General features: G+C 44.0%; 2 protein-coding genes across 4 annotated transcripts; one reads left to right on the top strand and one right to left on the bottom strand.

Annotated features, from left to right (window-relative positions):
- The first annotated feature begins 20,250 nt into the window (after positions 1-20,250).
- Positions 20,251-28,810, top strand: LOC112256150 (ubiquitin-conjugating enzyme E2 D2). Of its 2 annotated transcripts, XM_024429170.2 has the most exons (8): positions 20,251-20,575; positions 26,392-26,455; positions 26,625-26,656; positions 26,754-26,831; positions 26,960-27,065; positions 27,184-27,277; positions 27,425-27,474; positions 27,837-28,810. In XM_024429170.2, the coding sequence occupies exons 1-7, from the start codon at positions 20,552-20,554 to the stop codon at positions 27,471-27,473; spliced, it is 447 nt and encodes a 148-aa protein (XP_024284938.1). In that variant the 5' UTR covers positions 20,251-20,551; the 3' UTR covers position 27,474; positions 27,837-28,810. The 2 variants fall into 2 exon arrangements, with proteins under 2 accessions (XP_024284938.1, XP_024284939.1); XM_024429171.2 differs by lacking the exon at positions 27,425-27,474 and having other exon boundaries at positions 20,253-20,575.
- Positions 28,811-29,227: 417 nt separating this feature from the next.
- Positions 29,228-53,256, bottom strand: LOC112256149 (nuclear factor NF-kappa-B p105 subunit-like). 2 transcript variants are annotated; one of them, XM_042325738.1, is made up of 24 exons: positions 52,943-53,256; positions 52,308-52,368; positions 51,946-52,021; positions 50,574-50,620; positions 50,324-50,422; positions 43,668-43,816; positions 40,915-41,078; positions 39,216-39,374; positions 38,268-38,372; positions 37,055-37,146; positions 36,816-36,954; positions 36,526-36,654; positions 36,228-36,326; positions 35,965-36,132; positions 35,674-35,815; positions 35,357-35,471; positions 34,998-35,199; positions 34,757-34,926; positions 34,436-34,538; positions 34,162-34,289; positions 33,858-33,927; positions 33,561-33,727; positions 30,758-30,896; positions 29,228-30,647 (listed from the first exon to the last, which is right to left on the bottom strand). In XM_042325738.1, exons 2-24 carry the CDS (start codon positions 52,341-52,343, stop codon positions 30,568-30,570), a joined length of 2,778 nt encoding a protein of 925 aa, XP_042181672.1. In that variant the 5' UTR covers positions 52,344-52,368; positions 52,943-53,256; the 3' UTR covers positions 29,228-30,567. The 2 variants fall into 2 exon arrangements, with proteins under 2 accessions (XP_042181672.1, XP_042181671.1); XM_042325737.1 differs by having other exon boundaries at positions 52,308-52,348; positions 52,943-53,255.
- Between the last annotated feature and the right edge of the window lie 934 nt (positions 53,257-54,190).

Below are 54,190 nucleotides of genomic sequence, written 5' to 3'. Positions count from 1 at the left end.
TGTCTTTATTCTTTTGGAACTTTTGTGAGTGTAATGTTTACTGTTTTGTTTAATTCACGTTTGTTTATTATCTATTTCACTTGCTTTGGCAATGTAAACATATGTTTCCCATGCCAATAAAGCCATTTAAATAGAAATTGAAATTGAGTGTCAATTTGTAGGTAAGTGAATGGAAGAGTGTCCTCCTCCTCTCCTCCATAGCCACCTTTCAACGAGGATAGCCATGTGGATCCTATACCTGAGTCCTTTGTGGAAGAGTTTGGAAATATCAGCTTTTGTTTTGTCGGAAGACAAACGTATACACTTTTCAAAACAATATGCTATTTATCTTTTTATCTATACAATGTCTTGCACAACTAATTTAATGATATATTATGCAGAAATCGCTCTGCCATTTCCTGGTTGCTAAAATTTGAATAGTTTATTTGACAAAACAAGCAAGTATAGTTTGTTATAAAGCAGGTGCGTCAAACTCATTCCATTGAGGGCCTCGTGTCCGCGGGTTTTTTAGTTTTTCCTTTCAATTATGACCTAGACACACAGGTGAGGGGAGTTAGAAACTAATTAGTGACCTTAATTAATCAAGTACAAGAGAGGGGCGAAAACCTGCAAACAATCGGCTCTTCGTGGAATAAGTTTGACAGTTGGTGATGCAGTCCGATGATGCTGTGACTCACCGCCCCAGACCATGACGGACCCTCCACCTCCAAATCGATCCCACTCCAGCGTACAGGCCTCGGTGTAACTCGCATTCCTTGGATGATAAACGCGAATCCGACCATCCCCCTGGTGAGACAAAACCGCGACTCGTCAGTGAAGAGCACTTTTTGCCAGTCCTGTCTGGTCCCGCAATGGTGGTTTGTGCCCATAGGCGGCGTTGTTGCCGGTAATGTCCGGTGACGACCTGCCTTACAACAGGCCTACAAGCCCTCAGTCAAGCCTCTCTCAGCCTATTGCGGGCAGTCTGAGCACTGATGGAGGGATTGTGCATTCATGGTGTAACTCTGGCAGTTGTTGTTGTCATCCTGTACCTGTCCCGCAGGTGTGATGTTCGGATGTACCGATCCTTTGCAGGTGTTGTTACACAAGGTCTGCCACTGCGAGGACGATCAGCTGTCCATCCCGTCTCCCTGTAGCGCTGTCTTAGGCATCTCACAGTACGGACATTGCAATTTATTGCCCTGGACACATCTGCAGTCCTCATGCCTCCTTGCAGCATGCCTAAGGCACGTTCACGCAGATGAGCAGAGACCTTGGGCATCTTTTGGTGTTTTTCAGAGTCAGTAGAAGGGCCTCTTTAGAGTCCTAAGTTTTCATAACCTTGACCTTAATTGCCAACCGTCTGTAAGCTGTTAGTGTCTTAACGACCGCTTCACAGGTGCATGTTCATTAATTGTTTATGGTTCATTGAACAAGCATGGCAAACAGTGTTAAAGCCTTTACAATGAAGATCTGTGAAGTTATTTGGATTTTTACGAATTATCTTTGAAAGACAGGGTCCTGAAAAAGGGACGTTTCTTTTTTTGCTGAGTTTATTACTGAGTGCCTTATTTATTTATGGATGAGTATAGTTCCGTCTGTACATAATCTCTCTCTCTCTCTTTCAAATACACACGCACACCTCCCATCTCTGTTACTCATCATCTGTCTTTGAAACCCTCAGGGTCAGTTGTTGAATAGGTTGAGGTGTAATATGGCAGAGAATACATGATGCCACAAAGACATTTCAATTTTGTTGACCAAACTTCATCCAACCAACTTCCCCTGGGGTCCCAAGAAGCTTGGGTTGGACGGACCTGAGATGAGCCGTTTTGGAATAAGGTCAGAAGGGGAACTAATATGGGGATCCATAATAAATACAAATATGTAGTTGTTTTATTTTTCACTATCTGTCGTCCTCCTCTACCATGCTTGATAGACATCCTCAGAGTTGAAGGTGAGGGATTTCAACAGTAGGTCACAATCTGATGACACCTACACAACATATCTAATACAGATACACTGCTCTCTTAACTACTGTCACCCCCCCCGCCACCCTCTCTCCTGTCTCTGCTCTCATAACTACTGTCACCCCCCCCACCACCACCCTCTCTCCTGTCTCTGCTCTCATAACTACTGCCCCCCCCACCACCCTGTCTCTGTTCTCTGATTGCGCTGATAGGGTATGCCATGATTATGGGGAGAAGTACACCCTGCTGGACTTTACTGCCCGGGGCTCTACCTCTCAGCCGGTGGTCCAGTGGAACCACACAAACCCAGGGACCTTCAATGGGGAGGGGGGAGTGTGGAGGGTAGAATGTGGGTGTTACAGGATCTCACTCAGGCCACTATGCCCTCCAAGGCAGTGACAGGAGGTTGATATCGAGAACGATGCTTAACGTCACAGCTGAGGGAAGATTCTGCCTACAACTTTCACTTTTAACTTGCTTGTCATTTCCCCTCACCCCATATAATTATTTTTATGATATCCCTCGCTAATGCAATGCGTCTGAATGTCTCTCGCTCAGCACGTAGTACTCTAGGTCTTTTGGTTACTGTGTTCATTGTCATCATTGCTGAGGTGGCTGCATGCTGCTATGTGAAGAAGTGTTGCTGCAAGACGGAGACCCCCAAACTAGTTCCAAACCCCCAAACTGTTCCTATGCCAGGACAGCCTATGGTTTACCATGATGTAAGCACTACTACAACAAACCAACATGTATATCAAGGTCTAACAGGAGGATGTTAACTCCCACAATATATTTTGGGGAATATTTAACATTGTGTATGGTTTTCAGGATAACAGTGAACCGTCTGCACCAATTTACCATAGCCACCCCAGGAAACCAGCTTCACCAGTATGTGTATTCTCTCCTCTTTTATTTTGCCCTCTGCCTATTGAGCGGAGGGTGCATGCCCTGCGTCAGGAGGTTGATTGCTTCGATGGAGATGACAGCTGTTCCCTATTGGCCAGTGATGGGCTGTTCCTGGGGGGACGATGCTGGCACTGTTCACCACCGTGAGCGGGGCTACCAGGCTGACAGGCCAGCAGTGGGGCTTCATCGCCCCCAGCGGCTCGAGAGGCTATGAGGGGCCTCCTCACCCGGGTAGCCGCTGCACTGGACATCAAACTGCTGGACAGTGGTGACTCCATCTGTCCCCATCTCTACTGGTGGACAGTGGTGACTCCATCTGTCCCCATCTCTACTGGTGGACAGTGGTGACTCCATCTGTCCCCATCTCTACTGGTGGACAGTGGTGACTCCATCTGTCCCCATCTCTGCTGAGTTCTGCAAGGCTTTGCAGGAGAGCTGGGCCTCTGCTGAGGGGTGCTTCCGACTCACAGTAGAGGTGGGCAGAACCCTGACACACCCTTCCCCGGCCTCAGCCACTTCTCCTGGTCTCAAAGGGCCAAGTGGGAGGAATGTGTGGAGTCCCCATAGATGTTGTCCACAATGCTCGAGGGGTACCGATCCCACTGAAGAAAACCCTGTGGCTGGAGATCTCCTCACTCCTGGACAAGGGTTCCAGGATCGAGACATCAGAGCGGCTAGGTGGGTTCTACTCCACTTTTACATTTATTTAACCAGGAAAAGCCCATTGTGACCCAGAGTCTCTTTTTCAAGGGAGACTTGGCCAAGACGACAGCAACAATCAATACTTTACATAATTAAAACATACAACAATACAACAATGTGATCCAGCCTAAAAAAAGCATTTCCACTCCTCTGTAACAGTCTCCCATCAACATTTTAAATTCATTCAGTGGCACTAACATGGATTGTAGACTATTCCATGCCTCTGGTGCACAAGAGGAGAAGGCAGTCTGGCCTAATACTGTGAATGTCCTGGGGACTTTAAGTAGAAACCACAGCAGACCGGGTATGGTAACTGCTGGTGGTGAAGGAGACCAGACTACAGAGGTAAAGAGGGCGTTTACCCAAAAGGGCTTTGTAGATACAAATGTGTGTATTTATCTTTATGCTCATATAAAGTGAGGTCCAACCTACCATTTGGTACAATGTGCGATGGGGGATGAGTGACTTGGCATTTGTAATAAAGCGCAAGGATGCATGATTGGGTTGGCGCCCCCCTTGGGTTGTGCCGTGGCGGAGATCTTTGTGGGCTATAGTCGGCCTTGTCTCAGAATGGTAAGTTGGTGGTTGAAGATATCCCTCTAGTGGTGTGGGGGCTGTGCTTTGGCAAAGTGGGTGGGGTTATATTCTTCCTGTTTGGCCCTGTCCAGGGGGGTGTCCTCGGATGGGGCCACAGTGTCTCCTGACCCCTCCTGTCTCAGCCTCCAGTATTTATGCTGCAGTAGTTTGTGTCGGGGGGCTAGGGTCAGTTTGTTATATCTAGAGTACTTCTCCTGTCCTATCCGGTGTCCTGTGTGAATTTAAGTATGCTCTCTCTTTCTTTCTTTCTCTCTCTCGGAGGACCTGAGCCCTAGGACCATGCCTCAGGACTACCTGACATGATGACTCCTTGCTGTCCCCAGTCCACCTGGCCGTGCTGCTGCTCCAGTTTCAAATGTTCTGCCTTATTATTATTGGACCATGCTGGTCATTTATGAAGATTTGAGCATCTTGGCCATGTTCTGTTATAATCTCCACCCAGCACAGCCAGAAGACGACTGGCCACCCCACATAGCCTGGTTCCTCTCTAGGTTTCTTCCTAGGTTTTGGCCTTTCTAGGGAGTTTTTCCTAGCCACCGTGCTTCTACACCTGCAGTGCTTGCTGTTTGGGGTTTTAGGCTGGGTTTCTGTACAGCACTTTGAGATATCAGCTGATGTACGAAGGGCTATATAAATACATTTGATTTGATAAACAGAGTCCAGTCTCTGTAAGACGGAGGAGATGCATGCATATACAACAAGTCACCATAATCAATTACAGAGAGAAAAGTGGCCTGAACAAGCTTCTTTCTAGCGATAAGCCAGAAGCAAGCCTTATTACAAAAACAAAAACACAATTTCAGTTTAAGCTTCGTCACAAGGTTATCCACATGAACTTTAAAGGACAACTTGTTATCCAACCAAATACCTAGGTATTTATTTTGCGGTTCCAAAAAGAGACGCAGGGTTTAGTCCGATTCTGGACCTCCGCAACCTCAATGGGTACTTGAAGGTACTGAGGTTCCACATGCTGTCCCCAGCCCGCGTGTTGCAGGCCGTGTCCAGGGACCAGTGGTTTGTGACGCTGTACCTGAAGGATGCGTACTTCCACGTTCCTGTTCACCCAGCTCATTGGCAGTACCTCCGATTCGCTTTTGAAGGGAGGGCTTACGAATTCATGGTTCTTCCCTTCGGCCGCTCCTTGGCACCCCGCATTTTCACAAAGTGCATGGACACTTTGTCTTAGCACCTCCCACGTCCCGAGGGTTGTTGATCCTCAATTACCTGGATGATTAGCTGATATGTGCCCCTCTCAGGACCCAGGCCCTCTCAGACAGAGACATTCTCCTGACCCACATTGGCGGGCTGGGCATTACAGTAAACGACAAGAGTCGTCTGACGCCCACCCAGAGGGTGGCCTTCATTGGCATGGAATTGGACTCGGTCCTCATGAGAGCACGCCTGGCCACCAGAAGCGTTCAGGCATTTTTATCTTGCTTCGACCACTTTTGTCAGGGGTACGTGGTATCCGCCCTAACCTGCCAACGCCTGTTGGGCTTGCTGACGGCAGCCTCATTGTTGATTCCCCTGGGCCTGCTCCCTCTCCGGCCTCTTCAATGGTGGTTCAACTCCCACCGGCTGCACCCAAAGCGCCACCGTCACAGCCAGCTGCGGGTGACCACATAGTGCCTCAGGGCATTGTTGAGGTGGCGCTGTCACTCCTTTCCCTCATGTGGGGTGGAGATGCTGAGGATGTGCCTCCGGGAGCTGGTCAGCACAGACGCCTCCCAAATCGGCTGGGGGGGTGTGACCAAGGGCAGGTCGGCCAGCGGCTGTTGGCTTCCATCTTGGAGCGGCATGCACATCAATACACTAGAGTTCTGAGCTGTACTGCTGGTCCTGCAGTCTTTCCTTCCACATCTGAAGGGAAGACATGTCCTGGTGAGAATGGACATCACCACAGTGGTGGCTTACATCAACCATCAGGGTGGACTGAGGTCCCACCGCCTCCATCTTATGGCACGGGAGCTACTCCTCTAGGCTCAGGGACGTCTAGCATCTCTACGTGCAGCGCACGTACCTGGCATCCTGAATGTGGTAGTGGATATGCTCTTGAGGGAGGGCCCACAACTTTGGGACTGGAGCCTCCATCCTCAGGTGGTGCAGCACCTGTGGGACAAGTTCAGGAGGTTGCAGCTGGACCCGTTTACCTCCTTGGACAATGCGCACTACCCCCTGTGGTACTCCATGTCAGATCCCTCAGGGCCTCTGGGCTTGGATGCTCTGACTCAGGTTTGGCCAGGGCTGGTGCTTTACACATTCCCCCCTTTTCCCCTGATCCAGGCTGTTCTGGACAGGACCAGGATGGCAGAGCATCGTTTGCTTCTGGTGGCCCCATACTGGCCCAGACGATCCTGGTTCAGCCTTCTCCTTGTGCCTGTTGTCTGGGACACCGTGGCAACTTCCCCTGAGACCGGACCTGCTGTCTCAGGCCGGGGGAACTCTGTGGCATCCGAGGCCGCACTGCCTCAGTCTGTGGGCTTGGCCACTGAACGGCACCAATGGTCCACTCTAGGACTACAGGAGGGTGTAATGAACACCATGCAGAGCACAAGGGCACTGGCTACAACCACGGCATACCAGTTGCGCTGGCGGTTGTTCTGCTCTTGGTGCACTGGAATTGAGGTGGTGCCCAAGTCATGCGGGGTGCACTATGTCCTCCAATACTTGCGGTCTCGCTTGGATGAGGGCTTAACAGCCTCTACACTGAGAGGGTATTTGGCCGCTATATCTGCCTGCCATGTGGGGTGGATGGACAGGCCAGTGCTCTCCAGGTTTATGAAGGGGTTTCGTCGCCTGCGTCCAGCTAGGATCCGCACATGGGCGAGCTGGGATCTGGATGTGGTCTTGCCAGCTTTGGGAAAGTCGCCTTTCGAACTGTTGGAGTCTGCCTCCCTGAAACACCTCTGGCTTTCTTGGTAGCGATTACTTCCGTGAAGAGGGTGGGTGAGCTCCATGCTTTTTCGGTAAGTTCTGAGTGCTCCCGGATGGACCCCGGGGGGAGGAGTATATCTCTCCGCCCCAACCCTTAATTTCTCCCGACGGTTCTGTCAGACAGCCATGTGAACATCTCTTTTATCCTGTCTGCTTAAGACCCCCCCAGCAGTGGTGGGGGATTCTGGGCCTCCCTCCGGCATTCTGTGCTCTGTGAGGGTACTGACTGCCTATGTGGAGCAGACACGGGCAGTGAGAAAAACAGACCAGCTCTTTGTCTGCTATGGTGAGAGAGTCCTGGGGGCTGGGATATCAAAGCAGAGGCTCTCTCACTGGATCGTGGACACGATTACGACAGCATACTTCATGGCTGGCAGGCCAGTGCTGGGATCTGTGGTGGCACATTCAACACAAGGTGTGCCCGCGTCCTGGGCTCTACTGAGAGGAGTGCCTCGCTGATATCTGTGCTGCGGCCAGCTGGGCTTCCTCTTGCACCTTTGCTAGGTACTATCGGATAAATGTGGTAACTCCATCTGCGGTTGGTTCAGAGGTCCTGGGCATGGCATCCCCTTCCAGGGACTGGGCCGGGACCCACCTTCCACATTGATGGCCCCTGCGTCTCAGTCCCACGCTGGGACTTTGCCGCTGGCTGGCCAGGTCCCTTTAGCACCGACTAAATCAGTTATGGTTATATCCAATATATTCGAGTGAGCCAATCTAGTGAAACAAAACAATGGTTACGTATGTAACCATGGTTATGTGAGCTATATGGATCAATCCAAACCTCTATGGTGCTAGAGGCGCCTCAAAAATGATGTAGAGAACGTGCATCGCAGCCATGGGGTCTATATATAGGGGCGGACCCCAGCCGTGACAAAGGTGTACACGGGAGTAAATCCTGACCCGCTTCGTTAGTTCTCCTGACCCGCTCCGTTAGTTCTCCTGACCCGCTCCGTTAGTTATTTTAACATGCTACGTAAACAAATAATCAGTGCCGACAAATCATCAGTATGACCACACCTAGCCTAGAGGTGTATTCACTGGAAACCAAACTGAACATAACTGGGAGGAACCTATGTTAGTTTATTCAATAGAAACTCTCGTTTTGGTTTGGGGTGCTATGGTGTGCACTAGTCTAATGAATACACACTAGGTCTTGACATCCGAAATTAAATAGCCTTGAAGTCTAGGCTACAACCCCTATATAAAACATGCCTATATATGAATTCTGAAAATGACTTATTTGTCATGTTTGCATGCCACTGTGAAAGATAAATGTCACTTGTAGCGTAGGCATAACTTCAAATGAAATATATTTGACAAGGGAAAGTTTCATTCTCATGTGACCTACCTGTGTGAATACTTGTGTCCCCTGTAGATTGTCTCTCCTGATAATGCTGACTGCTTCAATTGTCTATTATACAGATACATATGGCTGAGTATGGTGCCATACTTTGTAGTCCTCTCTCTCTCCTCTCTCATGTAATACATGTATCACTAGCCACTTTAACTATGCCACTTGGTTTACATACTTATCTCATATGTATATACTGTACTCGATATCATCTACTGTATCTTGCCTATGCTGCTCTGTACCATCACTCATTCATATATCCTTATGTACATATTCTTTATCCCCTTACACTGTGTATGACAGTAGTTTTTTTTGGAATTGTTAGTTAGATTACTTGCTCGTTATTACTGCATTGTCGGAACTAGAAGCACAAGCATTTCGCTACACTCGCATTAACATCTGCTAACCATGTGTATGTGACAAATAAAATTTGATTTTGATTTTTTTTGATTTTTGATTTTTCTTTCTCAGTCTGACTCACTCAATCACTCACACAAACGCACCTCCTGTCTCTCTCTCATATCGTCTGTCTTTGAAGCCGGGTCAGTTGCTGATATTGTCGAAAAGGATGAGGTGTGTTATGGCAGAGTTCATGATGCCATGAAGACATTTTGGTTTCCAAACCGAACTCATCATCCAACTGTCCTCTGGGGAAGCAGCTTGGGATTTAGGTCAGAAAGGTAAATAATACTGACTCAATAAAGTCCAGAAGTTGTTGGCGGAGCTAGGAAGTTCGCTGCCAGAAGTATTACAATGTAAACTTACGTTTAATCTGTCTCTCTGCATATTTCAAGACATACGGAGGCATAGTGAGATACCCGGTGGGTTGGACTCTTCTCTTCACTCATCTTGAAAAAACGTTTACTAAAAACTTGGAAGTCATTCAGTCCGCCATCATTAACACAATGGAAAAATCAAATTATTTAAATATTGAAAGTGCGTGGGCGACGGAGGAAAAACAAAAGAGGGCAGTTTCAGGCCATGTGGCAGAGAATGATGTGGGCGCTGGAGATGGGGGTGTGTTAGTGGGTCTGGATAGGTGTGATGTATTTGATGTTTGTTTGTATGACGTTGTTGTTTGTATGTGTATGTTTTGTATTGTTTATCAAATAAAATATATTTTTAAATGCAGGTGTTCCATTTTCCACTAGCTGTATAGCAGTGGGAGGAGCTATAGGAGTACGGACTCATTGTAATGGCTGGTATGGAATATATGGAGCTGAGTCAAACATGAGGTTTCCATGTTTTTGACGTGGTTCTATTCATTCCATTCCAGATATTACACTGAGCCTGTCCTCCTATAGCTCCTCCCACCAGCCTCCACTGATGTACATGTCTTAAGATCTTTTAAGGAAGGGTTTTTGTCCTCATCTCCAGCTGAAGTACCCACGCTAAGTATCCCCTTGACTGTACCAGATGTGACAGAAAGGGGCAAGGGGATTTTTTCCATCATGTTAAATGATCCTCAAACTTTATCTTCAAGGTTTTCAGCAGTACACTCTAAAAACATGATGGGCTGTTTTGGATGACCCAATTGCTAAGTCGCAGGCATTGGATTACTTAGTTGGGTTGTTTTCTACAAAGCGCATTGTTGGGTTATTGATGCTGGGTTATATAGGCCATTCCAGTCCATCTAGGTCAGGTGCCTGCGCAGTTACTTCTACTTTAAATGGAGCACAGTTTGTTATCGTGTATTACATCATATCAAATAATGTCCTTCAAATCATTTGACTCACCCACATACTGTAAGTATACCTAGAGGTACGTGTATCTAATTCAAAACATTCTCTTTGTTTTGGCTAATGCCTACGACTAATTGCTTCAAACATGGCATGTGGTAAATGCATGAAATAAGGTATCTTCAACCTAGAAAGTAAATGTCTTTCCTCTTCGTGTATTCAGTTGTATTGCAGTTTTTCCCAATTGTTTACACACTAAAATTGGAACTTGGAATACAATCACTGAAACCTGAAACTCATGTACCAAATCCCTAAACCAAGTCTGCAATATTGCAAGCACAATTCCTGCTTTACACTCAGTTTTCAATTCTATATCACACTTTTTGCAAAACACTACACACAGTTCTCTATATTAGGCACAACATTCAAAATTAAAATCTCTTTAGTCCCTTTGGAAAGCAAAGCCAATCACAATGCAAGCGCTATACACATCAGCATTTGTGGGTTCGATTACAGGCTCAAAATGGCCAGAATCAGAACTTTCTTCTGAAACTCGTCAGTTTATTCTTGTTCTGAGAAATGAAGGCTATTCCATGCGAGAAATTGCCAAGAAACTGAAGATCTCATACAACGCTGTGCACTACTCCCTTCACAGAACAGTGCAAACTGGCTCTAACCAGAATAGAAAGAGTGGGAGGCCCCGGTACACAACTGAGCAAAGTACTAGTTTGAGAAACAGACTCATCACAAGTCCCCAACTGATAGCTTCATTAAATAGTACCCGCAAAACACCAGTCTCAACGTCAACAGTGAAGAGGCGACTCCGGGATGGTGGCCTTCTAGGCAGAGTTCCTCAGTCCAGTGTCTGTTCTTTTGCCCATCTTAATCTGTTATTTTTATTGGCCAGTCTGAGATATGGCCAGCATCCCGGAGTCGCCTCTTCACTGTTGACGTTGAGACTGGTGTTTTGCGTGTGTCGTGCTTTCGGTTACTGTGTTCATTGTCATTGCTGTTGTGGCTGCATGCTGCTGTGTGAAGTGTTGCTGCAAGAAGGAGACCCCCAATCCAGACAGCTCTGTCCCTATATAAATACATTATTACACATGTGTGCGCACACACGTAACATTCTACCAATCTTGCTCAACACTTAGGGAAATACACACTGAGTGTATGACAGACTGACCAGGTGACTTCAAGAGAAAGCTATGATCCCTTATTGATGTCACCTGTTAAATCCACTTCAGTGTATATGAAATGGAGGAGACAGGTTAAAGAAGGGTTTTTGAGCCTAGACCCAATTGAGACATGGATTGTGAATGTGTGCCATTCAGAAAGTGAATGGGAAAGACAAAATATGTAAGTGCCTTGAACGGGGTATGCTAGTAAGTGCCGGGCGCACCGGTTTAAGAATTGCAACGCTGTTGGGTTTCTCGCACTCAACAGTTTCCGGTGTGTATCAAGAATGGTCCACCACCCAAAGGAAATCCAGCCGACTTCGGCACACAACTGTGGAAGCATTTGGTCAACATGGGCCAGCTGTTCTGAGGGCAAAAGGGGGTGCAACTCAATATTAGGACGGTGTTCTTAATGTTTTGTACACTCAGTGCATATCCATTGTTTTTGTCGAAATTGCTCAATTTGTTGGGAATCATTGATGGACATCAATACATATCAAAACTTGTCTTTGATTTTCAAGCAGATTTAAGACTGAGACTGGACCATTCAGGGACACCCACAACCTTTTAGAAAGCCATTCTGGTGTGTCTTTGGTGTGTAATTGTCCCTCTGAAAAATACAACTTCATCACAGGGTTAGGTTTTCAGAACAATACGGCAGGTTTTCCTTTAACTTGTTATCTGGGCTTTGCTCCTTTCATATGTCTTTTGATCCTGGCAAACTCCCCAGTCCCTGCCGGTGACAAGCATACCCATAACATGATGCTGCCACCACAATACTTGAAAATACAGACGGTTTGACTGTCTTGGGTTGTGACTTTGATTTGATGGCATGCACATGCGCAGTTGGTCGCAAGATGACCGTTAGACCAGATGGCGTGTTGCTGTGCATTAGCTTAACTAGCCAATGTCGCCATGACATCACATACAAGCGTGATCAGGGATTTATATTGGAGAAGCAGTTTCTACATATCTTCATACAAAACCATCTTTGCTATAATTCAGATATCTCAAACGGATCGATGATTGTAGTTCCCGGATACAGTTTTTTAAAAATGTTCCCAGAAGTTTCAGCCACACTTACACGTCAGGGAATCCCATTGGTTGGCTGTCTTGTTAATCATCCACCGCTGGGTGTGCTTAGGCGAGCATAAACAAAGATGGTCCACCTATTTCTAGTCCGGACTGCATATTTGTATGGAATTACATACATGAATGTTAGAGCTGCAATGTGATTTTGTTACATTTAAGAAAGCCCTTGTTGATTTAAAACTTGTACTTAATGCAGGCAAAACTAAATATATATTATTCTCTAATTCACAGAAACATTTCTCACATGGGCTACATATTCACTCATTGGATGGTTCTCTCATTGAGCGGGTTCCGCTTATAAATATCTGGGCGTTTTGGATTGATAAAGATCTAACGTTTAAAAAACATACTGATGAGCTCGTTAAAAAGCTAAGATTTAAGGTGAACATATTTTTTTAAATAAAGGTTACATTTTTTAAAAATGCTAAAAATGATTGTACAGTCAACTTTCCTTCTATGGTGAGACCATTTATCAGAATGCAGCAGCAACTACTCTTCAACCTTTGTATGTCGTCTACCATAGCGCCCTTTGCTTTATCACAGGTGATAGTTTCAATACTCATCAGTGCATCCTGTATCAAAAGTCCCATAGATCACTTCATTACTCCCTTTTTGTTTAGAAAGCTCTAGGTACTTACTATACAAGCTTCCGATTGACCTCACTTCGTTGTTAAAGATGTACTATGCAGGAATCGCTCCGCCATTTCCTGGTTGCTAAAATTCTAATAGTTTGCCTATTTTCAGTTTATGTGACAAAACAAGCAAGTATAGTGTAGAGAATCATTTTGATATCTTAACCGCTGTGAAATACATTTTCCATAACAAAAAATATTGTGTTTTCAGCAGTTTGAAGCTGGTGCACAAAAATGTAAGTAAAAGATGCAACAACCAAACTTAAGCACAGGAAGCATAGAAATACTGCACATACCGCTTCTTGCTTCAATGAGAATAGCAGATCTATTTCTATGTGAATTTGGTCAGGTCACCCAAAACATTACATATTGATGTATAAAAACATGAGATACTAACTCTTGAGATTCCTCGTGTCTCCACTGAACTAGGTAAATACGCTTTTAATTTTAACGCTCCACACTTGGAATCACTTTCATAATTCATTAGATTTGGATTCCCTGGTGCCACTAGGTCAGTTTAAAACCCGGATGATGAGTTCACGGAGGTGTGCAATTGTTTTGACTGATTGTTTATGATGCCTGTGATGTTTGTGATGTTCTAAAGTAATGTATATGTTATTCTATCGTGAATCTTGAAGTTGTATATTTTATTTTATGTCCCCTATTGAAAATGACAACCTGGTCCCTGATTAAATAAAAGTGAATAATAATCTGGTGCCCGACTGTACAGTCCATGACCTACCCAGGGGAACGTGTCCTATATTGTCACAATCGTCGTAGTGAGGAGACCAAAGCGCAGTGTGGTGTGAATACATACTTTTAATGAATGACGAAAAAACACAAAGTACACTAAACAAACAAACAAAATAACAAAACGAATGTGACCGCTATCGAAACTGAGTGCTAACATGCAACATCACATAGACAATAACCCACGAACCACAATACAAAACAGGCTACCTAAATATGGTTCCCAATCAGAGACAATGACAAACACCTGCCACTGATTGAGAACCATATCAGGCCAAAACACATAGAAATAGACAAACTAGACATACAACATAGAATGCCCACTCATATCACACCCTGACCAAACAAAACATAGAAACAAACAACGCAAATCATGGTCAGAGTGTGACAGTACCCCCCCCAGGGTCTGGGTGGGCATCTGGCCGCGGTGGCGGCTCTGACGCGGGACGTGGACCCCACTCCACCATAGTCATTGCCCTCTTCAAGGGCCTCTTTAGAGAGATGACCCTCGCCTCCGACCTTGGGCCTAAGACCCTAATTAAAGGCCCCACTGGACTGAGGAGCGCCTCTGGACTGAGGGGCAGCTCCGGACTGAGGGGCAGCTCCAAACTGAGGGTAAGCTCCGGACTGAGGGGCAGGCTGGCTGGCTGATGGCTCTGGCAGCTCCTGGCTGGCTGACGGCTCTGGCAGCTCCTGGCTGACTGACGGCTCTGGCAGGTCCTGGCTGACTGACGGCTTTGGCAGCTCCTGGCTGATTGACGGCTCTGGCAGCCCCTGTCGGCTCTGACGGCTCAGGAAAGACTGGCGACTCTGGCGGCTCAGGACAGACTGGCCGCACTGGCGGCTCAGGACAGACTGGCCGCTCTGGCGGCTCAGGACAGACTGGCCGCTCTGGCGGCTCAGGACAGAATGGCCGCTCTGGCGGCTCAGGACAGACTGGCCGCTCTGGCGGCTCAGGACAGACTGGCGGCTCTGGCGGCTCAGGACAGACTGGCGGCTCTGGCGGCTCAGGACAGACTGGCCGCTCTGGCGGCTCAGGACAGACTGACGGCTCTGGCGACTCAGGACAGACTGGCGGCTCTGGCGGCTCGGGACAGACTGGCGGCTCTGGCGGCTCAGGACAGACGGGAGAAGGAGACTCTGACGGCTCAGGACAGACGGGAGACTCTGGCGGCTCAGGACAGATGAGAGAGGGAGACTCTGGCGGCTCAGGACAGACGGGAGACTCTGGCGGCTCAGGACAGACTGGCGGCTCTGGCGGCTTAGGACAGACTGGCGGCTCAGGACAGACGGGAGACTCTGGCGGCTCAGGACAGACGGGAGACTCTGGCGGCTCAGGACAGACGGGAGAGGGAGACTCTGGCGGCTCAGGACAGACTGGCGGCTCTGGCGGCTCAGGACAGACTGGCGGCTCTGGCGGCTCAGGACAGACTGGCGGCTCTGGCGGCTCAGGACAGACGGGAGACTCTGCGGCTCAGGACAGATGGGAGAGGGAGACTTTGGCGGCTCAGGACAGACTGGCGGCTCTAGCGGTTCAGGACAGACTGGCAGCTCTGGCGGCTCAGGACAGACGGGAGACTCTGGCGGCACTGGACAGGCGGGAGCACCTGTAGGGATGAGACGGAGAGACAGCCTGGTGCGGGGGGCTGCCACCGGTGGGACAAGTATGGAGAGCTGACCCAGGTGACATCAAATCTCCAACACGCTCCGTCGGGCGGATGTCGTGCCTCAGGCACCAACACAGCACCTCCCTCATAACTCTCTCCTCCAATCTCCCCATTAACTCATTCACTGTCTCTGCTTCGCTCACCTCCAATACTGCCCTGACCGGCTGTGGTTCCATCCTTGGCTCCTTACGCTAAGCAGGGGGAGTTGGCTCAGGTCTGACTCCTGACTCTGCCACACTCCAAGACATTTTTGGGGCTGCCTCTCAGGCTTCCAGCCGCGCTGCCGTGCTGCCTCCTCATACCGGCGCCTCTCTGCTTTCGCTGCCTCCAGCTCTGCTTTGGGGCGGCGCAAACAAAGAAAATAACAAAAAATAGACAAACTAGACATACAACATAGAATGCCCACTCATATCACACCCTGACCAAACAAAACATAGAAACAAACAACGCAAATCATGGTCATAGTGTGACATATCTTGTCCAGTTGTTATCCTACATTAAACAGGAAGACGGATATACAGGGACCCAGTAAGGGCTCTCTGTATGTTTATCGAAAGGACTTCCCCCACATTAAAGGCCATTTTACACAACCTTTTATTAAGAATAAGTATCAAACTGAATTCTGAAGATGACTTGTGTGACTATCTAATCTGATGCTCACAGTGAACCTTTCTTTGTGCCCTAATTCAGTCCTCGCGTGACCTGGACCGACGCTACTCATGGTGCACTAGCGTCTAGATTCTATACTGAACAAAAATATAAACGCAACATGCAACAATTTCAAAGATTTTACAGTTACAGTTCATATAATTTTAAAGTGGTCTTTTATTGTACCCACCACAAGGCGCACCTGTGTAATGATTATGAGGTTTAATCAGCTTTTTGATATGCCACACCTGTCAAGTGGATGGAGACAACATTTTGCTCTTTTAAAGGTAATTGCCTGCAATTCTACACATTTTGCCATTACTTATGCAGTGTTCTTATGCAATCTGAATGACTCAAACATAACAAAATCAAGCCCCGTGTCATGAAATTCTCAGAATTTTGTATTCTCCCCTGACTGTCAACTTTTTATTTGGTGGTTGTTACTTGAACTTCTGATGATCTTATACATATAAAGCTCCATTATCTTTTCTAGTTTAACTTGTAAAAAAATATAGCATATCTAAAATGATTTTCATTATTATAATTTTTGTATCATATTTGTTGAAGTGGCGACAACGATTATGCAGTCGCGGCACTCTGCTGCTCAATTAATATAGGGGAAACTGACGGTAGGTAACATCTACCTGCATAGTAAATGTCTGTGTCAAATAAATGTAATACCCTGATTGAATTGACATTGAATACTGCTTCAAGTCACAGCTCCTCACCGTCAGTGAACGCAATCTCCACCTCATCTCTCTCTTTCTCTCGCTCCTCTGTCTCTGTCCATCTTGCTGTTTCCCTTCTGTGTGTCTCCCTTTACATGTCCTGCTTTCTCTTCAGGCTTGGCTCAGCTCATCACGGCTGATGTGTGCTGGGGTGATACCTATGAGATGACACAGGATATTTACAGTGGTCTTTACCAAACCCAACTCTTCTTCACCCCAATTCACCACCCGGAACACAGGAGACTTGTGGGGAGCAGTTTTAAATTAACTATCGTATGTGAACTAGGCCCCCCATTCCCCAATGCTCTTGACTCCAGGCTACTATGTGGTGTGTGTGTGTGTGTGTGTGTGTGACTTTAGCCAAAGGTCCAAATTAAATGGTTGGAGCCTGATTAGTTTCCATTCAGCACTCACCACTGATATTTAGAGGATTTTCAGGATGTGTTTTTGTCCCTCTGATCTTCAGCTGAAGGACCCATGGTACACAACCACCAAGATCTTTGAGGTGCCAGATGTGACAGAGAAGGATGAGAGTATGTTTTCTCTCATGTTTAACAATGGCAAGACCAGGGACATCCTTAGAATATCTACCCTTCACTATATTGGCCCTCTTATCCAGATATAGTCTTACCCATCCTGCCTTTCAGAATGGGTGGAGGAATACAATAAACTTGAGGGCAAGGACCTCAAGATGAACTTCCCATTGGACCCCACCCTGTGTAGCATCACCTTCACACCTGGACTCCAAGGTTCCGATGGTGTACCTTGAGATCAGGGATCTGGCACGCTATGAATCAGGCATGTTTGAGCTGACAGACCAGTATGGCAACCTTGCCCTGGTGGTGAAGCTGAGGAGTGGTGGTGAGTGAGATTCTTGCTCTGTATCAACTTAGATTGGCAATGGACATTATTTCTTTGTTACCAATACTTCAGACAAATACACATTGTCTTTGATGGGGTATCCGATGTGGGTTGTAAACTTGTAATAAGGATGTAAGCTTCTTGAAATGAACAAATTCTCTCTCTCCGTCTGTCTCTCTCTCACTCATTTCGTCTCACACCTATGCCTGTATGGGTTTATATGAGTGTTTTCTGCTTATTCTCTGCTGTGGTGGCTGTATGTTGTTGGTATGTGAAGAAGTGTTGCTATAAGAAGCAGGCAGCCAAACCTGACAACTCTGCTGCCACACCATGACAGGCCGTGGATCAACAGGCACCCCCTTTGGTTTACTATCATGACGTACATTCAAATACAAAGCCTCATCTCTATGGTTGTCTGTGGCAAGTTCTGAAAGGATTTTAAATGTATCTGAAGGATTGTTTTAATATTATGCATGTCTGTACGTGATTTACTGAACCCTAGTCAACCCAATCAAACTGCTGCTTTAAGTTACCTCAGTCAACCTGCTGCTTCAAGTTACCCCAGTCAACCTGCTGCTTCATGTTACCTCAACCAACCCAGTCAACCTGCTGTTTCAAGTTACCTCAACCAACCCAGTCAACCTGCTGCTTCATGTTACCTCAACCAACCCAGTCAACCTGCTGCTTCATGTTACCTCAACCAACCCAGTCAACCTGCTGCTTCAAGTTACCTCAACCAACCCAGTCAACCTGCTGCTTCATGTTACCTCAACCAACCCAGTCAACCTGCTGCTTCATGTTACCTCAACCAACCCAGTCAACCTGCCGCTTCAAGTTACCTCAACCAACCCAGTCAACCTGCTGCTTCAAGTTACCTCAACCAACCCAGTCAACCTGCTGCTTCAAGTTACCTCAACCAACCCAGTCAACCTGCTGCTTCAAGTTACCTCAGTCAACCTGCTGCTTCAAGTAACCCCAATCAACCTGCTGCTTCAAGTTACCTCAACCAACCCAGTCAACCTGCTGTTTCAAGTTACCTCAACCAACCCAGTCAACCTGCTGCTTCATGTGACCTCAACCAACCCAGTCAACCTGCTGCTTCAAGTTACCTCAACCAACCCAGTCAACCTGCTGTTTCAAGTTACCTCAACCAACCCAGTCAACCTGCTGCTTCATGTGACCTCAACCAACCCAGTCAACCTGCTGCTTCAAGTTACCTCAACCAACCCAGTCAACCTGCTGCTCCAAGTAACTCCAACCAACCTGCTGCTTCATGTGACCTCAACCAACCCAGTCAACCTACTGCGCCCATGTTTGTGAGTCCTCCTTTAGGTGTATTTTCTGCTCTATTTAATGCTGCTCACTTCATTGTGCAAAGAGTCTTTGGGATCTTGGAAGATACTATATAAATGTATGTTGCACACACACACACACACACATACACACACACACACACGCACACTAACTCTCGTCTTCTCTGTGTCCTGGTTTCTGCTTCAGGGAGACGGCTCCGTTCATCTCTCAGGGTTCAAAACCTTTCTCCTCTGACTTTGGGCCCCCAGTTTTAGCTGCCCACTTTCTTCGGGAATCCCCTATCAAGGACAGGATGAGTTAATACTCCCATTGGGTTAAAAAGTTAGCAAAGATCCTCAGTGGTCTAGTGGTCAAAGAGCCTCAGTGGTCTAGTGGTCAAAGAGCCTCAGTGGTCTAGTGGTCAAAGAGCCTCAGTGGTTTAGGGCACTGCACTGCAGTGCTAGCTGTGCCACCAGAGACTCTGGGTTCGCGCCCAGGCTCTGTCGCAGTCGACCGGGAGGTCCGTGGGGCAACACATAATTGGCCAAGCGTCGTCCGGGTTGGGGAGGGTTTGGCCAGCGACTCCTGTGGCGGGCCGGGCGCAGTGCACGCTAACCAGGTCGCCAGGTGCACGGTGTTTCCTCCGATACATTGGTGCGGCTGTCTTCCGGGTTGGATGCGCGCTTTGTTAAAGAAGCTGTGCGGCTTGGTTGGGTTGTGTTTCGGAGGACGCATGGCTTTCGACCTTCGTCTCTCCCGAGCCCATACAGGAGTTGTTGGATACCACGAAATTGGGGAGAAATAAGGGGTAAAATTAAATAAAAAATAAAAAAGTTAGCAAAGTAATGCCCTCAACCCTTGTTGTTTGAATATTCTCTATAGTAGACATGCCAGCTCTGATACACAACAAGACGCATGCAGCAATCTTAATTTTAAACTCACTACATGGCATAGGATTGAACAGAAAAGGCAGTCTGAATTGGGTTTATCATATCTGGTCACAGGGAAACATTTAGTGAAACCACTCTCCTTCAGATTTTATACATTTATCAACTTTCTCTTCACGTTCTCTTCTCTCGACTAATGCTGGTGGTCATATATGTTTTAGCAATTTATTATATCATTTGTATGCACACAAATAACACCAGTGCATAATTTATTATTTGACTTCTGTACATACTTCTGTGATTTGTTTCGTTTGGGTTTAGTCCAATTGTGGCATGATTCGACTATTTGTATAGTTTCAATGCATAACTTTTATTATGAAGGCGAACCGCTGATTCAACTCATCGGTAATATCGCTCACTTCACAGTCGTGACCAGAAGAACGAGCCGAGCTAACGTATCGGAAACGTTATAATACCAGTGCAGTCAAAGCAGCTAAAGGCTGTCGACCAAGGAAAAGCGAAAATACCAGTACATCTATTGATACCTGTTTATCAACTATAAAAGTAATATTGTGAGTTGATGTAAAGCTAGCCAGTGTAGATCGCCGTACACTACAGCTAATTGCTATATGCTAGTTAGCATCACGTAGCTAGCCTTTGCTCTATCTTCGACAACCGGTCCCTACGCACTAGCAGAATGGCCTTAAAACGAATTCACAAGGTAAATTGATTGTTGTTTGAGTCTTTGCCGTAAACACAGCTAAATAAGTTAGTGATGTTATAGGTCATGTGGTAGAATGTATATATTTTTTTGTCGTTTTAGTTAGCTATGTAACGCGTCGTACAGTGAGCAGTTGCAAGTTCGCTATAACAAGCGTGCTTATTTGGTTGTTAGCCAGCTTGGCTTGCAGTAGCATGGCCTAGTATCTTAGCTAGCTAAGTAGTTAAGCTAACGTTAGCTAGTTTAAAGTGAGCTAAATATTAATTCAGAATCTAGCTGGCAGTAACGTTAGCTTAGAATCCGAATTATATTAATCGTCTCACGTTAGCTTAGTCGGTGTCATTGTTAGCTAGTAACGTTATCCCCTAAACTTTCTGGTGCTTGTTAACTAATTAACAAGTCATGGTGAAACCTGATGAGATTGAGGATATGGTTGTTATTACATACCACTACCACCAACTCGTGGCAGAATTCGGTTTGGTGTATCTTGCTGGAAATATAAACCTTGTCATTCAAGCTGGCCAAGTCTAGTGTCATCCTCGTCTTGGTATTTTCTGGTATCTATTCCGAAATTCTAGCATAGAAATATACATAGCTACTGTGGTAATTATTACTTAAGTAAAATAGTGTAATTGCTGTGTCCCCAAACAAAGTAATACATTCAACACTTCTCCTAATATTGGTTTAGAGCGATGTCATGATTGCACTGACACTTGACTGTGACGCCCGAAGTCAAGATAAAAATGCCAGAGAAGGTAGTCACTCGTTAAAAACACCCTATTACAGTGCCTTGCAAAACTATTTAATCCCTCTTGGCGTTTTTTGTTGCATTACACCCTGTAATTTAAATGGATTTCATGTAATGGACATACAGAAAATAGTCCAAATTGGTGAAATGAAAAGAAAAAAACGGAAAAGTGGTGGGTGCCTATGTATTTGCTATGAAGCCCCTAAATAAGATCTGGTGCAACCAATTACCTTTAGAAGTCACACAATTGGTTAAATAAAGTCCACTTATGTGCAATCTAAGTGTCACATGATCTGTCACCTGATCTCAGTATATATACACCTGTTCTGAATGGCCCCAGAGTCTGCAACACCACTAAGCAAGGGGCACCACCAAGCAAGCAAGCAGCACCATGAAGACCAAGGAGCACCATGAAGACCAAGGAGCTCTCCAAACAGGTCAGGGACAAAGTTGTGGAGAAGTACAGATCAGGGTTGAGTTATAAAAAAATATCTGAAACTTTGAACATCCCACGGCGCCCCATAAAATCCATTATTAAAAAATGGAAAGAATATGGAACCACAACAAACCTGCCAAGAGCGGGCCTCCCACCAAAACTCACGGACCAGGCAAGGAGGGCATTAATCAGATAGGCAACAAAGAGGCCAAAGATAACCCTGAAGGAGCTCCACAGCGGAGATTGGAGTGTCTGTCCATAAGACCGCTTTAAACTGTATCACCCCACAGAGCTGGGCTTTACGGAAAGTGTCAAGAAAAAAATAAGCAAACATGTATTGGTGTTCACCAAAAGGCATGTGGGAGACTCCCCAAACATATGGAAGAAGGTACTCTGGTCAGATGAGACTAAAATTTAGCTTTTTGGCCATCAAGGAAAACACTATGTCTGGCGCAAACCCAACACCTCATCACCTGAGAACAACATCCCTACAGTGAAGCATGGTGGTGGCAGCATCATGCTGTGGGGATGTTTTTCATCGGCAGGGACTGGGTAACTGGTCACAATTGAAGGAATGGTGGATGGCGCTAAATACAGGGAAATTGTTGAGGGAAACCTGTTTGTCTTCAAGAGATTTGAGACTGGGACAGAGGTTCACTTTCCAGCAGGACAATGACCCGAAGCATACTGCTAAAGCAATACTTGAGTGGTTTAAGGGGAAACATTTAAATGTCTTGGAATGGCCTAGTCAAAGCCCAGATCTCAATCCAGTTGAGAATCTGTGGTATGACTTAAAGATTGCTGTCCACCAGCAGAACCGATCCAACCTGAAGGCGCTGGAGCAGTTCTGCCTTGAAGAATAGGGAAAAATCACAGCGGCTAGATGTACCAAGCTTATAGAGACATACCCCAAGAGACTTGCAGCTGTAATTGCTGCAAAAGGTGCCTCTACAAAGTATTGACTTTGGGGGGGGTGATGAGTTATGCACACTCAAGTTGTCTGTTTTTTTTGTCTTATTTCTTGTTTGTTTCACAAGAAAAAAATATTTAGCATTTTCTAAGTGGTAAGCATGTTGTGTAAATCAAATGACACAACCCCCCCCCCCAAAAGATCAATTTTAATTCCAGGTTGTAAAGAGAAATACCAAGGGGGGTGAATACTTTCGCAAGCCACTGTAGCTTCTCTGCTTTTAATGTTACAGGGCCATGGCATTAATCTAAAAGAATGCATATTTGATTGTAATTGGCAAACATTAAAACATCATGGATGAAGTCTCCAACATTACATTGCTGTAGTAGCCTGTACCCTTGAAACATTAGCAAATTGGGTGTCAGTGTTATTTTACATTATGCCTAGCTTACAAACATTCAGTTTGAATAGGTGTAAACAAATGTGGGCCTATGCTTCCAGATAGCTTTATATTCACATTGAGTGGGACAGGCCCTGTGCCTAAAAATAAGTTGTTCGTAACCCTGGATGTTGCTTCAAAGCCCTTTGAGGCCTGCCTGAAAAATAAAGGGGAAACATTGGTTGTTACTGTACAAATAAGGTATAGCCTAATAACCAACCTATTAGAATGGGATGTTCCTGTTTTAAACTTACTGACACAATTGAACTGAATTGAACCCAACATAGTTTATTAAACCAGCAACAAAATGTAGGCCTAAACATGCAGGACGATGCATGTAAACTCTGGTTTACTATAGGGCTGGGCAATATGGGCAAAATATTATATCACGGTATTGAAAAAAAAGACAGTATTTCGTTTTTTAATAGTAAAAGTTATACATTTGCTTAATGAGTAGTGCATGACCCTAGGGTGGCAACACAAAAACAATGTGATTTCAATGGGTCTTTCTCTATTCTGATTGTTTTATATTGTTCAATTCAACTTCAACACCAAAAAAGTCAATTTTCATCAATTTCTGTATTTGAGATCATTTCTACACTGCACGTAGGGCTGCACGATATGGGCAAGTAATCTGGGCCTTATTTTTAACAAAATGTTGCAATTTGACTTGTGATTTAGAGAAAAACACTTGGGTTAACTGTTGGAGTTATCTTTTTGTCTGTAAAAAGAATTATGCTACGACTTGTGGTGGAAGCAATTTCTGGCACAATTGTTGCTAGAATAACCATGTTGATGTAAATTTACAGTTATGCGATGCTATGTTGTGTGGTCCTCCCACTGCGACTTGAAAAGCATGCACAGGGTGGTGAAAGTGGACAGTGATGAGCATGAGGCTCCTTTCCAATAAATATCGAGGGTCTTAATTTTACCCCAAGCTGTGTCCTGGGAGCATTAGTAAACCTGGGATGTAAAACAGTCTTTGCTGTTTTTGTTGTCTCTCTCTAGTCATGGTTTTGAAATCTCACAATATCAACTTTGCTGTGTGTTCAAGGTTTTTTTATAGTCTATGGTTTGATTCCTGTGCATACACAGTGATTTGAGCTATCTGATTGGCCAGCGGTAGGCCTATGGGTGCACTTGATTTGCTTGCTGGGCCTGCCGTGTAGGTGGAGATCTACCTTTTTAGACCCATGAAATGGTTCAAATGGGAACACTTTTACCTTCCCGGTGCTATGGCTACTGAATCAAGTGCATCTACCAGCAGCAGCGCAAAACAAATTGGAACTCTAGGCTTTATCGTTGGTTGTTTTTACAGACTGGGAATGCTTTGGAGATCAACCAGTCGATCACAATCCAAGCTCATCGCTATGGTTTACTGAGAATGGTGCGGCAAACAAAACATCCAGTCAGCAGTAGTCCTGTGGGCGTAAACATCTTTGATGAGAGGTCGAAAGAGACTGGCAAGAATCGTGCAAGCTAACAGGCGGGCCACAAACAGACATGCTAACCTCTAACCATCACAATAACAGGAGGTTTGCGTTTTTGGGGGTATGATATTTGTGCGTCTAACTTTCTCACGGATCATTATTCACGATTCATTCAGGACTAGCTCTAATCATGGTAGTGTTTTGGAAACATTTTATTCTTATTTACAATGACAGGGACTGCCTCTCATGACACAATACATTATTTACCATTCATTTATATTGGGCACAAAATAATCTGAAACACGGCAAATGCATCCCCCAAAAATTGCAGTCACAAGCTTGATGTAGTCATTGCGTGCTATGAATATGGGACCAAATGCTAAACTTTTGACTACTTTAACACACAATTGAATTTGTCCCAATACTTTTGGTCCCCTAAAATGGAGGCACTATGTACAAAAAGTGCTGTAATTTTTCTTAGTGGTTCACCCGATTTTGTAGATGGAGAATTACCTCATGTTTACGACAAATAAATGCTGATAAGATTTGTATGCTAGTGACAAGATGATCGGTGCTTAGCTGCCAATTAACAAGTAAAAAAGATCTTGCTCTTATCCATGTCATAACCTACCCTGTCCAGTATCCACTTTTGGAGCAAACTGTTGTCTTGAGAACGTGCGTGAAAACCAGATTGGCCAAGTTTGCCATCTATTGCCACAGTTTGTGACAACACTATCGGTGGTGTAAAATTCAATGGATACACAAACAAGTTATTTAGTTGTTTTTTTCAGTACACAAAAACTTAAGCACAAAAGTGTTTTTATGTGCCCTGTCATCACACACTGCCTTTTAATCCGCAACAAAGTCAGTCTGATGGAAACAACTCTGGTGGGAAATGTGCATATAAAAAAAAAGCTTATTATATAATTTTAGCATAAATCTGTTTCAGATTTTATGGAAACCTAGCTACTGTCAGCAATGCTGCTGTCATCTTTCCCTCCAGTGTAGCACTGGTCAGGCCAATCCACATTCTGACTTGGGTGTTTGAGACATTGCCACAAGTTGTCAGGGATAGGCCTCATCCATTGTGAAAAGTTGGGACTATCACTACACTCTCGTTTAATTATTTTCCTGGACTCGCATACGCATCATTCAAGTCTATGCAGACCTATGTTTATTACTGAGATATAGCAGGTCTGTATTTACATAATAGTACAATTTTGACCTTTTCTAACCCGTTAGTTGACCATGGGGGAGGAAGCCTATGCCCATGTCAACACAGGCTGTTACAGGTTGAGTGACGGCTGTGTGTGTCTGTACTTTAGCTCAGCTTCGCACTGACACTAACTTTGCCTGACGGCAACACAGCCCACAGCTTCCTGCCTGCTCAAGGCGTGCACCTATTTTACTGGTCTATTCGATGACTAACATTCTCACCCTCATGTCTCTCGGACCCACATGCAATATAGACAGTATCACTATTGGCCCAAGAAGTTCTTACCTGATCTGTTGTCCTGAAGTGCTTGTTCTGACGGGGCTCTGCAAGATACCATATGCTCAATCACTGCAATACAAGAAACTGTTTAGTCACTGCCCACTTTCATTATGGCCAAGACTAATCATTGAGCTACAGTCGTTATAAAATGGATTCCTCTTTTCATCAGTCTCTCTAATTAAACTTTAAAAGTACTTCCTGTGCAGTGCACATTGCAACGCCAGCAATGTAAATGCAAAGCAAATGCTCTTCCAAGTACGGCTGTGAGGTCTGCAGTAGCAATGATGAGTTAACAGTGTTGGTACATGGAAGGGGAACAGTAGGCTGATGGTGTCCTGGTTTGGTTTCTCTGTTTCAGGAGCTGAACGACCTGGGCAGGGACCCTCCTGCACAGTGTTCCGCTGGCCCGGTTGGAGACGACAGTAAGGCCAAACTGAGCACTTGTATTAAACCTAACATTATAATAATTCTTAATTTATTACATTTGTTAAGCGCTTTTCATTATACAGAATAATCTCAAAGTGCATAAATAAATGATCAATAGCAAGGCATCTGAAACATTCCTCAACTGTCTCCCTTTCTTTTTGGCAGTGTTTCATTGGCAAGCTACAATTATGGGGCCTGTGAGTATCATTATAAAGTGTTTCTCCATTTGATGAATTTGAAGTTGCTTTGGCTGCTCAGTGTGACTGTTGAGATGTAATTCTGTTTTCTTTTCAGAATGACAGCCCATACCAAGGTGGTGTTTTTTTCCTGACTATTCACTTCCCCACAGACTATCCCTTCAAACCACCTAAGGTAATTATTTCTGCTCTTGTTCCTCTGTTCTTTTACAATTGAAGTTGTCTTGATGCATGTGGAAGATTGAGGAATGAGGTTTCCGTGGATCAATGTGTTTGATTGCTCCTCCAACCTTTTCATTGCAGCTTGCGTTCACCACAAGAATTTATCACCCAAATATTAACAGTAACGGCAGCATCTGCCTGGATATTTTGAGATCACAGTGGTCTCCAGCATTAACTATCTCTAAAGGTAGGGTGTCGTTTTTCCATTCTTTGTGCCCTTCGTGTTACTCATTTTTACCTTGACTTAATTTCGATTCACATGCCTAAGATCCACTCCTAATCCTTCTTTTTAATCTCCCTTTCAGTACTTTTGTCCATTTGTTCACTCTTATGTGACCCCAACCCTGACGACCCGTTAGTGCCAGAGATCGCCCGTATCTACAAAACAGATACGGAAAAGTTAGTATATTGTACTCTAATCATTTTGTGAAAAATATTATGCAACTTTTTGATCCAAAGGCTTGAAGAAGATCGGTGCAAAGTGAGTTATACCCTATAATATTAGATCTAGATACTTATAATATAGGACTTTTCCTTCTGCATCAGGTATAATAGACTAGCGAGAGAATGGACAGAAAAGTACGCTATGCTTTAGGGTAAGACTGCCCTGCATCGTCGAGGGAGAGGACATTGTTGTGGGTTCTGACATTTATACTGTTGACAGCACTTCAACTAACTCAATGAGGCTGACATATTTTGCCACTCTAAGTACATTTGCCTTGGTGGATGGTGGCTTTGCTCTGACCTGTATTCCCAGTGTCTGATTGTCTGTCTTGGACTGTTTGACAGTATTGAATGCCATTTTGGTGGGACTATGGGAGGAGAGTATTCTGTGTGTGAACATCATGCATCTCAGGTTTATCTTGGGTAGTTACTGTGTTGTAAGGCATGGCGTTGTTCTTGAAGCTCCACCCCTAGTCTATTGTGGATTGATTTATGTTCTGTTACTTTTCCACAGGTACAACAGAATAGCCCGGGAATGGACTCAGAAGTACGCCATGTGATAATCGGTCATGGTCGTATCAACTTGCATTATAGCTGGGAAAAAACTATAAATTACTGTTTGTTTTTTTGCCCATTTGGCCGCAACCCCTTACCATCAGCAAATAACAGTAATTGATTCTTTGTTTTGCCCCCCTAAATGTATTCACATCCTCTTAACAAAGACAAATGTCTCCAATAGCCCTTTTTTTCCCCTTTACAAAATATGCCAATTGCTCTGAACTCTCAGTGAAGCATGTCTGTATAAAGCCAACCACAGCCACTTTGAAGAGCTCTTGATTGCTCTGAATTCACGCAGGAGGTGCCAACTAAAAATAAAGATTCTCAATGCCACCGTTTCTGTATTGAGAGAATCAACATGGTTCAATCACACTTTTCCAATAGCATTAGAGAACTGATGTCTGTGAATATCATACACTTAATCTTAAAGTTAAGATTCACCTATTTTGAATGTTCTAATGATTCCCGGATCATTCCATGTGTATCTGAGCTACCGTTCCATCAGGCAGAAATACAGCCGGTGCAAAACTTGTCATACCGGCCTGATTGAACGGCAATAGCTCAGATACACATTGAATGACGCAGGAATCGATAGATCAGAGATGCACAAAAACTTTAACATTCAAAATGGGTGAATCTTAACTGTTTTGAATGGAGAATTGCTGAAGTAAATAAGAAATATTTTATGCATGTTAATAAGATAAATAATTGGTTTGTGCTGCTGAGAATGGATTGAGAGCAAATGTGTTCACTTTGATATTTTGTTACTTTTTGTTCTTAGAATGTGGAGCCATTAGTTAATCATCATCCATAACACTGTTCTCTTTTGCACTGAATACGTTATTCAAAGTTCTCAATGGCTGATGGATCAACTAATAGCTCTGCTATTTAATGGCTACTTTTTTTTCTCAATAAAGTTGAACAAATACCTGTTTTGTAGCAGCACTACTTTTTAAATATATGGAGATGCATTGGGGCTGTTGATCGCATTACAAGTAGCAAACGATATGCCTCTGGGAATGCTGAGAAGCCCTCAACTGTGGGGTTATTTATAGGCCCCCCCATGACCCCATGACTGACTAGAGCAGCTATGGACCTTACGATGTAGTAGCCATGTATTTTCCTGAACTCCAATACCTTAATTTAAGAAAATCGTCAGACTAAGACGGGTCAAGTCCACTTCGGTAGTGATGCACCTGAATCAGAAATGGTTGACATGTACACTTTATCCAGAGTGACAGATACTTGCCGTGTTGTACAAGTGTGGATATGTTTTTTCAGGCCTGTGTCCCAACTACATCACATTAACCTCACCCAATATGTAGCTACTAAAATATGGGACATAAATTGCACACCATTAACAATTTTATTAAAAAAGTATTACAATAAAACCCATTAATGCGAACATTGACTGTACAAAGCTGTTTCACATGGTACAGGTATAAATATTGAAGCCCCACACAGTGATGCAGTGCCAATCCAAACTTTTGCTTGGGACAGATACACATTTTAATGTCTAAAAATGCCAGTGTTGTCAGGAAGATGTTGGAATGGCATCAAACTTGTATGAAACAAATGTCTTTCAATCTGCTGTTAACATGAAATATCAATGGGGACGCTGAATACTTAATTACAAAATTGGGAAGAAAATAAGGCCGTTCTCCAAAATCTTCACGCAGAACTCAACATGTGATAAAAAAAAAAATGGACCTGCAAATTACACACAACCAGAAACAAATGGCTTCCAAAACTGAGTTTACCCCCCAACTCAATACAGATACATGGAGAAAAGCATGTCTACATAGGAATTAACTAAAGGATATCCAAAAGTGGTTTCTGTACTGTAGTCCAGGATGAGGATTGTGTCCTAACAGACATGCATAGTGGAGGATAATCCATTATACTTATAAATGACTGGTAGCACCACTTCCATAGGAAATTCAATTTGACTTTGTACACGATACAAAAAAATTGCAGGAGGGAGGTGTTAATGGTTGCTTGGTTCCAATACAAACCATGTTTAGCATTTCCACAGGTACGGAATCACTTTTTATGAGTGGGAGATTCATAACAATGAGCTATCCCTTTGGCAGCATACTACTGCTGTATAGGGGCAATTTTAATTTCATATAATTAATCCAAAGAGGTTTACAGTTAAAATCCATTCTGTATGGGGTCCTTGCCCTATAAATCAGGTGTTGGAAATAATTTTGCCCTGGGGCCAGATGGACTTTGCAAAGTCCGGAGGGCCATACAAAACATTTGTTATTAGAATTGGCTGCTTGTTTAACTATGACTAAATTAACTAGTGGGAGGAGAAAATATCAGATCATATTTGGTTTCTAATTGTCAATGAATCTTTCATAAATTATTAGTTTCAAGGATTTATACTACATGCTGTTACCTTGGAAACACCTTTTCCCCCAAATAAAACCCATTCATGATGTTTATACAAACATCACATTTCAAATAGATTACTTATTATGCAAACATTATCCAAACATAACCTGCATATTATATTTACGTATACAAAACCACTTTCAAAATGTTACTGGGCCAAATAGAAAAGTGAGGATATTTAGCATGATGTGTGAGGTGTGCTTGTAGGATTCATCCCTTTCAGAGGGAAATTGTCTATAGCCTGCTTTTAGGAAGCAGAAGCTTCATGACATGGACCAATCTGGCGGTCACGCTGTGGAGAGCTCCACCCCACTGTCACACACTCCGCTGTCCTCCCATCCGTCCAGCTTCAGATCACACACACGTTCTGATACACAAAGAGAGAGCGATAAGGGGGATTAAGAGCAGGGGACTTCTTATCCAAGATTATTCTATTGAAATCACATAAGGTATAATGGCTGTTGTTTTTGAGCTTACCTAAGAGTTTTGTGGTGCTTTGGGGGGCTGGTGGAGCCTGTTCTGTTTCACGCAGTGCCCCCTCCAGTACTGTCAAAGCAGAGCAGTTCCCTACAGTCCTGAGTCCCTCCAAAAGGTCCTTGACCTTTCCTCCAGACACCTACAGACAGTGGCATAGAAGTGTAACATATCAAGTTGTCACTTGCACAACAACAGTTAAATGCCTTTCTTGCAAGAGCTTATCCCAACAATAGAGTAATCAATATCAGTAGTACTAAAAAATAAAGTACAACAAACAAGAAATAGAGAGCAAGAAAGTAAGGTATATACAGGGCCAGTTCCAACACCAATGAAATACATATAGGTAGATATGTGAGTGTGTAAACATTTAAATAAAAGGGTCAACTCAGATAGTTAAAAGTGGCTACATGGACTATGTAGCAGTTTTATGGCTTGGGGATAGAAGCTGTTCAGAAGCCTGTTAGTGTCAGACTTCATGCACCGGTACCGCTTGCCGTGCAGAAGCAGAGAGAACATTATGGCTTGGGTGGCTGGATTCGAACGATTTTCTGGGCCTTCCTTTCACACTGCCTGATACCGAGGTCCTGTACGGCAGGGAGCTGAGCCCCAGCGATGTACTGGGCTGTCCGCTGTATCACAACATGCCGAGATTGAGAGTCCCATAAGGCAGCGCACAATTAGCCCAGTGTTGTTAGGGTTTGGCCGGGGTAGGCCGTCATTGTAAGTAAGAATTTGTTCTTAACTGACTTGCCTAATTAAATAAAAGGTTAAATAAATACAAAAGATTTTTCAAAGATTTGGACACCAAGGAACTTGAAGCTCTCGACCGGCTCAACTGCAGCCTTGTGGATGGGGGGGTGCTCACAGCCAGTTTCCTGTAGTCCCCGATCAGCTCCTTGGTCTTACTGACGTTGAGGGAGAGGTTGTTGTCCCGGCCCCACAGATAACTGATCTCCTCCCTGTAAGCTGTCTCATCGTCGCCGGTGATCAGACCTACCACCGTCGTGTCATCAGCAAACTCGATGATAGAGTTGGAGTTGTGCGTGGTCACCCAGTCGTGGATGAACAGGGAGTACAGGAGGGGACTAAGCACCACCCCTGTGGAGCCCCCATGTTGAGGGTCAGTGTGGCAGAGGTGATGTTGCCTACCCTCACCACCCACAAGGGTGGTGGTTTAAAATGCTAGTAAAACTAAGTGCATGCTCTTCAACCGATTGCTGCCAGCACCCTCCCGACTAGCATCACTACTCTGGACGGTTCTGACTTAGAATATGTGGACAATTACAAATACCTAGGTGTCCGGTTAGACTGTAAACTCTCCTTCCAGACTCACATTAAGCATCGCCAATTCAAAATTAAATCTATAATCGGCTTCCTATTTCGCAACAAAGCATCCTTCACTCACGCTGCCAAACATACCCTCGTAAAACGGACTATCCTACCGATCCGCGACTTCGGCGATGTCATTTACAAAATAGCCTCCAACACTCTACTCAGCAAACTGGATGTAGTCTATCACAGTGCCATCCGTTTTGTCGTCACCAAAGCCCCATTTACTACCCACCACCTCTCGTTGGCCAAACCCACTAAGTCTCTGCTAGGTAAAGCCCCGTCTTATCTCAGCTCACTGGTCACCATTGCAACACCCAGCCGTAGCACGCGCTCCAGCAGGTATATTTCACTGGTCATCCCCAAAGCCAACACTTCCTTTGGCTGTCTTTCCTTCCTGTTCTCTGCTGCCAATGACTGGAACGAATTGCAAAAATCACTGAAGCTGGAGTCTTATATCTCCCTCTCTAACTAAGCATCAGCTGTCAGAGCAGCTTACCGATCACTGTACCTGTACACAGCCCATCTGTAAATAGCACACCCAACTACCTCATCCCCATATTATTACTTACCCTCTTGCTCTTTTGCACCCCAGTATCTCTACTTGCACATCATCTGCACATCCATCACTCCAGTGTTAATGCTAGATTGTAATTATTTCAATTTATTGCCTTACCTCTTTATTCTTCTACATTTGCACACACTGTGCATAGATTTTTATATTGTGTTATTGACTATATGTTTGTTTGTGTGTAACTCCGTGTTATTGTTTTTGTCGCACTGCTTTGCTTTATCTTGGCCAGGTCGCAGTTGTAAATGGGAACTGGTTCTCAACTGGCCTACCTGCTTAAATAACGGTGAAATAAATCAAAATAAAAGGAAGTCCAGGATCCAGCTGCAGAGGAAGGTGCTCAGTCCCAGGGTTCTAAGCTTGGTGATGAGCTTGGATGGGACTATGGTGTTGAATGCTGAACTGTAGTGTATGAAAAGCATTTCCACATAGGTATTCCTCTTATTTAGGTGGGTGAAGGCAGTGTGGAATGGAATTGAGGTCTCCTGAGATGTGGGGAATAAAGGCGGGGTCAAGGAGAGGTAGGACATGACCGTGAATATGCCTGCCAGCTGCTGGAATATCGTCCGGCCCCGCGACCTTAAGTGTTGACCGGATTAAAGATCACGTCGGCCCCGGAGAGCGAGATCACCTAGTCCCCTGGCTCGGTGGGGGCCCTGAAGCACGTCACCATTCAGCAATTGAGTCAAAATTCAATCGAAGTGTTGAAAAAAGTCCCCAAGTTTCCATGAGAACATATTCATTCACTTTCTGTTCTGATTTTAATTTAAGGTGGGAGAAATCTGACCAAGAAAGAGGACAGACTATGAAAGTGAAATTTCAATCTTACAATGGCTGTGTGACTCACAAGCCCTATATTTCCCCCTCATGTCTTTGCTTTAGGTTGGGATAGTGGGTGTGTACCTCGTAGCTGTCCAGCAGCGTGCTTGCGGGGGAGGAGCTGAGTCTGAAGGCACTGTTGAGGATGCCCAGGCCCAGTATATGTGCCAGCATCTCCCAGCCATCCTCCGGGCACTCCAGAGCCTGGCATAGTGCCCGCTTTGTGTCTGAGCCCAGGCTCTGCATGTCACCTACAGAAATATGACATCGTTGTACTCCACAATGGACAAGAACCAAGATGAGACAGCAGGAGAACCCCATGGCTTAAGCTGTAGAGATTACAATGAAGGGGCTTGTTTAAACTGAAGTGCGTGAACCAACCTTGAGGGGGGACGAAGACGAAGCCGTTGGTCTCGGGCTTGTACTCTTTTCCATTCAAGATTTCCAACACCTAGAAGCACAAGGAAGAGAGAGAATATTTAGCGAACGTTCCAGTTGATCAAAGGTCAATTCTCAAAAATGCTTTCAACTCTTGAATTCACACACCAGTAGTTTCAAACAGTCATAAAATTACTTTCATAGTAAAAAAAGTAAATGTGAGAAAGGACTGTAGCAATATTAGTCAGCTGAGTGACATGTGACCATAGAAGAACATTGAGGTTAATGACAAACACACAGAACCCACCTCAGGAGTGGCAGCCATGTTGAGAGGAGTTGTCCCTGGGATGTAGCCTTCGTCCTCTTCCTCATCCACACAGCAGTCATGCTCTCTGAAGAACAGGGGCTCAAAGTTCTCTTTGTGAGGATCGGCACCTAGACATGAAAAGATTGATAAAGTCCTTTCTGTATTTGAGCTAGGACTATATTATAAAAAGGGGCAGTTACAGAGCAAACATCAAGACGGTCATCAAATTGAGACATTTGCACAAAGGGGACAGTTTGAAGAAACGTAGTCCCACCTGCAGCCATGAGGAGAGCGGTCAGCTTGACAGAGCCCCGCCCTGTGGCTGTATGGAGAGGGCTGGAACCGTTGTAGGTGCAGCAGTCCACATCAGCATTCCCCTAGGGAGAAAGAGAACACTGTCAACACACACACATCTTACGCCCACGACCATCACAAGGAAAGGGCTACTTGGGTTGTGTTAGTTTGACTATACTAAACATACTCTAGGTCTCCCATCCAGGTATTGACCAGCCCCAACTCTGCTTAGTCTCAAGATGCCAGCAGAAAGACGCAGGGTGGTAGGTATGGATGTAAGCAAGGCTTCTACAATATATACCTCCAGTAGCAGGCAGCCTGCCAGGGAGACGTTGTCCAGCTCAGTGGCCAGATGGAGCGCCGTGCGGCCGCAGCTCCTCTCCTGGACCTCCACACTGCCCCCGTTCACCAGGAGGTCCCTGAGGGAACACAGGCTGTTGGCAAGCACAGCCAGGTGGAGGGAGCACAGTCCTGGAAGATAAAATCAATGTCATACTCCAGTGGACTCTTCACAATGTACTGTGTGTGTGTGTGTGTTGTACCTGCTGTGTTGGGGAGGTCCACTAGTTCCACTATCTCTCTGTGTCTCAGTAGAAATCCCACCATACCTCCCTCCTTCTGCTGGGCGGCCAGGTGAAGAGCTGTGTTTCCGTGGCGATCACACAGAGTGACATCAGCCCCAGCCAATAAGAGGGCCTCAGCTGCCGCCTTCTGCTGTGTTATCACCGCTATGTGCAAAGGAGTCTGGTATAGAGGGATAAATACGGGGTTCGAATCAAATCAAATCAAATTTTATTTGTCACATGTGTATTTTACTACCTCAGATCACCACAGAATATTATTATTTATTTAACTAGGCAAGTCAGTTAAGAACAAATTCTTGTCCGTGTGTGTTTGTTACCTGGTAGAGGTTGTTTCTCATGTTAAGGACCTCCTCTCCAGGCAGGGCAGAGAGGACCTGGGCTAGACTCCTGACTGCGTCTGTCTGGCTGTGGATCACCCCCAGATGGAGACCACTGGAGAAACAGAGGACAGGCACAGATTGGCATGTGCTACTGGAGAAATTATGCCACATTTCAGGGCTAAATATCCTATTGGCATCAATGCAGATGGACACAAAATGGAGGCAAATTAATGCAGATAGAAAAGTTTGAAAAATGCAGGGACGGTTATATTTCCATTAAAATCAGGTCTGAAGTGATGGGAGAGGGGACGTACGTGTCACCGTTCTCATCCTGAGCAGTCATGAGCTGGCGCTGTGGAGCCAGCAGGTAGCTGACGTCACCAGTGACGGCGTACTGGAAGAGGGCTTCAGCCTGCCTCTCAGCAACATCCACCAGCCTGGCCACCAGCACACACTCTGTACACAAATATAAAAACACTGTCATTGACTGGATACACAACCCCCCTGCTTCCAACACACACGGTCACACACCCTGCAGTGGTCTGCACCCTGAGGCACTGACTCACTCTGGCTAATCACTTTACAAATGTCTCGGTTGACCTCACCTCCAGTCCTGTGCCCTGGTCCTAGCTCCACACCGGCCCCGCTCTCCTCACTCGTCTCCCCAGCAGAGGCATCCTCTGACTTGGCTCGGACCCCCACCACTGTCCCTGAGGCCGGGTCATCATCCATGTCACTGTCATCACCACTGTCCTCCGCTCTGCCTTGTGGAGCTGTGTTGAGAGGGAACATGGGTTGAGCTTCATTCCTATCCTGAACTGAAACAGAATTGATCTCTAAACCCTGGAAAACAGACAGACACACTCACCATGTTTAATTCCTGCCCCGCCACCACTCATGCCAGGGGAAAAGCCAGAGTTGTAGCTGGTGCCATAGTTATTGTAGGTGGAATAGCCCTGGAAGAAACCTAAAATATAATAAAAAGTTGTTATTTTGGCCTAAATAGACAAAGCTTTTGAAATGGTACTTCATCTTGTGTTTAGGACTTTTATGAGACATTACCCATTTGAAGTTGACATGGCTTGTCTCGTTCACCTTAAATCACATTTCATTACATTTATTCATTTTTGTACAAATTAATGACATAAGAAACATGTTTGTTGTACCTCCTCCTCCCCCTGTAGCGGGACCCCCCCCCCCTGGTCCCCGGTACAGGCCCCCTGCTCCACCGTGGCCGCTGTAGTCCTGGAAGTTAGGCAGGGTCTTCTGTCTCTTCCTCTGCACTTCTTCCTTATCTGAGGATGAAGACCAGGGGCAAGACGAGCGGATTGACTTGACAGAATAATGGGTTATGTTCAATTTGAAGAATGGCACAAACTACAGTGGGTTGGAATGGAGGCCAGCATGCACAAGGGTTCTCCAGAAAGTGGTCTGGAGGTGTTTCAGACCGGCTCACCTATGATCTGCGGATGGTAGGTGAAGGGCTTGGGCTCGCTCGTCTCATTGTCCGATTTACGCTTCAGCTGCACAAACACCGAGGTGGGTTTCTGGAGGTTCAGGTCTCTGTATTTGGGGGTCTTGAAAACAATGGCAAACTGTGGAGGGGGAAGAGGGTAGAGATTTTACTCATGGTTAGGTTATAGTACTGTTACAGGGGAGGAAATGGACTTCATCGGCAACTTCTGTGTCACTGACCTGTCGGTGGACATCGGTGGGGGAGAAGTCCCCAAAGGCCTCCCATGTCAGCCCTGTCTCGTCATCCTCATAGAAACGCACCTGGATGTCATCTGTCGCGACAGAGGGAAGATACACTGTCACAACTCCACCTTCAAACTAGGAGTAAAGTAATAAACTGGCGATGTGAAAGATATTGGAGGATAATACAAGTTCACGAGAAAAAAAAACACTTCTTCATTATCCAAACCAACAAGTATGTGCATCAAGCCTTCAAGTGTTGCAAGGTATCTTTCACGTGTCATCGGTCATGGAACAAAAAGGAAATGTCAACATCTTTCCAAGGAAACCAGGAAATGGTGCTCTACATCTCCAGACAGGAGTATTTGAATATCTCTGAGAAATGTTTTGACTGCACCGTACACTTCCTCGACAAGGAAACTCCGGTCTTAGGAAAGCCACTGTGTGCGCAGGCATCTGTTCCAACCCAACACTAATACACCTATTTCAAAGAATCATTGAAAATCGTAGTCTTGAGTATGGATTGTTTGAATCAAGTGTGTTAGTGCTTGGCTGGAAGAAAAGCCTGTAGGACAGGAATAGGAGATCACTGATTGAGTCTGATAAGCATGATACTCAGTGAGGTAGAATTACTGGAGACTGGAGATGAGGCTCTTTGTTTGGAAGTCAAACAGCAGAGCCCAACAGAGACTTGAACTTCTGTCCCAAGAGAGGATCTTTCATTCCAGGGTTGTTGATGTTTTGCCAACCGACCAATGCAGATTTTTAAAAAGGAAAACATAGCGAGAAGGACAATAGGCCACTACAACTCTCTTCCTCTTACCACATTTGCATAACAGATGGGGAATTCCCTGAGGTTGGAAAAGCAGGCCGGAGGACTTCCTTCATGAGTAGTACAGTGTGATAAATGATGATGTCACAGAGACATGTACCGGGTTGATTTTAAGAGCCAGCTAGATAACGCTTCAGACAACACGTTGACAGTTAGATCTTCATGATAAAGTTGTCTTGATAAATCACACTTGGGAGAATAGATGGTACAACCATGGCGCCTGCATCTTACACCGGTTTCACACTATCGTGCTGACCCAAATGGTACCGGCTCTGATATTTTCCTTTCCAGCAACTATGGTGGATGCGTAACCATGCCAGCGCAGTACAGCTCAGCTCAAGGTTGACTCAGCTGTGGAGTGTGAAAAAGGAACTAGTGTACCTTTCTGAACCTTGTCACAGAGCAGGTAGACCTCCTCTCCTCCCGTCACACAGCCAGCTGTTCGGTCCATCCGCACTATCTTCAGGTTAGATGCATTTGGAGCTTCTGCAGACAGGACAAGGGAATAGAGAGATGGTCAAAAGGGTCAACTCAGATCTTCTGTTTAGTGCAAGCAGAATTACATTTATATTTATTGACAGCTAATATGTAACAAAAAAAAGGTATTCTTTGTGGTGCACCATCCCTATTGGATGCCTTGCAAATCCTTGAAATTGCCCTTTGTCATCAAATTTCAAACCACCATTTTGTTTGTTTCTCTTCAAAATCTTTTCTAATTTAAAGAAACCCCAGACACCCCAAATGTGAAGAAGAAAGGATGTGACATCCACAAACTGTGTGGATGCTTTCACGCAGTAAAGGGCTGGCATCATGAAATGAAAAGTGGATGCCTAGTTTCAGCCTTGGAGAGGAAGCCGAGTGACAAATGTGATGTAGAGAAAGATAAACGCACAGAGCTACGCAAATGAAACCAGGGCACACAGATATGGTTTAATTTCAATACATCTGTATAACTCTGAATAAAAACGTGAATTCAGTGATACACTGCATAAAGGCACGAGAGTGGTTCTATTCATTTGTTCAAACAATAGTCCCTTCCGGAGTTTCATTAAGCTGAGGCTCTTGGTCTTATAGCTACTGGGTTGCATGTAGCCTGATATGGTGTGTTTCTATGGTGAGGTGAGGGACCTTTGTCATAAGATGGACTTAGAGAAGGGTAATAGACCACCCTTCACTGGTAATGTAAAGAATAAACAACGGTGGACAACAGAGACTTCTTATTGGGTCATGGCTAGCTAGTTAGCTAGCTAGTCATTGTTCTGTTGGGGTCAGAGTGCAATGGAAAGCGCAGCACAAACGGCCGAGTGGCTGTGGCTGTTAGTGACTTACTGCTGTCGAAGATGGGGTCTGATATGACGGGGTCCAGTCTACGGGAGAAGCCCCCGTCACTGTCTGGGAGGAAGGCTGTGAACATGAGGCGCACCACGCTCAGGTCCATCTCTTTAGCCTGGTAGGACGCTGCGCTGCTGATCAGATTTCTCTGGTGATCTGAAAACACACACACTCACAAAGGTTGAATGAAGCAGGCAACGCATAAGTTCACATACAGTTCCTACAGTAAGTATTCACACCCCTTGACTTTTTCTACATTTTTTTTTGTTACAAAGTAGGGTTGAAATGGATGCCAACAATGTACACAAAATACTCTGTAATGTCAAAGTGGAAGGATTTATTTATTTTTTAAACAAATAAAAAATAAGACACTAAGATATTTTGATTAGATAAGTATTCACACCACTGGGTCAATACAGGTTAGAAACACCTTTGGAAGTGATTACAGCAGAGAGTCTTTTTGGGTAAGTCTCGAAAAGCTTTCCACACCTGGATTGTGCAACATTTGCCCATTATTCTTTTTAAAATTCTTCAAGCTCTGTCAAGTTATTTGTTGATCATTGCTAGACAGACATCTTCAGGTATTGCCATAGATTTTCAAGCAGATAAGTCAAAAATGTAACTTGGCCACTCAGGAACATTCAATGTCATCTTGGTAAGTAACTGTAGATTTGGCTTTGTGTTTTAGGTTAGTGAAAAACTCCCCAGTCCTTGCCGACGACAAGCATACCCATAACATTATGCAGCCACCACCATGTTTGGAAATATGAAGAGTGGTATTCATTGATGTGTTGTGTTAGATTTGCCCTAAATATAACACTTTGTATTCAGGACAAAAAGTTGAATTCCTTTGCCACATTTTTTACAGTATTACTTTAGTGCCTTGTTGCAAACAGGATGCATGTTTTGGAATATTTGTTTTATTCTGTACAGGCTTACTTCTTTTCACTGTCATTTAGGTTAGTATTTTGGAGTAACTACAATGTTGGTGATCCATCCTCAGTTTTCTCCTATCACAGCCTGTAACTGTTTTAAAGTCACCATTGGCCTCAGTGAAATCCCTGAACGGTTTCCTTGCTCTCCGGCAACTGAGTTAGGAAGGGAGCCTGTATCTTTGTATTGACTAGATGTATTGATACACCATCCAAAGCCTAATTAAACAGCTTCACCATGCGCAAAGGGATATTCAGTGTCAGCTTTTTTATTTATTTTATTTTTTACCAATGCCCATCTTTGTGATAACTTCCCTGGTCTTTGTGGTTGAATCTGTGCTTGAAATTCACTACTCGACTGAGGGACCTTACAGATAATGATTGTGTGGGGTAGAGAGATGGGGTAGTCACAATTTTTTTAATTGCACACAGAGTCCATGCAACTTATTAAGTGATTTGTTAAGCAACTATTTTAGGATTGCCATAACAAAGAGGTTATATACTTTTAACTCAAGACATTACAGCTTTTCATTTTGAATTAATTTGTAAACATTTCTAAAATTCCAATTCCAATGACATTATAGGGTGTGGATCAGTGACACAAAAATCACAATTTAATGAATTTTATATTCAGGCAGTCACACAACTAAATGTGTAAAAAGTGGTGTGAATAGTTTCTGAAAGCACTGTATGCAAAACAAAAAATATTCTTTGTGCTCTGCAGAAATATAATCATTCAGTCCATCGTCTTAAAGGTGACTGACCAGTGAGCTCTCGGGGGATGCGGAACTCTCCCTGAAAGGCGTCCATCTCGGGATGGATGACGATACCGCAGTTGTAGCCCATCCTGTAGGCCTCAGACATACGGTCCTCCAGTGTCTTACTCACGTTCTTCTTGGTCACGTGGAGGATGCCCAAGTTGGGGAAACTGTCACATGGAGATATTGATTTATATGTGGTACGTTTTTAACCCTGTACGCTTGTGGAAATAGGCCTATATGGATACCACCAAATTGAAATGTTTCTAATAGAAGAACTATGAAAATGCATATTCATGACCATGGAAGCAATTGAAAGAGAACAATTTGGAGATTATGGGGAAAATATTAGACGAAAGGTGAGGACACAACAGTTCACCTGACAACAGTGTAATGTTTGGATTCAATGTGCATTTTACATTTACTGTACTTTTCACAGCATTTGTCAATGATTACAAGGATTTGAGTGAGAGGTCTAACTGGTGTCTCTAAACTGTGCACAGTTCCCAAGTCATTTCAAAGCACTTTTATGACTCAAGGAAAGAGCCTTCAACTATAAGGTGCTTTTTCCCCTTCTTTTTTTGCTCTCCTAGCTTTGCCATTGAGGAACTGAAGCGAGCACACTTGTAGTTTTTTATTTGGAACACAGTCGTGTCCCCACCATCACAAATGTACTGTTGTTGTTTACGCAATCCAAAAACATTCCATATAAAAATCACTATTTGGGTCAGGTGGCCATCATTTGAAAGCGTATTATATTGCCAACATGGCTAGCTAAATTATAAAATAGGATCTTACAGTGTTAGGCTTTCAAAAGGCATTTCAAGAACATTGCAACTTTGGTGCGCATAGAAAGGACAACCCAGGCTATAACGCATGTCATCTTTCTAAATGTGGATGAAACATCATTATAAACCTTGATACTGTAAATGGCATGACTTTTCTTGATTTAAAGCATTTCCCTCAGTCAGACAACAAATGTGCAAAAGTTGCCCAATTTGCGGGAGGGACGGGGGCATCTTCTTGTCACGTGCGGTGTTCAAGTTTATAATGGCTGTCAGTCAAAAGCTCTGACATCATGTATAGCATGTTACTGTACAGCCACTGCATTCTAATTTAGGCGCTTACCAATGCCAAAATCTGCAATTTCAACTAGAGGTCGACTGATTATGATTTTTGAACGCCGATACCGATTATTGGGGGACCTAAAAAGCCGAACCCGATTAATTGGCCGATTTTTTTATTTGTATTTTATTTGTAATAATGACAATTACAACAATACTGAATGAACACTTATTTTAACTTAATATAATACATCATTAAATTCAATTTAGCCTCAAATAAATAATGAAACATGTTCAATTTGGTTTAAATAATGCAAAAACAAAGTGTTGGAGAAGAAAGTAAAAGTGCAATATGTGCTATGTATGAAAGCTAATGTTTAAGTTCCTTGCTCAGAACATGAGAACATATGAAAGCTGGTGGTTCCTTTTAACATGAGTCTTCAATATTCCCAGGTAAGAAGTTTTAGGTTGTCGTTATTATTGTAATTATAGGACTATTTCCCTCTATACCATTTGTATTTCATTAACCTTTGACTATTGGATGTTCTTATAGACACTTTAGTATTTATTGCCAGTGTAACAGTATAGCTTCTGTCCCTCTCCTCGCTCCTCCCTGGGCTCGAACCAGCAACACAACGTGAACAGCAACCCTCGAAACAGCGTTACCCATACAGAGCAAGGGAAACAACCACAGGCTCAGAGCGAGTGACGTTTGAAACGCTATTAGCGCGCGCTAACTCGCTGGCCATTTCACTTCGGTTACACCAGCCTCATCTCGGGAGTTGATAGGCTTGAAGTCATAAACAGCGCAATGCTTGACGCACAACGAAGAGCTGCTGCAAAACGCCCGAAAGTGCTGTTTGAATTCATGTTTACGCGCCTGCTTCTGCCTACCACCGCTGAGTCAGATACTTAGATACTTGTATGCTCAGTCAGATTATATGCAACGCCGGACACGCTAGATAATATCTAGTAATATCATCAACCATGTGTAGGTAACTAGTGATTATGATTGATTGATTGTTTTTTATAAGATAAGTTTAATGCTAGCTAGCAACTTACCTTGGCTTACTGCATTCGCGTAACAGGCAGTCTCCTTGTGGAGTGCAATGAGAGAGAGGCAGGTCATTATTGCGTTGGACTAGTTAACTGTAAGATTGTATCCCTCGAGCTGACAAGGTGAAAATCTGTCGTTCTGCCCCTGAACGAGGCAGTTAACCCACCGTTCCTAGGCCGTCATTGAAAATAAGCATGTGTTCTTAACTGACTTGCCTAGTTAAATAAAGGTGTTAAAAAAATTAAAAAATAATAAAATCGGCAAAATCGGTGTCCAAAAATACAGATTTCCGATTGTTACGAAAACTTGAAATCGGCCCTAATTTAACCGGCCATTCCGATTAATCGGTCGACCTCCAATTTCAACCTATATACAGGGTGATACAGGCTGTTAATGGGAAGGGCTACGTAAACATGCAAGAAATAACACCACAACGACGTACGTTCAGGTTAGATGGGGAAACCCTAAGTCAGAAATATCATCACTACATCTCAAAGGAAGGGCCTATAATCATCTTATAAAAAGTCCTGACATGTCTGCAATGTTGTCAATAAGTAAGCATATTAAAACTTGTTGAATGCACCAGTAAGCTAGCTGGTGTGTGTGTCAGCTAGAGAGAGAATGGTGGAAACAAACACCTGATGCTGGAGTCTTTTGGCTGTAGGTCTGCGATGCAGATGCCCTTGTCACACTGCTTGCCCACCAGACTGTGGGCATGGAGGTGGGCATCTTTAGAGTTGGTCACCAGCTGTACCACCACACGTGCCATCCCCTGATAGTTACAGATCTGCAAAGAGGGAGACAAACACTTTTTAGACCAGATATTAGAACTACAGCCCCGGGAGCCAGACTGATAGTGACTCATTCATTCATTCATTCATTCATTCATACATACATACATACATACATACATACAACAAGCATTGAAAAAAAAACAGTTGAATATGCCAGTCCAAATGGTAAACAATATCTGAGCGATGAATCGACCAAATGAAAACATGAAGGAAAGGATGGATGAAAACAGTGTTCCACATGGCTCAAGTTGACACTCAGGGTTAGGGTAGGTTGGGAACCTGTCTTCGCACACTTTTTAAATAAGTGACCAGAGTTATTTTTTATTAAACAACAGTGAAAGCTCGTGTTTTCCATTCCTTTTAACACGAGTCTTCAATATTCCCAGGTAAGAAGTTTTAGGTTGTCGTTATTATTGTAATTATAGGACTATTTTCCTTCTATACCATTTGTATTTCATTAACCTTTGACTATTGGATGTCTTATTGGCACTTTAGTATTGCCAGTGTAACAGTATAGCTTCTGTCCCTCTCCTCGCTCCTCCCTGGGCTCGAACCAGCAACACAACGACAACAGCCACCATCGAAGCAGCATTACCCATGCAGAGCAAGGGGAACAACTACTAGAAGGCTAAGAGCGAAAGACGTTTGAAACGCTATTAACGCGCTAACTAGCTAGCCATTTCACTTCGGTTACACCAGCCTCATCTCGGGAGTGGATAGACTTGAAATCATAAACAGCGCAATGCTTGACGCACAACGAAGAGCTGCTGGCAAAACGCACGAAAGTGCTGTTTGAATGAATGTTTACGCGCCTGCTTCTGCCTACCACCGCTCAGTCAGATACTTAGATACTTGTATGCTCAGTCAGATTATATGCAACGCAGGACACACTAGATAATATCTATTAATATCATCAACCATGTGTAGTTAACTAGTGATTATGATTGATTGATTGTTTTTTATAAGATAAGTTTAAAGCTAGCTAGCAACATACCTTGGGTAACTGCATTCGCGTAACAGGCAGCCTCCTTGTGAAGTGCAACGAGAGAGAGGCAGGTCGTTATTGCGTTGGACTAGTTAACTGTAAGGTTGCAAGATTGGCTCCCCCGAGTTGACAAGGTGAAAATCTGTCGTTCTGCCCCTGAATGAGGCAGTTAACCCACCGTTCCTAGGCCGTTATTGAAAATAAGAATGTGTTCTTAACTGACTTGCCTAGTTAAATAAAAAGGTATAAAAAAATAAAAAAAATTTTTTTTAAATCGGCGCCCAAAAATACAGATTTCTGATTGTTATGAAAACTTGAAATCGGCCTTAATTAAAAATCGGCCATTCCGATTAATCGGTCGACCTCTACATCCAATCCGAAACGCCTCGGCACGGAAAACCCCTCAGCAAATTGGTTAATAAGCATTACTTGGCACAAAAGGTCCCATAAAAATCTATTTTGTATTTTCCCAAATTCTGTTTTAAGATTTTATTTTCGTGGTTTGTGATTTTTTTCAGTTACTGCTGAAGCACATGTCATGACAGAGTTAGCAAAACAAACCACACCCAATTGATAGAAATAATCCTGGATTAACATTTAATTGAGAATGTTTTTGGGGAAAGTCTGTCTACCCACAAGACGGTTATCATTATCGTCACTAACTGGCTACATACAGATTGGTAGACAAACGCGCAACCAAACAGACAGAGGGGGGCAATATTGCTGAAATTAATTGGCAGATGGTTTAAAAAGCCAAATTTAACACTAACCGTGGCTAACCAGGGGTGGGATAATGTCAATGTGGCTTTGATTGGATAGTAGCCAATGATAGCGTGAGCTTTGTTTGACATTTTGCGATGGAACATGTGAAAAAAATGCATGTATTTCAGAATTGATTTGCGAGCTACTCGTAGGTGGGCTGCGAGCTACTGGTAGCTCTACCTGTTGGGAGAACCCTGCTATAGACGAATGCCACTGAACTTGGCCTTCACTTCGCCTCTTTCTGGTTCCCCGAGACAAAATTAGCCTACATACAAAACCAACCCAGTTCCTAGAAACAGCACGTGTTGTTAGACACAGTAGCCAGCGGGTGAGCCTGAAGAACACATTTAGAATTTGCCTAGGCCTACCTAGAAAAGTCTCTAGCCTGCACTTGAACTCAAATGTCTCTTTCCTCAACCCTGTCCTTAACCACAGCATATACTACTGTTCAAAAGTTTGTGGTCACTTAGAAATGTCCTTGTTTTTGAAAGATTTTTTTTTTTTCGTCCATTAAAATAACATCAAATTGATCAGAAATACAGTGTAGACATTGTTAATGTTGTAAATGACTATTGTAGCTGGAAACGGCAGATTTTTTATGGAATATCTACATAGGCCCATTATCAGCAACCATCAATCCTGTTTTCCAATGGCATGTTGTTAGCTAATCCGAGTTTATCATTTTAAAAGGCTAATTGATCATTAGAAAACCCTTTTGCAATTATGTTAGCACAGCTGAAAACTGTCGTTCTGATTAAAGAAACAATAAAACTGGCCTTCTTCAGACTAGTTGAGTATCTGGAGCATAACCATTTGTGGTTAAGGACTTTCTTCTGAAACTCGTCAGTTTATTCTTGTTCTGAGAAATTAAGGCTATTCCATGCAAGAAATTGCCAAGAAACTGAAGATCTCGTACAACGCTGTGTCCTACTCCCTTCACAGAACAGCGCAAACTAGCTCTAATCAGAAAAGAAAGAGGAGTGGGAGGCCCCAGTGCACAACTGAGCAAGAGGACAAGTACATTAGATTTGAGAAACTGACGCCTCAAGTCGTCAACTGGCAGCTTCATTAAATAGTACCCGTAAAACACCAGTCTCAACGTCAACAGTGAAGAGGCAACTCTGGGATGCTGGCCTTCTAGGTTTAGTTCATCTGTCCAGTGTCTGTGTTTTTTTTGCCTATCTTAATCTTCTTTTTATTGGCCAGTCTGAGATATAGCTTTTTCTTTACAACTTTGCCTAGAAGGCCAGCATCCCGGAGTCGCCTCCTTACTGTTAACGTTGAGACCAGTGTTTAAAAAGCTAATTGATCATTAGAGGACATTTCTAAGTCGCCCCCAAACTTTTGAAAGGTAGAGTACATATAAGGTTTTCTAGAATATAAGGACTAGAATACACCTCCTCCCTTGGTTAACTATTTGGGTTATAGCCAGACTGCTACGCGCTCTCCTGCTTACATAGCATGGTAGTGTGGTTTTTTTGTGTAAGGAAATACAATTTAGAAAAATCTAAAATGTACTCTCAGGGTTATTGGCTCTTAGCCTGTGCAGCTAGTTCATTCATAACAACTTAATGACTAAATTACTGAAATGTAATGGCTGACTGAGTGAAGCTCAGTTAGGAGCTGCAGTGTGATGGTCACTGTGTTGTGTGTATCATGTGGTTATTCAGACACTTTCTCTACGGGGAAAATTAGTCTCTCGCATCAACAAAACACACGCATACAATCACACGCAACAAGCATTCAAAATGGTTGAAAATGCCAGTCCAAATGGTAAACGATATCTGAGCGATGAATCAACCAAATGAAACCATGAAGGAAAGGATGGATGAAAACAGTGTTCCACATGGCTCAAGTTGACACTCAGGGATAGGGTAGGTTGGGAACCTGTCTTCGCACACTTCTTCATACGCCACCAGATCTATTTTCAAACAACGGTAAAAGGTCAAGTTCAACTAAAGATTCCCAGCCAATCCAAAACTCCTCGGCTTACCCGTCGCGGGGATCCCCCCCGGCTTACCCGTCGCGGGGATCCCCCCCGGCTTAACCGTCGCGGGGATCCCCCCCGGCTTACCCGTCGCGGGGATCCCCCCCGGCTTACCCGCCGCGGGGAACCCCCCCGGCTTACCCGCCGCGGGGAACCCCCCCGGCTTACCCGCCGCGGGGAACCCCCCCGGCTTACCCGCCGCGGGGAACCCCCCCGGCTTACCCGTCGCGGGGAACCCCCCCGGCTTACCCGTCGCGGGGAACCCCCCCGGCTTACCCGTCACCAATTCTTCACAGAAAAGAGAATGTGCATTTCTCTTCAGTGATCAGATATGCATTTCATGCAGTTGAATAACTTTCTATGACACACAGACCAACGTCTCAGAGTTCTGTTCTGACTAAAAGGAAGCCGACATAGATAGTCTAGATCTAACAATAGAATGTAAACAACATTATTGATCTGTCAAAGGCTGATAACATTAATTCAATACAGCAACAATGACGCATCAAATAAATGATTAACTCTGGGAGTGACTTATGTATGCTATGAGCTTATGGATATCAACATATGTAATGGACACAGGGGGAGGTAAAGGTATGCCATCTAACCACTTTGAAATCTTACACATGCTTCCTGGTCAAAATTAATACCACACTGTAGACCAGGGTTTCCAAACTCAGTCCTGGGCCCCCTCCCCCAACCCCCCAGGTGCACATTTTGGTGTTTGCCTTAGCAACTACAGAGATGATTCAAATAATGAAAGTTTGATGAGGAGTTGGTTATTTGAAACAACGGTGTAGTGCTAGGGAGAAAAACAAAACGTGTACGGGGGGGGGGCAGGACCGAGTTTGGGAAACCCTGCTGTAGACGAATGCCACTGAACTAGGCCTTCACTTCGCCTCTTTCTGGTTCCCCGAGACAAAATTGGCCTACATACAAAACCAACCCAGTTCCTAAAAACAGCCTGTGTCGTTAGGTGCAGTAGCCAGAGGGTGAGACTGAAAACACATTTTGAAGTTGTCTACCTAGAAAACAATCTCTAGCCTGCTCTTGCGCTCAAATGTATTTTTCCTCAACCCAGTCTATAGCCACAGCATATACATATCCGGCTTTCTAGAATATACGGACTAGAATATAACTCCTCTTTTGGTTACCTATTTGGGTTATCTTACAAGGTGAAAAGTGAGGATGCAGTGAGAATGCTATTTTGTTGTCCTTGTCTTACAGATCAGATTCAATTTAAATTGCCCCTCCAGGGATGGATGCAAGCACTGACTTGTGGAGAACTCAGACATTCTGTACTGTCGCCGCACATGAAACATTTGATCTCAATCCCAAAGGCTAGAGTATAGAGTCATATTAAAAGCTTTAGCTTCACCGTTCAAATAAATACACAGGGGAGCATGTATGTGGCACAGAAACAGAACTCATATCAATGCACTGTGTGTCTTCTTTGTACAGATGCACAACATAGGCAGTGGGCTACATGTGCCTGCACAACCTCTAGAACAGGTTTGAGAGAATACTTTCTTCGCTCTGAGGCAGTCGTTTCATGTCTGAGTCTGTCTGAGATCGTGGGGGCGAGCTGAAAATACTGTTTCCTGTCGGAGACGCCACTCAACAGTTCCTAGTAATTACCCCTATGACACAGGAGGAAAATCCCAAAAGGCTTGAAACAAAGTAAATGGCAGGTCAGATTTATATACCTGTTTTCAAACACCTAATTTTCAAAAATGTGCTCTCAGGGTTATTGGCTCTTAGCCTGTGCAGCTAGTTCATTCATAACGACTTAATGACTAAATGACTGAATCGTAAGGTCTTGACTGGCTGGCTGAGTGACAGGCTCAGTTAGGAGTTTGAGTGTTACTGTCACAAAGGTTCAAATCAATTTTTTTTAAAGCACAAGAGGGGATTTCCCAGAGTTTATTCTGAACATAGTTCAAATTGTCTAAGATAAATTAATATTTGTGGTGTGTGAGTGAGACTGGATATATTTGCATGCCATGAATGGATTTCTGTCAGGGTGGGCCTGTAAATGTTAGTTTGAAATACAAGCGGAACTGATCATAACTTTTTCCGTTTATGCATGAAAAAAACGATTAAATCTCAAACACATAAATTCCTAGGAATCGCAAGCAGAATTCCTACTTCTGCTTGTTCAGTTGGAGGATCAAAGGAAGGGGGCCTCTCGAGTGGCGCAGGAACTACATCGCAGTGCTAGCTACGTTACTACAGATCCTGGTTCGATCCCTGGCTGTGTCGCATCCAGCCGTGACCGGGAGCCCATGAAGCAGCGCGCAATTGGCCGGTTGGGTTGTCTAGAAACTCCTGTGGTGGGCCGGGCGCATTGCACGCCGACACGGTCGCCAGGTGGACAGTGTTTCCTCCGACACGTTGGTGCGGCTGGCTTCCGGGCTAAGCAAGCATTGTGTCAAGAAGCAGTGTGGCTGGTTGTGTTTCGGAGGACGCACAGCTCTCGACCTTCGCCTCGCCTGAGTCTGTAAGGGAGTTGCAGCGATGGAACAAGACTAACTACCAATTGGATACCATGAAATTTGGGAGAAAAAGGGAGAAAAAACATGATAATAAAGGATGGAAGGAAGGAGTGAAGGACAGACAGCAGGCAATAAGAGAACAGAACGAAGAAAGTAAAGGTGGGGAGAAGGGAAATAACTAAGGAAAGAAAGGAAGAAGGAAGGATGGAAAGCATGAAGGAAGAAAGGAAAGAAATTATGACATAAGGAAGGACATGTTGGTGGAGCTTACCTTGATATTGGGATAGGACTTTCTGTTCTTCTCACTAGAGGCCCCTGGTAGCCCGCCGTGAGAAGGTCCCTCACAGCCATAACGAAACCTGAAGCCCCGCTAGAATAGACATAGAATACCTTTAATGACACTCAACTGAACACTTTTCAATACCACTTTGAAATGTGATTAAATTCGAGTTTGGAGTCTAGCTTGTTTACGTAGCCTGTGGTGTAACTGAAAGAAGGAGCACAATGACGAAAAGGGTTACCTGTTTAGGCTGTTCAATGATTTGGAGGTAGGGCCCATCTGCTGTAACTAAGAACAAATAAACAATGGTTTATGTTAGTTTTACAGCAGGACTGGCCAACCCTCCTCCTGGAGAGCTTCTGTACTGGGTGTGCATACAGGCTTTTGTTCCAGCCCTGCTCTAACACAGACGATTTTGTGAACTAATGAGCTGGCAGTGAGGACATTGACTAGCGGAATCAGGTGTTAGAGTGGCGCTGGAACAAAATTCTGCACAGCCAGTAGCCTAGCTCTCCAGGACCTTCCCTCTACTAAACAAGCATATTACTTTTCCCCAGGTGCTGTGGTAGAGGATGTATTTCAAGTCAGATAAGAAGCAACACTGACAAAGGGTGTGAACCTTTTAGGAATGCGGGCCAGGGCTATCGTCCGTGTCAACAAAACATCTTCTGCTCTCTGTCTCAGAACATCTTCCTCCTCAAACAACTTAGCTGAGCGAGCCTCTTCCCCTTCCTGCCTAATGTAGGGCCCGCTGCCTAAGCCACATCCTCCCACTGACATAACCTCAATCAAGAACCTCATCTGCCAAATGATGTTCGGCTTCAGATCTCTATAGAACAGACAACCTTCATCCAGACATTCAAATGTGACATTTTCCTTCAGCTCTAAGAATGGAGCATTGCACTGTCACAAGATGTCTTGATCCATACTTGTAAGATTAATGGAGTAGCTTATCGGGTATGTCCATTCATCTAGACTGCTCTTGAATATGCCAGTTCTGGGTACAGAGATAGGTATCCCCAAAGAAAGTAGTAATAAAATATATGTATTTTATATAGCTCTTTTCATTACAAACAACAATCTCAATGTCGCTTTGAACACAAAAACAACTGTGGGGATCTTGCTGTTCACAGTTGATGGTCTTTCGCAGCTTCATATGTCTGGGCAGTTCAAAAAGGCAGACAGCAGCAGTACCTTGAACCTTATTGGCCTATTCCCACAACCACTCTTGCATAAATATCCACTCCTAGTCTCACTTAAACCTTGGTTTTAAATCAGCCCTCTTGAGACCAAAGGAGAAGTGAAAGCACAGAGAAGGAGAAGTACACTTTATGTCTACATTTACAACTCTGCAATATCATGACATCATGAAACTGAGTTCAGAAAAACAACTTTTTCCATAAAAGAACAGAGGTGGCAAGGAAGAGCTTACTCTCTACAGTGAAAGTACTCTCCAATTTTAGGCTTTCATTAAATGACATCTTTAGTTAGGCCCATTTCATCTCTATTTGGGTATAAAGGCCTAAACATGGGGCACATCTGAAGGGGACAGATGGGTGCAGGTAATCAATATAGCTCATAATGGGTTTATAAAGGGGGTCATGACTTCTTACCTGTCCGGAGTGAGTTGGAGTGTGACATGGGAGGGAAATTCAGGGGATCCCATAGTGGATCTATGTCAAAGTTGTACTACAAGAAAAGACAAGAGAGAATCTAATTTCAATGACAAACGTAGAAATGTATGACTAATATCTATGAAAGAGACACTGGCAAACCTATGTCAGATGAAGAGATATCTTTAGCCACCGTGTTAACCTCTCCTTTAATATGGGCTGTTGTTCTGATGTGCTATATGTTTATAGGGAAATTGATTTCTTCTTAAAACTCAGTGACAAAAGATAAAGCCTACAATGCATATATGACAAATACAGAGATTCAGTGTCGACATTGCGTGGACGTGAAACACCTAGCTTACCGGTTGGTGAGGTAGGTAAGGCTCCTCTTCTGCCATTGTGTCTGAGAGAGAAGACAAAGACCTTGAGAAAAGTAATTGCTTTATAAGCAATAGTGCACATATGGATATTACATTCAGTTATATCAAATTACTTACCGGAATTAAAGATATAATTGATTTCCTGCATCTGACCCAATCTCAAATGTGGCCTGATTAAACAGTTCTCGTTACATTTGGATTTGCTACTGGTAATGCTCTGTGCATAAACCACTTAGCTAACTAGCCAGTTCAAGTTTAATAGCTAACTAAAACAAGTGTCAAGATAAGAGAGGGTGTTGCTTTAGCTAATTTAAGTACATTTTCCAATAGCCCCATAATGACTAAATAAAGAAGAGCAAACTGGCTTTATTGGCTTTACTTAGCTAACTAGCTAACTACTTCATTGTTTGATTGTGGCTAGCAAACATGCTAGTCGATTATACTATTTTAGTTGGCTAGCATACATGCTAACTGGCTAATAAAGAGGAAGTGGACAAGGCTAGCTACCTAACTGACTTGGTAGCAAAGTTATACCAGCTAACGGTAGCTAAGCTAACTATCAATATACTTTCTAACTTAGTTACTCATTTAATTGAAACATTGTAGCCAATGCTTACCTTCGGTCACAAATGTGATTCCTACATCAACATGAAAGTCCAAGGCAATGGCAGTCCCAATCCAATCAGTTGAGTCGAGTTTTGCACATTATTGCGCCATGCTTGCGACCTGAACTCATTTGACCTAATCAAACATGGACAGTATCTATGGTAAATTGTTCATATTACACAATCAACTAAATATGTCAGTACTAGCTAACAAAGGACATCGACTTATACAGTTGTTCAGACACTTGACTTCCCCACTAGAAATTTCACTGCGGTCAAGTGAGCCGACACTCGCAAATCGCAGCTAAGCCATCTGCGTTTGACTTTACTCCTGAATTTCGATGCGCGAATACGCAACACTTTAGGGTATCACGTGTTTTCTGAAACTGAGTAGGATGCACTTTCATGCACAGATGGAGACGATAGCTACAAATCATTCCAAGCAAACCGTTTGAAGCACACGTATTTAATCTTCCATAATCAAAATTATAAAATTTCTCGCTTTATCAAAACTTTCTTTGATATTCCGGTTAGAGTATGGCTGCAGAAGCTGCAGTAGCCTAGCGTGTGTGCTGTTTAACAAATGTTAAATTGTGAAAGCAAGATGTGTTTACAGTCATGACATACAAACACAGCACACACACACACAGTTTCACAGCAAAATCTAAGTGAGCTTGATGTTTTTCTTCGTTTTTCTTTGTATTTCATTAAAGAGAGTTTAGAATTGTGTTTAAAGTGTTAAATAACTACATGTGTTTGATCTATCCTCAACAAAATGGTATCTTTATAAACCATACAAGGCCCATACTATGCCAGCTACAAGATTGGAAAAATACATTTACTGTATATTACAGTGACATTTTTTGAATTTCTTAATTCAATTTTAACACAGTAAATATGGATGGTAAACATTTTGTGACGAGTGTCACTAGTATATCAGTAATACAGTGTGATTAACATGGCGCACCATTGCTTCCTTGTGATGTCGGGGGAGAATTTGAAGAAGGTGAGAAGAAAGGAGGATGTACACCATTGAAGCCAATTAACAGAAGAGGAGCAGAAGAGACTCCAACCTGACCGCTGGAAGAGAGAACCAACTCACTGTACAGGCTTAGATTTGTTTTCAAGCTATAACATATATCATTTCATTAAATGAATAAAAAATACTAAAAAATATTTAAATTAAGTCAGTCAAAAATGATTATTGATCAACTAGTAGCATACGTGACAACATTTTTACCATTTATTTTTACTGTGTTA

The sequence above is a fragment of the Oncorhynchus tshawytscha genome, linkage group LG08 (assembly GCF_018296145.1).
Source record: "Oncorhynchus tshawytscha isolate Ot180627B linkage group LG08, Otsh_v2.0, whole genome shotgun sequence".
Lineage (NCBI taxonomy): Eukaryota > Metazoa > Chordata > Actinopteri > Salmoniformes > Salmonidae > Oncorhynchus > Oncorhynchus tshawytscha.
This window is presented reverse-complemented; position numbering and strand designations above follow the sequence as displayed.

Excerpts from the sequence above, each read along its gene's own strand:
- LOC112256150 (XM_024429170.2), top strand. The coding sequence starts at position 20,552 with ATGGCCTTAAAACGAATTCACAAG. Across the intron at positions 20,576-26,391 it reads CCTTAAAACGAATTCACAAG|GAGCTGAACGACCTGGGCAG; the intron begins GTAAATTGATTG and ends TCTCTGTTTCAG. Across the intron at positions 26,832-26,959 it reads ATCCCTTCAAACCACCTAAG|CTTGCGTTCACCACAAGAAT; the intron begins GTAATTATTTCT and ends TTTTCATTGCAG.
- LOC112256149 (XM_042325738.1), bottom strand. The coding sequence starts at position 52,343 with ATGGCAGAAGAGGAGCCTTACCTACCTCACCAACCG. Across the intron at positions 35,472-35,673 it reads CAGGATGAGAACGGTGACAC|TGGTCTCCATCTGGGGGTGA; the intron begins GTACGTCCCCTC and ends CTGTTTCTCCAG. Across the intron at positions 34,539-34,756 it reads CAGGCTGCCTGCTACTGGAG|GGGAATGCTGATGTGGACTG; the intron begins GTATATATTGTA and ends CTTTCTCCCTAG.